The 72,089-nt window shown below is 42.4% G+C and overlaps 3 protein-coding genes and 1 pseudogene across 6 annotated transcripts; 3 read left to right on the forward strand and 1 right to left on the reverse strand.

Moving 5' to 3' along the window:
- The first annotated feature begins 5,878 nt into the window (after positions 1-5,878).
- Positions 5,879-8,159, forward strand: LOC124009113 (annotated as a pseudogene).
- LOC124009949 (elongation of very long chain fatty acids protein 1-like) lies at positions 8,040-23,527 on the reverse strand. Of its 2 annotated transcripts, none has more exons than XM_046322209.1 (8): positions 23,424-23,527; positions 10,990-11,094; positions 10,667-10,857; positions 10,447-10,527; positions 10,265-10,321; positions 9,980-10,085; positions 9,601-9,740; positions 8,040-9,470 (listed from the first exon to the last, which is right to left on the reverse strand). In XM_046322209.1, the coding sequence occupies exons 2-8, from the start codon at positions 11,048-11,050 to the stop codon at positions 9,171-9,173; spliced, it is 936 nt and encodes a 311-aa protein (XP_046178165.1). In that variant the 5' UTR covers positions 11,051-11,094; positions 23,424-23,527; the 3' UTR covers positions 8,040-9,170. The 2 variants fall into 2 exon arrangements, with proteins under 2 accessions (XP_046178165.1, XP_046178164.1); XM_046322208.1 differs by lacking the exon at positions 23,424-23,527 and adding an exon at positions 17,099-17,382.
- Positions 23,528-25,408: 1,881 nt separating this feature from the next.
- On the forward strand, positions 25,409-37,003 carry kncn (kinocilin). Of its 2 annotated transcripts, XM_046320751.1 has the most exons (6): positions 25,409-25,467; positions 25,552-25,588; positions 34,787-34,855; positions 34,946-35,017; positions 35,631-35,724; positions 36,716-37,003. In XM_046320751.1, exons 1-6 carry the CDS (start codon positions 25,465-25,467, stop codon positions 36,789-36,791), a joined length of 351 nt encoding a protein of 116 aa, XP_046176707.1. In that variant the 5' UTR covers positions 25,409-25,464; the 3' UTR covers positions 36,792-37,003. The 2 variants fall into 2 exon arrangements, with proteins under 2 accessions (XP_046176707.1, XP_046176706.1); XM_046320750.1 differs by lacking the exons at positions 25,409-25,467; positions 25,552-25,588 and adding an exon at positions 32,265-32,677.
- A 7,439-nt stretch (positions 37,004-44,442) lies between these two features.
- LOC124009954 (transmembrane protein 275-like) lies at positions 44,443-51,405 on the forward strand. Of its 2 annotated transcripts, XR_006834336.1 has the most exons (3): positions 44,443-44,649; positions 45,814-46,690; positions 47,889-51,405. XR_006834336.1 is itself a non-coding variant. In XM_046322216.1 (2 exons), the coding sequence occupies exon 2, from the start codon at positions 45,960-45,962 to the stop codon at positions 46,569-46,571; it is 612 nt and encodes a 203-aa protein (XP_046178172.1). In that variant the 5' UTR covers positions 44,443-44,649; positions 45,814-45,959; the 3' UTR covers positions 46,572-46,831. The 2 variants fall into 2 exon arrangements, 1 of the variants encoding a protein (XP_046178172.1); XM_046322216.1 differs by lacking the exon at positions 47,889-51,405 and having other exon boundaries at positions 45,814-46,831.
- Positions 51,406-72,089: the final 20,684 nt, after the last annotated feature.

The following is a 72,089-nucleotide window of genomic DNA, read 5'->3' on the forward strand; positions in this document are numbered from 1 at the left end:
TCAACTGTACATATGACATGAGTCATGTAAGATATGTAAACATGATTAAAGTGTCATTATTTAAAGTGGCATTGTTTAAAGTGACTAGTGATCAATTTATTAAAGTGGTCAGTGGGTCTCAATGTAGGCAGCAGCCTCTCTGAGTTAGTGATACCTGTTTAGCAGTCTGATGGCCTTGAAATAGAAGCTGTTTTTCAGTCTCTCGGTCCCAGCTTCGATGCACCTATACTGACCTCGCCTTCTGAATGGTAGCTGTGTGAACAGGCAGTTGCTCAGGTGGTTGTTGTCCTTGATTATCTTTTTGGCTTTCCTGTGATATCGGGTGCTGTAGGTGTCATGGATGGCAGGTAGTTTGTCCCCGGAGATGCTGTGATACAGCCCGACAGGATGCTCTCAATTGTGCATCTATAAAAGTTTGTCAGGGTTTTGGGTGACAAGCCAGATTTTTTCAGCCTCTTGAGGATGAAAAGGCGCTGTTGAGCCTTCTTCACCACAAGCCCACTATTGTTGTGTCGTCTGCAAACTTGATGATTGAGTTGGAGGCGTGCATAGCTACGCAGTCGGTGGTGAACAGGGAGTACAGGAGGGGGCTGAGCATGCACACTTGTGGGGCCCCAGTGTTGAGGGTCAGCAAAGTGGAGATGTTGTTTCCTACCTTCACCACCTGGGGGCAGCCTGTCAGAAAGGCCAGGACCCAATTGCACAGGGCAGGGTTGAGACCCAGGGTCTCCAGCTTGATGATGATCTTGGAGGGTACTATGGTGTTGAATGCTGAGTTGTAGTCAATGAACAGCATTCTTACATAGGTATTCCTCTTGTCCAGATGGGATAGGGCAGTGTGCAGTGTGATGGCGATTGCATCGCCTGTGGACCTGTTGGAGCAGCATGCAAACCGAAGTGTGTCTAGGGTGGCCGGTAAGGTGGAGGTGACATGATCCTTGACTAGTCTCTCAAAGCACTTCATGATGACAGAAGTGAGTGCTGCAGGGCGGTAGTCATTTAGTTCTGTTATCTTTGCCTTCTTGGGTACAGGAACAATGGTGGCCATCTTAAAGCAAGTGGGGACAACAGACTGGGATAGGGAGCGATTGAATGCTCTGAGGACGTGGCTAGGAATGCCGTCTGGGCCGGCAGCCTTGCGAGGGTTAACATATTTATATGTTTTAATCACGTCGGCCTCAAAGCGGGCAAAGAAGCTAAAGACCCTGGGACTAAACACCTCCCTCTGCAACTGGATCCTGGCCACCCCTAGGTGGTAAGGGTAGGTAACAACACATCCGCAACGCTGATCCACAACACGGGGGCCCCTCAGTGGTGCGTGCTCAGCTCCCTCCTGTACTCCCTGTTCACTCATGACTGCACGGCCAGGCCCGACTCCAACACCATCATTAAGTTTGCTGATGACACAATATTTGTAGGCCTGATCACCGTCAACGACAGCCTATAGGGAGGAGGTCAGAGACCTGACCATGTGGTGCAAGGACAACAACCTCTCCCTCAACGTGATCAAGACAAAGGAGATGATTGTGGACTACAGGAAAAGGAGGACCAATCACGCCCCCATTCTCATCGACGGGGCTGCAGTGGAGCAGGTTGAGAGCTTCAAGTTCCTTGGCGTTCACATCACCAACAAACTAACATGGTCCAAGCACACCAAGACAGTCGTGAAGAGGGTATGACAAAACCCCCCCCAGGAGACTGAAAAGATTTGGCATGGGTCCTCAGATCCTCAAAACATTTTACAGCTGTACCATCAAGAGCATCCTGATGGATTGCATCACTGCCTGGTATGGCAACTGCTCGGCCTCCGACCGCAAGGCACTATAGAGAGTAGTGCGCACGTCCCAGTACATCACCGGGGCCAAGCTTCCTGCCATCCAGGACCACTATACCCGGCGGTGTCAGAGGAAGGCCCTAAAAATTGGAAAAACTTCCCCAAGCCATTAGACTCCTGAACAGCTAATCAAATGGCTACCCAGACTGTTTACATTGCCCCCACCCCCGGAATTGAGGTAATATGTACATGTGGGTAGAGTTATTAGTCACTTTAATAACTCTACCCACATGTACATATTACCTCAATACCGGTGCCCCCGCACATTGACATTGACTCTGTACGGGTATTCCCTGAATACAGCCCTGCTATTGTTATTTTCTGCTGCTCTTTAATCATTTGTTATTCCTATCTCTTACTTTGTTGGGAGGGGGGGTATCTTCTTAAATCTGCATAGTTGGTAAAGGGCTTGTAAGGTATTCAGCGCATGTGACAAATAAAATTTTATTTGAAAATCCCTTCCAAACCCCCCCCCAAGCTCGATGACCCAACAATTCAATCTTTCCCTCTCTTCAACAATGTTTTAACTAGGCAAGTCAGTTAATAACAAATTCTTATTTACAATGGCATCCTACCCCGCCAAACCCTAACCCAGACAACACTGGGCCCTATGCTGCTCCCTATTATGGCCGTTTGTAATACAGCCTAGAATTGAACCAGAGTCTGTAGTGGCACCTCTAGCACTGAGATGCTGTGCCTTATATCGCTGCGCCACTCAGGAGCCCCAATATAACAACACCTGCTCCACCAGTTCATCGACCACACACTCCAGACATAAACCATTCACATTCTTGACAACCAAATGTCATGAGTTCATTGTACAATGTTCTAAGTGCAATCGAGCAAACACCACCTCGTTGTTCCTAAATTGACCTTTGAATTTTTGTCCACCGACCTTTCTTTGGAGGGCCTATAAATGCTAGCCTTGTGCTAAGAGTCCCATCTCTTCTACCACACATCTATCAAAATGTCTCTGATCTTACATTTGGCCTCATCTCTACCCAGTGGACATTCACATCAATTATATCTTGTTTCAAAGCTCTTTCAGCTAACTGGTCTACAATTGAATTCCCTTCCACACCCAAATATGCTGGGATCGAGCAGAATCTCACTACTACACCCATTCTCTCAATTCTCCATAATAATATTAATAACGCCAACAGAAGGTCACTTCTATTAGATTTACCAGATTATAAACTATTCAGTACATTCAGAGAATCTGAGTATACTATAATTCTAACAGGTTGTACATCCTCCACCCACTGGAGGGCAACTATTAATCGGCAACAGTTCAACTGAGTATACTGACAGTTCATCTGTTAGTCATCTACATACAGTATATGCATATCAAATTCAGGAACGTAAACGCCTGCTCCTGTGTGCCCACTATCTGTGTCCTTGGGTCCATCTGTGAAAAGCAGTAAAAAAGCATAAAAACTTCTACTAATGTAATTGTAAACTAGTTTTCCTATATCACTGACTTCTGACCAATCTTTCATTTTCTCTACCAAGGTTAGATCAACAACAGGATATGGTAGTAACCATGGAGGATCACCCACTATTACCACAGAAGGGCCAACCTCCAACTCCCTCAAAACACTCTCATCGGCACGCTTTCCAACTGTCCAACCAAAACCACTGCCTTGTCTACTAGTATATTCCCAACAGTCATCTAGAACAGTCGCAGTGGGATGCTCAACCTCACAGCCTTTAAACCCAATAAGCAAATTACATTTTTTGGACGCCGTATATCCATAGGCATCTCATCTGACTCCACAAGTAAGGCACATACATATGTTGATTTAAATGCACCAATACATATCCCTAAAGCTATATACTGGATTCTGTGCTGCTTCTGAAGCTGTCTTTGTGGCTATTCCATAAACTATACACCCATAATCAATTGTAGTCCTGATAAGAGCGCTATAAATATCCATCAACGTTTGTCTGTCACCACCCAATTCATAACCAGAGACTGAGCGCATAAGATTGACCGCCTTCTTAGACTCTGTTTCAACATTTATGAAATGATATTTCTATGTATATCACTCATTGAACCATAGACCCAAATATTTGTTCTTAGAAACCCTCCCCATAGGCTAGCCATACAGAAACAACGGTATATTATCAGCACCTTTTTTATTCGAGAATAACATACAAAACTTCACCACTGACAATTTAAAACCCCAGTCAATCATGTTTCAACATCCACTATAGCTTGTTGAATAGATTTGATCACATGAGAGACATTCCTTCCCCTGTTCCAAATAGCTCCATCATCAGCATATAGGGTAGCCACAATAACCCTACCTACATTTGAAAACACATCTTTAATCATAATGCTGAACAAAATAGGACTGGTAGCACTGCCTTGAGGTATACCATTGTCAACTCCATAGTCATCAGATAAAATGGATCCAATTTTAACTTGAAAAGAGGATTAAATAAGAAGGCCAAAACCCAGTTATATAATCTCCCACCAATACCAAGTCTTTCCATCTTAATTAATAGGCCTTCTCTCCACATCGTGTCATAGGCCTTTTCAATGTCAAAAAAGACAGTAGCCATTACTTCTTTCATGACCAGAGTTTTTTCAACTTCATTGCTCACCTTTACTAATGCACCCAAAGTAGATCTACCTTTACAGAATCCACTTTGACATTGACTCAATAAACCTCTATGTTCCAGGAAATATGACAATCTATTGACTGTCATCTTTTCTATCAGTTTAATAATAATAATAGTTTACACAAGTGCTATTGGTCTATAACTATCAGCACATGAAGGGTCCTTTCCAGGCTTTACAAAAGGTATTACTGCACATTTCCAACCAGAAGGTATAACCCCCAATTCAAGTGGACTTGCTTCTTCCAGTCATCTTCTTCAACATTGACCATACATCCCCCCAGCTCAGTACCCCTGCTTATTGTAGAGCAGAACTGTCTCCATGTATTTATCTTTACAGACTTAATGACCCTTTGATCCTTTGGAAATCAACTAGACTCACATGAGTCATATTCCTATGCAACACTCTGTAAGCCCTATTTCTTTCTTGAATAGCTGCAGTGCACTCTTCAGTACACCAAGGAACTACCTTCCCTTTCTCACCCACTTCACTCACCGGTACATATACAGTACAAGTCAAAAGTTTGGACACACCTACTCATTCAAGAGTTTTTCTATCCTGTCCCTCGAAAAAGTGTGACGAGATATTCTTTTGTCGTTGATTATTCAGGAAGTCGACGTCTACCTTTTCCACCAATCAGACTAACGGATACTATTCCGCCACCATGATTACCTTCTAAATATTTTGAATAAACCAATCACTACAGTGTATTTAGTAATTTAAAGAAGTGTCGTCATGGTTATTTTGAAATATCGAATTTGACCTGCTGCAGAAAGAAACACGTATCGGTAAAGTTTGTGATGCTAAAGTACATTTTGTCAATAAAAACGTGTGGAATTAAGTTGGATTAAGTAGCGTAGCACACGTTTGTTAACACCAACATTGAATGTTTTGTTGAATGGAATGTAAATACTAAGTGACTGGGAAAGGCAGCAAATTTGCTAGGTCGCTAACGTTAGCCAGTTAACGTTATCCGTTTAATTTGATGTAACATTAGAACTAACGTCAGTGAATTGAGTTGGCAAAGATTAGCTACATGTGCGTTTTATTTAGCAAAGTAACTACGTACGTTTTTGTTAGGATCGTTTAAAAAAAATGTGGATTTATTATTTTACCCTGCAGGGAGTCCGAGAGGCAGATTCGAACATGGCCCAATATGGATTCGAGAATGGCATTCATAGCATTCTGAAGCTTGATATGCCAATCACAAACGGAAAAGCCATTTCGTCCATGTCTACCAACAGTGCCAACACCAGCGCTCTTTAGCAGGTAGCTAACTATTATGCTTTTCACCTTTGCTCTACTGCATTTGCTTCTGTTTACTGTCTTTCAGCTGTCTATGGGTGTGGCACTGTTGGCTGTCAGTGGTTTCACCAATGGTTCCACTAATTTGCCCCTTCTCTCTTTCTTAGGTAAAAATGGGTAAGTGCACAACTTTAAAGGCCAGTGGGGACCGTTTAATTCCCACTAGGAATAACAAACATATGGACTTGGGAAGCTTCCTGCTTTCAAAGGAAAATGAGCCTATGGCCACAAACCCCTCCACAGCAACATCAGTGAGGCTCTTTAACATTGCACATCAGCACATTTTGTTAATGCATTGTAAATCAACAGCTGCACATCTGTCTTTGTAGGAGAACCAGAAGGCTTGGTCTGTCACTCAATGGAGATGACATTGGTGAGGCAAAGATCTTGCATCTGGGAGGAAAACCCTTGAATGCTCCAGAAGGTAGGCCTCCCACTGGTAATGATGGTGTGACTTGTCAGTTGATTATTGATATCAAAATCTAATGTTCCATTCTTTTTCTTTGCAGGTTACCAGAACAACCTGAAAGTCCTCTACAGTCAAGTTCCTATCCCAGTCTGTCCCAAAAAGACCAGATGCATATCATCTGTGTCCGACAGTTTCTTAGAAGCTTCTGAACTCCGAAATGATTTCTGTGTCTCCTGCCAACACATCACCACAACACATCTAAAAACCTGTCTGTTGAGAAGGTACAGAGGGACTTATCCTACAGGTATATCTTAGAGCTCCTGCCAGCACATTAAATGGACAGTAACCTACCTACCTGGAGAGTAGTCCTAGCTGTGAGTGAAACATGGGCCTGCTGTTTATCTAAATAACACAGATTTCAGTGGGAAATTTGCAGAAAGTGATTAAAGCAACTATCTCAAATTGGGATCTGGCCCTTTCATCTCTACTCTATCGACTTAATTAAATTAGTTGTGGTGGCAGGAGTGTTCTTTAACTGACTTAACTATTTACCTTTCTCTTCCCACAGATTTGAACCTACTGGACTGGAGCAGTTGGAACCTTTTAGCGGTTGCCCTTCGCAACAGTTTACCTGTGGGACGCAGCCCAGGGTGACATAGTCCTCCTCGCGCTCCATCTGCAAAGTTCATGTAAATGTCTGAAGTGAACACCCAGTACTCATCTAAATATTTGGCTTCATTGCAATGTTATGGTGTTGGGGAGAATAATTTGATGCTTTCTGTTTTTAATATTTCACCTGAATTTGACTTACCGTAGTTGTGGGATGTGGAGAACCAGAAGTGTCTATGCAGCATGGCCAGCCACACTGCCATAATTGCCAGCCTGAGTTGGAACGATTATATTCTCTCCAGGTAAAGAATCATGTCTTGAATGTCAAATTTGGAATAGTCAAGTCTCTGTCCTGCCAGGATCTTTTGTGATACTTATGCTCAAGATGTTCATTATGTCTAAACAGGCAGCTCAATTCTAATCTTTTTCCCAATTATTCATCTTTTGACTAATCTGATCACTTCATTTGTCAACTGAGCAAAAATAGCATTAGTGTTTAAACATTTTATGCTTTGTTTTTTCAAGAGGCTCCAGATCGGGTCACATCCACCACCATGTGAGGGTAGCCGACCACTTCACCCTGTCTGGGCACTCTCAGGATGTGTGTGGGCTTAAGTGGTACCCTGACTGAAGATACCTGGCCTCTGGAGGCAACGTCAACCTGGTGTATGTGTGGTCAGGTGTGCAGGATGGTAGTGGCCAAGGCAGCAGTTCTGTGCACTGCTTCAGTGAGCACCAAGGAGCAGTCAAGGTGAACACATTTTGAACTTAAAAATATCTTGCTGTGAAATTTGAAACTATGACACTTTGCTGCACACTAATTTCTCTTACAAAATAATTTAGGCTTTGACCTGGTGCCCATGAACACAACATTCTTGCTTCTGGAGGTGGCACCAGAGACTGCCACATCCGCATCTGGAACGTCAACTGTGGCTCCTGCATCAATGGTCTGGACACTCAGTCTCAGGTAACTGCACCCACCTTTAACTCTAACAAAATGTACTTTGTCATTACCTCCAGGGCCTTGCTCAGTCATAGCAGCATGTGTATTTGCATACCAGCCATTTTTGAAGTTTTACTTTTCGTAACTGCTATGCCGTATGATCTGAAGTTAACTCGTGTTCTAATTTGCCTTGCAGATCTCCTCTTTGATGTTTGCGCCAAACTACAAGGAATTGGTCTCCAGCCTCGGATATTCCCACAACGTAGTCATCTGGTAGTACCCCCTCCTTGACTGAAGTGTCAGAGCTCAATGGTAAGTGTCAAATCAAATTTTATTGGTCACATGCAGTTCTGGCAATGCTTGTCTGAAACTGCTATTCATTCACTATGTGTAAACTTAATGGCTCTGTGCAGTTGTCATTAATGTCAGTTGACAAAGAGCATTGTCTGACGCTGTAAGTCTATCGTAGTCCATCCTACTTCTCAAATTCTCCAACTATCAACCCATTCAAATTGAGGACTCGTACCAGAGCTGCATTGGTTGGGAATTGTGGGGAAGTCCGTGTTTGGGCTGTGTCTCTTGCAGATGGTCTCGGAGCACACATTTCAAACTAACCTTGGATTTATTCAGGTGTCGAAAGTTTAAAACAAACTTCAAACTGTTTTTATTCACCCCAGGTCATGAGGTCAGACTGCTCGACTATTGCCACTGTAGCTGGTGATGAAATTGTCCGGTTCTGGAAGAGCTTTGCGCTGGATCCAGTCAAAAAGAAGGCAAATGAGATGAAGTCCACTCGCAGCATTATACACACAGCTATCTGATAATGGACTTCTGTATTGTTTTAAGTTATGGATCGCCTCAATTGTGTACTTTTTTTATTAATTGAAAAATATTCTTGCCTTCGAATATTTTGCTGCCACTTGATATTGATTAACTAGTGTTATTGCAAATACTGTTAGGGCACTCAATGTTATTTGTAACCTTTTAACTAGGCAAGTCAGTTGAGTTCAAAACCCTTTTCATTATTTTCTAGGGTGCATAATATTGGGCATGTTGCTGACTCAGCACAGTTCCTAGAACTTCTCCAATAGCTACTGCAGACCCTTATCAAGAATGCTGCTGTCTTGTGCCTCAGTAATGAATGAGTTGGTCAGTGACAAACACCACCTCTTTGAAAGTAACTATTTACAAGTGTGTTCCAGTCAAACCAGAAGAGTCCATTTCAAGCCTGGGTTTGAGGTATTAGTGACGTAACAGTTAAAACCACTACCCACAATTTAAGTGTGGCAAGTAGGGAATAACTGCCAAGTCCATAATGCCATTCATATTCCATGAACTGCAGATAAATATAAAGTGTTCAGTAGCTAAGAGCATACTTTTTTGGAATCTTTGGCATTTCAGGCTCCTTCAGACAGTTGTTTCCCCCCCTTCCAAAAGGACGAAACTAGACTTCCTTCACTTTGCCTATTTGGTTATGGCTGTTGACACGATGTGCTGTCCCGTTGCTATTCTCCAGCGGCTTGCTGTTGATGACCACTATAACGGCATTCTGCTTTAGCTTCTCCATAGTTGCCGTAGGCAGCCTTTTCCCCTTCACGTAGGCCTGAATCCAGAAGTTGGAGAATAGTAGGAAGAAGAAGGTGCCGTACATCCAGATCAGGTGAATGAACATGGGCACCTGAAAGTCACACTTCTCCATGAAGTAGTACTGAGAGATGTGAAGTGAGATCAGCACAAACTGGATCTATAGAAGGAAGAACATTTTGATGGGAAGTTTGCACAGGAGTCACCAATTCACAGCTATCCACAAATGCTCCCCTTTAACATACTTTCTTCCAATAGTACATCATTAAGAAATAACACCCACCACCCACCAGCTGGATTGCAGTCATGTACTTCTTCCACCAGAGGTATTTTTGGAAGCGAGGTCCGGCAGCGGACAGGCCGTAGTAGGTGTACATGATGACGTGGACACAGCAGTTGACCATGGCATGGAACGAGCTCATTCCCCCTGCTGGAGGTTCACAGAGTATTAAAACAAACATAATCAGAGAGTAAATCTTAATCACAGGGGGATAACAAAATAAATACGTTACTAAATGGATTTTGTTTAATGTTCTTATTCCCTTGTAAAATTGCAGAAGATTCATTGTGAAAAAGATTTAAACAACCCCCTCAAAAGTTAATGTTAAACAGGTTACATGACCAGCTGTAAGCATACTGCATTGGGATGAGGTCAGAGGTCAAGCTTACCAGGAGCAATGGTAATTCCCCACCACCAAGTGAAGGGCATGAAGGAGTGATGAAAGACATGTAGAAATGTGATCTGGCTTTGTTTCTTACGCAGCACAAAGAAAAACTGAAAATCAGACAAGAGCTCAAGTTACTTAAAGCAAACATTGTTCAGAAGTCTCCATTTGTATTTTACTAAGGGTGTCGGAGAAAGATGGTCAGAATATGTACAAAATCTAAATGATTTAAGCTAGCATCAAACATTTTATTTACAAACAATGTTCTGATAGAGAAAATCGCTCTTACGGTGTCCAGAAGCTCAGTGAATTTAGAGAACAAAAACCACCAGGCCACTTGAACCATCTGACAAAAGGAGAAAAAAAAGTACAGACAATAAGTCACATATGCATATTTGAATGTAATGTAAAGTAAAACACACATTTCATGGAGATGCAATACAGATTCTCTCAAAAAAACAAGATAGATACCCTTAGAGCCTGTGGGTTGCTTGAGTAGTCACACAGGTCACATCTCCAGGTAAAAGTGGTTCCCCATCCTGACATCAGGAACTGCAAAGACAAAGCACAGAACTCGCTGTCACATCAATTCATAAAGGCTGGGAAAAGTTTTATTACAGTATAGTATGTCTTCACAACAAGGCTCTTTGAAGAACTTTCATTCTCCTGAATAACTAAATGCTTTGCTCACCTCATAGACTAGGAAGGCGTTTAGGGACACCATGCTGAAGTTATAGATGATCATGGCTGTTTTGAGGTTATATGGCTTGCGGTTGGCCATCAACAGAGGCCCTGCGTACAGCGAGAAGAACACATAGCCCATCAGGATGCTGGTCATCTGGAAGGGGGTCCGCATCAACGGGTAGGGCAACAACCGGTGGTCTGAGGACAAGAAATCAAGCAATTCAATATTTGAGACCACAATACAGGTTACACCAACAGTATGGTAAACTGCAAATAGCCAAATTGATGAAAAATTAAATTAAAAATATAAACTCATGTGAAAGCACTCACCTGTTCTCTGCAATACATACTCATAAAACACCATAATATTGGATCCCACTTCTCGCAGCATCTTGATGGCCTCTTTTCTCCTTTATTCAGTCAATCAAAAAAACACTGAAATATACAGACAAAAATACAATTAGCTTGAAAAAAAAACATTTGGTGGTGATAATGGCAGGTTATGCCTACAGGGGATACAATAATGTGTACTGAGACCTATAGAGACGTAAGATGATGAACAAAGCACTGCCACACGGCCTCCCACACTAAACAAACAGAGGCAGCTGCACAGGCCCATCATATACCTGCTTTGATGACGGACTGATAATAAAACAATACAACACTTGCTTTATTGGTCCATTTGCACAGATATACTTTCTTATTGTTGTCACCGTAGTACCCAACATGACACATCACAGGCTGGAAGCAGCACAGGGGCTGCGGCAGAGCAGCTTCTCTGGTGCACTTAGGGGTAAAGTGCCTTGCTCCAGGGCACAATGCGGTAGGTAGTATAAGGGGATATTGATAGACAAACAAAAGCTTCACGACAATAAAAACAGTTGTAGAGGGCACTTTAGTCCATTTGGCCATGTACTGCATGTCAGTCAATGTCAAATAGATCCTACTGGGAATATTCATAGGTAGCCTTTGTAATATTACTGTCACTTTTCTATAATAGCCAAGTGTTATATTCAACTATTTGCCATGGATATAAAAATCTGACTTGGGTTCAAATACTATTTCAAATATACTACCATTCAAAAGTTTGGGGTCACTTAGAAAGGTCCTTATTTTTGAAAGAAAGATCACTTGTGTCCATTAAAATAACATCAAATTGATCAGAAATACAGTGTAGACGTTGTGAATGTTGTAAAAGACTATTGTAGCTGGAAACGGCAGATTTTGATTGGAATATCTACATAGGCGTACAGAGGCCCATTCAGCATCAGCAACCATCACTCCTGTGTTCCACTGGCACAATGTGATTGCTAATCCTAGTTTATCATTTTAAAAAGGCTAATGATCATTAGAAAACCCTGTTGCAATTATGTTAGCACAGCTAAAACAGTTGTCCTGCTTGAAGCAATAAAACTGGCCTTCTTTAGACGAGTTGAGTATCAGCATGTGTGGGTTCGATTACAGGCTCAAAAGGGGCAGAAACAAAGAACTTCCTTCTGAAATTTGTCAGTCTATTCTTGTTCTGAGAAATTAAGGCTTTTCCATGCTAGAAATTGCCAAGAAACTGAAGATCTGGTACAACACTTTGTATTACGCCCTTCACAGAACAGCGCAAACTGGCTCTAACCAGAACAGAAAGAGTGGGAGGCCCCGGTGCACAACTGAGCAAGAGGACAAGTACATTAGTGTCTAGTTTTAGAAAGACACCTCACAAGTCCTCAACTGGCAAAGTCATTAAATAGTACCCACAAAACACCAGTCTCAACGTCAACAGTAAAGAAGAGACTCCTGGTAGCGCCTCCATGCTCTGGACACTACCCTGACAGACACAGCAAACCTTCTTGCCACAGCTGCATCCTGGATGAGCTGCACTACCTGAGCCACTTGTGTGAGTTGTAGACTCAGTGTCATGCTACCACTACAGTGAAAGCACCGCCAGCATTCAAAAGTGACCAAAACATTAGCCAGGAAGCATAGGAACTGAGAAGTGGTCTGTGGTCACCACCTGCAGAACCATTCCTTTATTGGGGGTGTCTTGCTAATTGCCTATAATTTCCACCTGTTGTCTATTCCATTTGCACAACAGCATGTGATATGTATTGTCAATCAGTGTTGCTTCCTATGTGGACAGTTTGATTTCACAGAAGTGTGATTGACTTAGAGTTACATTGTGTTGTTTAAGTGTTCCCTTTATTTTTTTGAGCGGTATAAACACTGGTTTGCTGTGTCTGTCAGCGTAGTGTCCAGAGCATGGAGGCACTACCAGGAGACAGGCCAGTACGTCAGGAGACGTGGAGGAGGCCGTAGGAGGGCAACAACAGGATCGCTACCTCCGCATTTGTGCAAGGAGGCGCAGGAGGAGCACTGCCAGAGCCCTGCAAAATGACCTCCAGCAGGCCACAAATGTGCATGCTTACATTTGCATGCTTACATTTGCTAGAGAACACCAAGATTGGCAAATTCACCACTGGCACCCTGTGCCCTTCACAGATGCAATCAGGTTCACACTGAGCACATGACAGACGTGACATAGTCTGGTGACGCCGTGGAGAACGTTCTGCTGCCTGCAACATCCTCCAGCATGGCCGGTTTGACGGTGGGTCAGTCATGGTGTGGAGTGGCATTTCTTTGGGGGGGGCGCACAACCCTCCATGAGCTCGCCAGAGGTAGTCTGACTGCCATTAGGTACCGAGATAAGATCCTCAGACCCCTTGTGAAACCATATGCTGGTGCGGTTGACCCTGGGTTCCTCCTAATGCAAGACAATGCTAGACCTCATGTGGCTGGAGTGTGTCAGCAGTTCCTGCAAGAGGAAGGCATTGATGCTATGGACTGGCCCGCCCGTTCTCCAGACCTGAATCCAATTGAGCACATCTGGGACATCGTGTCTCGCTCCATCCACCAACGCCACGTTGCACCAGACTATCCAGGAGTTGGCGGATGCTTTAGCCCAGGTCTGGGAGGAGATCCCTCAGGAGACCATCCGCCACCTCATCAGGAGCATGCCCAGGCGTTGTAGGGAGGTCATACAGGCACGTGGAGGCCACACACTACTGAGCCTCATTTTGACTTGTTTTAAGGACATTGCATCAAAGTTGGATCAGCCTGTAGTGTGGTTTTCCACTTTAAATTTTGAGTGAGACTCCAAATCCAGACCTTCATGGGTTGATACATTTTTTCTATTGGTAAGTATTGTGTGTTTGTTGTCAGCAGATTAAACTATGTAAAGAAAAAAGTATTTAATATGAATATTTGATTAATTCAGATCTAGGATGTGTTATTTTAGTGTTCCCTTAATTTTTTGGAGCAGTGTATATAAAACAGTTTAATCAATTTCAGAATAAGGCTGTAACGTAACAAAATGTTGAAAAATTACAGGGGTCTGAATACTTTCTGAATGCACTGTATAATACATCTACTATATAGGCTTTAGCATAGAGTCAAACTAAAATCAATCTGTCCACTTAACTAATAAAATCATATTCTCACAAACAGACAATGATTTATCAGTGACCCAAGCCTTGCTCAAATCATCCTGACCAGGTTGTCGTTGAGCTGTCAAGAATCCCAGAAAAGTGAGAAACAAAATTGCCCATATTAACATATGTAGCCTACGTAAGTAACAATGTTCATGAAATCGATAACTAGTAACATAACATTCATATACTGACTATGTCTGAACTCAAATACTATAATACCTTTGATGATACAGTGGTAGCAATACATGGTTTCAACATCTTCAGAAGAGGCAGGAATGCCAATGGTAAGAGGTGTTGCCGTTTATGTTCAGTCATATTCCTGTAAAGCTTAGAGAATATCTCATGTCAAATGCTGTTGAAGTAATATGCCTACAGGTTCACCTGCCTCACCTAAAGCCCGTTCTTGTAGGTAGTTGCTATCGACCACCAAGTGCTAATTGTCAGTAAGTATCTGGATAATGTGTGAAATGCTTGATAATGTATGTAATATGAACCTAAATATTGACTAGCTGTCAAGCTGCCCACCCCAAAAAAGCTTCAAACTGTAACCAGTGCCTGCAACCTGGTTCAGGTTATCAGTGAACCTACCAGTGTATTTACAAACAGCATAGGGATGTATTGATCATATCTTAACTAATGCTGCAGAAATAGGCTCTAAAGCAGTATCCAAATCCATAGGATGTATAGATAATAATATAGTAGCCATATCTAGAAAAACCAAAGTGCCATAGTCTGTTCCTAATATAGTGTATAAGAGGTCATACAAGAAGTTCTATGCTGAAGATGTAAAGCATATTTACTGGTCTGTGGTGTGTAATGAGGAGCAACCAAACACTACACTGGACACGTTTATGAAATGAATCATTTCAGTTACTAATAAGCATGCACCCACTAAGAAAATGACTAAACTTATAAATCCCAGTGGATTGAGGAATTTAAACATTTTATGGTTGAGAGGGATGAGGCAAAATTAATGGCAAACAAGTCTGGCACATCCATGCATAACTGACCAAATAACGAAAGACAAGCATTATAATTTTGCATTCTAAAATGTGAGTGTGGAAGAGGTGAAAATGTTTTGGTCTATCAATAATGACAAGCCACCGGGGTCTGACAACTTGGATGGAAAATTACTGAGGATGGTATTGCCAGTCCTATTTGACATCTCTTCAATCTAAGAAAGTGTGTGCCCTCAGGCCTGGAGGGAAGCTAAAGTCATTCCACTACCCAAGAATAGTAAGTCCCCCTTTAGTAGCTCAAACAGTGAACTAATCAGCCTGTTACCAACCCTTAGTAAACCTTTGGGGGTGAAAAAAATGGTGTTCATCCAGATACACCATTTCACAGAAAAGAAAAAAAAATACAACACATTTTCTGAACAATTATACGAAGGGCATTCAACATGTATGGCACTTACACAAATTACAGATGATTGGCTCCAATAAATTGATAATAAAAAGGTGGGAGCTGTTTTGTTAGACTTCAGTGGCTGACATTATTGATCATAATCTGCTGCTGGGAAAACTTCTGCTATATTGTGGATCGAGAGTTACCCATCTAACAGAACACCAAGGGTGTTCTTTAATGGAAGACTCTCCAACATAATCTAGGTAGAGTCAGGCATTCCCCAGGGCAGCAGTCTAGGCCCCTTACCTTTTTCAATCTTTACTAATGACCTACCACTGAGAAAGCCTGATCGCTATGTATGCTGATGACTTAACATTATACACATCAGATACCACAGCAAGTGAAATCACTGCAACACTTAAATAGCTGCAGTCAGTTTCAGAATGGGTGTCAACAAACAAGTTAGTACTAAATATTTCTAAAACTAAAAGCATTGTATTTGGGACAAATAATTCACTAAAACCCAAACAAAACCTTATGAATAATGTGGATATTGAGGAAGTTGAGGAGACTAAACTGCTTGGGGAAAGCCTGGATTGTAAACTGTCATGGTCAAAACATATTGATGCCACAGTAACTAAGATGGGGAGAGGTCTGTCCATAATAAAGCTCTGCTCTGCCTGCTTAAGAACACGATCAACAAGGCAGGTCCTACAGGCCCTAGTTGTGTGGCACCTGGACTTCTGTTCAGTCATGTGGTCATGTGCCACAGAGGGACTTACAATTGGCCAAGAACAGGACTGCACGGCTGGCCCTTAGATGTACATTGAGAGCGAACATTAATAAAGATGCATGTTAATCTCTCCTGGCTCAAAGTAGAGGAGAGATTGACTCCATCACTACAGAAGTATCAACATATTGATTGCGCCGAGCGGTCTGTTTAAACTACTACTAGCACACAGCATGGTCTGAAGAGACAGACACACGATAACATACGCACTATACACACACACACACACACACACATGTACAAAAGGGCACACCCTTAATGTCTTGTGAAATGTAATGTTTTTTTTAATTGTATATAGCTGCTAATACAAGATGGCAGTAGTTTTACAAAGTGCTTGTTAAGCAGTATTTAACATTTCCTTAGCTACTCCTTAGACAATGAAGTGTTCTCTCAATGACTAACATAGACAGCCAAACAGGTGAGGCAGAGGCAGAGAGGTGAACTGGTTTGAACAGCCAGTATGTGGTATGAGGTCACTAGATAGGAATGGATGAGGAGTTGATTGAGAAAAATGACAGGAAGATGGAATGGGATGGAGGTGAGCCGGCAAACTAAGGACAGAGAGCGAGAGAGAGAATGAATGTGGGACACTACTATTTGTCATGTCCATACAATGCAATAAAACCAAATTGCACACATGACAAAGATGGGACAGTGTCATCATATCCACCAAGGGCCTCAATACAAGACCTACAGGTGAAAGGAAAACCTGCCCTGACAGTTTAGGTTTGTGTTATAAGAGTAAAAAACTTGAAGTAAAGTAAATAGACAGCAGTGTTAGATGGAGTATAACACTGAGCATCATTGGTAACACAAGACTCACCTGCAGAGTTGTCCTCAGTACTCTCCCCAAATCAGCAGTCCGTCAGGCACATATACTAGAGAGCCACCACAACCACTGAGCTCACAATGATCCAGGCCCAGCAAAACAGAAGAGCCAAAGAGAGATTAACTGAAGAAAAAAAGAGTGCTTGTTTCTTCCTTGAAATCCTCAAATGTTTGACGGTCTAGAAATAGGCCACATAAAGTCAGGGCAGATTAAGTCAGAAAGAGAGAGATGAGGACAGCTATATGACTCATTCAACTCAGATTTAAACCCTCAAGGCCAAGCACACGACTTAGTGACAACGCCCACCTAGTTTCAGGACCACACCCTGTTTCAACATCTAGACTCACACGCCCCTAACCACTACCTCTCTCTGATTGGTTCAGCAGAAAAAGAGGGATTGGCCATTGGTCGTCTGAGAAGGTCGTGTATCTGAGGGTAGTAAGTGAGGGAGAATCTAGTAGCAACCTCTTGAGAGATTGAATGGTCTCTTTGTTAAACAATGGCCCCCCATCACATAGCACACATGTACGTAACAAAAACATCCCATATGTGACAAGAATGACTAATGGAAATGTAAAAGGATTTGAAAATATCTGTCTTCCCATTGCTTGGGAGCTCAACATAAAATTGCAAAGCATTGACATTCAGGAATAATTTGTTAGCAACAATATAATTTGAGGAACTTTGCTCTTAGAATTTGTAGTACATGTTAGTGATATTGAAGTTTGAGAAAACATCCATTTCTGATGCTCCTATAATTTCCCTGTTTCAATTAGTATCATCATCAATCTTTTCATCATTGTAATTCTGATCATCATAATCATAAAACCAATCGTCAACCCAGAGTCAGAGCTAAAGGTGAATAATTATGAGGCATGGGGATTTGACAGGGAATAATGGGGATTTAATGTGTCCCTACCCTGCGACAGGCACGGAGTTTGCGCTGGTGGGTCCTACATACTGTACACCGCCACAGTATGACAGGTTCCACTATCTCCCAGTAGCACTGGTTCTACCTGTTCCTCAGGCACTGAGAACTGGTGATGGGTGTGGTAGTGGAAGAACGGCCTTGAAATGTACTCACTCATCCTTACACTGGAATTAAAGGGTGACTGGAATGAGAAGAATCTGGAAACGAGCAGTGTACAGGCAAAAAAAGAACATAAAAAAAGACATTGAGAACTGTGTGGGTTTACACAGTGCTTTAGGACTTTCACTGGGGGAAAGCACACGGGGGGGTACTCTGTAAAAGGCCATATACCATCATCATTACGTGATATTACCTGGCTGCTTACAGTTCATTTCCACATAACACAATTTGGATAGCTACATTAGCGTTGCTTTCACGTGGGTGTTAGCAAGCAATCAGGCTAGGTAGTGCAAGAAACAGTTGAAGTCGGAAGTTTACATACACCTTAGCCAAATACATTTAAACTCAGTTTCACAATTCCTGACATTTCATCCTAGTAAAAATTCCTGTCTTAGGTCAGTTAGGAACACCACTTTACTCTAAGAATGTGAAATGTCAGAATAATAGTAGAGAGAATGCTTTATTTCAGCTTTTATTTCTTTCACCACATTCCCAGTGGGTCAGAAGTTTACATACACTCAATTAGTATTTGGTAGGACTGCCTTTAATTGTTTAACGTGGGTCAAACGTTTCAGGTAGCCTTCCACAAGCTTCCCACAATAAGTTGGGTGAATTTTGGCCCATTCCTCCTGACAGAGATGGTGTAACTGAGTCAGGTTTGTAGGCCTCCTTGCTCACACACACTTTTTCAGTTCTGCCCACAGGATTGAGGTCAGGGCTTTGTGATGGCAACTCCAATATCTTGACTATGTCTGTTACGCAGGTGAATGAGGACCCAAAAGCGACTTGGCGAAAACAGAGTCTTTAATCCAGTAAAGTAAAATACAATCAAAAAACACAATTTCCACTCGTAATGACGAGAACAGACTGGAGACTCGATCTTGAACAGCAGGTTGCCTCGGGAAGGCACTTGAACTTAGCAGACTCTGACACCTGCTCACCACGCAGCATCTGAGGGAAACACGACACGACAGGGCGATACACAAACACAGCACGGTGAACAATAGACAAGGATCCGACAGGACAGGAACGGAAAACAAGGGAAGAAATAGGGACTCTAATCAGGGGAAAAGATAAGGAACAGGTGTGGGAAGACTAAATGATTGATTAGGGGAATAGGAACAGCTGGGAGCAGGAACGGAACGATAGAGAGAAGAGAGAGAGGAAGGGAGAGAGAAAAAGGGGAACGAACCTAAAAAGACCAGCAGGGGGAAAACGAACAGAAGGAAAAGCAAAATGACAAGACAATCTAAGACAAAACATGACAGTACCCCCCCACTCACCGAGCGCCTCCTGGCGCTCTCAAGGAGGAACACTGGCGGCAACGGAGGAAATCATAGATCACAAACGGTCCAGCACGTCCCGAGAAAGAACCCAACTCCTCTCCTCAGGACCGTAACGGAAAAACGAGAAAAAAAAGGGAAACTAGGGTACTACTCTAAAAAAAAAAATGAGACACGGGTAGAGAACTGAAAGCTTTAGAGCAAACAGGACCAAACAGGCCAGGAGAGTAACAACTAGGGACAGACTGAGACACAGCAAGGGCAGGAACAAGAACAGGAGAGATGCGATGGCAGGGAACAGACTGAGACCCAGCAAGACCAGGAGCAGAAGCAGAAAAAAAATTACCAGACTTCTTCTGCGCGCAGTCCGAACACGCAGCCACGAACCGGCGCGTGTCACGCTCCTGAGTAGGCCACCAAAACCGCTGGCGAATAGAAGCAAGCGTACCCCGAACGCCGGGATGGCCAGCTAACTTGGCAGAGTGAGCCCACTGAAGAACAGCCAGACGAGTAGAAACAGGAACGAAAAGAAGGTTACTAGGGCAAGCGCGCGGCGACGCAGTGTGCGTGAGTGCTTGCTTAACCTGTCTCTCAATTCCCCAGACAGTCAACCCGACAACACGCCCAACAGGAAGGATCCCTCGGGATCGGTAGAAGCCACAGAAGAACTAAAGAGACGGGATAAAGCATGAGGCTTGGTGTTCTTAGTACCCGGGCAATAAGAAATAACGAATTCGAAACGAGCGAAAAACAACGCCCAACGAGCATGACGCGCATTCAGTCGTTTGGCAGAACGGATGTACTCAAGGTTCTTTTGGTCAGTCCAAACGACAAAAGGAACGGTCGCCCCCTCCAACCACTGTCGCCATTTGCCTAGGGCTAAACGGATGGCGAGCAGTTCGCGGTTAGCCACATCATAGTTACGTTCCGACGGTGACAGGCGATGAGAAAAATACGCACAAGGGTGGACCCCATCGTCAGTATCGGAGCGCTGGGACAGAATGGCTCCCACGCCCACCCACGACGCGTCAACCTCAACAATAAACGGTTTAGTGACGTCAGGTGCAACAAGGATAGGAGCGGATGCAAAACGCTTCTTGAAGAGATCAGGACAACAATCATACGACCGGTGAGGAGGAAAGGAGTTGGTTCTGGACCGACTGAAGACCGTGCGCAGACCATGATATTCCTCCGGCACTCCTGTCAAATCACCAGGTTCCTCCTGAGAAGAGGGGACAGAACAAACAGGAGAAATAGCAGACATTAAACACGTCACATGACAAGAAACGTTCCAGGAAAGGATAGAATTACTAGACCAATCAAAAGAAGGATTATGACACACTAGCCAGGGATGACCCAAAACAACAGGTGTAAAAGGTGAACAAAAAATCAAAAAAGAAATGGTCTCACTATGGTTACCAGATACAGTGAGGGTTAAAGGTAGTGTTTCATATAATATACTGGGGAGAGGACTACCATCCAAGGCAAACATGACCGTGGGCTCCCTAACTGTCTGAGAGGAATGTCATGTTCCCGCGCCCAGGCTTCGTCCATAAAACAGCCCTCTGCCCCAGAGTCTATTAATGCACTGCAGGAAGCTGCCGATCCGGTCCAGCGTAGATGGACCGGTAAGGTAGTACAGGTACTTGACGGAGAGGACCGTCTAGTAGCGCTTATCAGTCGCCCTCCGCTTACTGATGAGCTCTGGCCTTTAACTGGACATGAAATGACAAAATGACCAGCGGAACCGCAATAGAGACAGAGGCGGTTGGTGATTCTCCGTTCCCTCTCCTTAGTCGAGATGCGAATACCCCCCAGCTGCATGGGCTCAACACCAGAGTCAGTGGGGAAAGACGGTAGTGTCGGAGAGAGGGGAGACACAGTTAACGCGAGCTCTCTTCTATGAGCTCGGTGACGAAGATCTACCCGTCGTTCAATGCGAATAGCGAGTTCAATCAAAGAATCCACGCTGGATGGAACCTCCCGAGAGAGAATCTCATCCTTAACCTTCGCGTGGAGTCCCTCCAGAAAACGAGCGAGCAACGCCTGCTCGTTCCAGTTACTGGAGGCAGCAAGAGTGCGAAACTCTATAGAGTAATCCGTTATGGAACGATTACCTTGACATAGGGAAGACAGGGACCAGGAAGCTTCTTTCCCAAAAACTGAGCGATCAAAAACCCTTATCATCTCCTCTTTAAAGTTCAGATAATTGTTAGTACACTCAGCGCTTGCCTCCCAGATAGCTGTGCCCCACTGCCGAGCCCGACCAGTAAGGAGTGATATGACGTAGGCAATCCGAGCTCTCTCTCTTGAGTATGTGTTGGGTTGGAGAGAGAACACTATATCACACTGGGTGAGAAAGGAGCGGCACTCAGTGGGCTGCCCAGAATAACATGGTGGGTTATTAACCCTAGGTTCCGGAGGCTCGGAAGACCCGGAAGTAGCTGGTGGCACGAGACGAAGACTCTGATATTGTCCTGAGAGGTCGGAGACCTGAGCGGCCAGGGTCTCAACGGCATGTCGAGCAGCAGACAATTCCTGCTCGTGTCTGCCGAGCATCGCTCCCTGGAACTCGAGAGTAGAGTAGAGAGAATCCATAGTCGCTGGGTCCATTCTTGGTCGGATCCTTCTGTTACGCAGGTGAATGAGGACCCAAAAGCGACTTGGCGAAAACAGAGTCTTTAATCCAGTAAAGTAAAATACAATCAAAAAACACAATTTCCACTCGTAATGACGAGAACAGACTGGAGACTCGATCTTGAACAGCAGGTTGCCTCGGGAAGGCACTTGAACTTAGCAGACTCTGACACCTGCTCACCACGCAGCATCTGAGGGAAACACGACACGACAGGGCGATACACAAACACAGCACGGTGAACAATAGACAAGGATCCGACAGGACAGGAACGGAAAACAAGGGAAGAAATAGGGACTCTAATCAGGGGAAAAGATAAGGAACAGGTGTGGGAAGACTAAATGATTGATTAGGGGAATAGGAACAGCTGGGAGCAGGAACGGAACGATAGAGAGAAGAGAGAGAGGAAGGGAGAGAGAAAAAGGGGAACGAACCTAAAAAGACCAGCAGGGGGAAAACGAACAGAAGGAAAAGCAAAATGACAAGACAATCTAAGACAAAACATGACAATGTCGTCCTTAAGCCATTTTGCCACAACTTTGAAAGTATACTTGGGGTCATTGTCCATTTGGAAGACCCATTTGCAACCAAGCTTTAACTTCCTGACTGATGTCTTGAGATGTTGCTTCAATATATCCACATAATTGTCCTACCTCATGATGCCATCTATTTTGTGAAGTGCACCAGCCCCTCCTTCAGCAAAGCACCCCCACAACATGATGCTGCCACCCCCATGCTTCATGGTTGGGATGGTGTTCTTCTGCTTGCAAGCATCCCACTTTTTCCCTCCAAACATAACGATGGTCATTATAGCCATACAGTTCAATTTTTGTTTCATCAGACCAGAGGACCTTTCTCCAAAAAGTACGATCTTTGTCCCCATGTGCAGTTGCAAACCGTATTCTATATTTTCTATGGTAGTTTTGGAGCAGTGGCTTCTTCCTTGCTGAGTGGCCTTTCAGGTTATGTCGATATCGGACTCGTTTTAATGTAGATATAGATACTTTTGTACCTGTTCCCTCCAGCATCTTCACAAGGTCCTTTGCTCCTTCCTGAGCGGTATGATGGCTGCGTGGTCCCATGGGGCGGCAGGGTAGCCTAGTGGTTAGAGCCTTGGACTTGTAACCGGAAGGTTGCAAGTTCAAACCCCCGAGCTGACAAGGTACAAATCTGTCGTTCTGCCCCTGAACAGGCAGTTAACCCACTGTTCCTAGGCCGTCATTGAAAACAAGAATTTTTCTTAACTGACTTGCCTGGTTAAATAAAGGTTAAAAAAAATAATAATAAAAAATGTAAAAAATACTTGCGTACTATTGTTTGTACAGATGAACGTGGTAGCTTCAGGCATTTGGAAATTGCTCCCAAGGATGAACCAGACTTGTGGAGGTCCATATTTTGTTTTCGATTGGTCAATAACGTTGTGATATTGCATAAAGTTCAGCTTTCCCCAGCTTCGGTCCACCTTGTTCACGCACCCTCGCCCAAGCACGCGTCGCCCCATGGTCCCTCCGCCCACATTGCTTCCCTCTACTGAAAATTAATGGGGCGTGGTTGTGTAAGACATGACAACATCATCATAGGAATGAGGGCTCTGAGTGCATATTTCTCCTACCGAGTTTCTGTGTTCAAATTTAGGCATAGAGCCAGTGTTTGAGACTGAGACGAGAGGATGAGGAGAAGGATGATGAAGTGAGATGGGGTGAGGGGAGGAGGAAGACGCCATCACATCTCTAAAGTGAAAATGTGATAGGAGCTGAAACAGACCAAAGAACTTTTCCACCTTAACAAACACAGACAAGGTTAATCACACACACAACACATAACAGTTTCCATTAATTCATTCCCGCATTCTTTCTCAGTCAGATACACCACTTCCCTATGGACTGACGTTTCAGCCAAATCTCTAGTATTTACAGAGGGCAATCACTTTCTTGTCCCTCTTTTCAGCATTGATATAGATGGGGGATTGACTGGACCTGTAGTCTCACACTGGGTGTAGTTGTCAACCACTATAGGCCATCGAGAACAGGGGTACTTTCTGCTCATGAACAATTGCAAGTTTCACTGCCATCTCAGCATTAGGTGGCATTTAATGTTTTCATCTTAAAAATCACCTACATCCTACCATACAAACAAGAATATACTAGGCCTATGATGTTACCCGTGAGTAAAACAAAAGCATTTTCTATTTTTAAAAGCTGCATAACTTGTTCCAAACCAAATGCAGAGGCCAGAAACCCTTCCACCTGAATTTTTGAATTACATTTTGATCAATATCCTAAACACAAGACTGAAACCAAATGTACATTTTCAAAACAACTGACAGCTCCACTCTATTCTACAGAAACCATATTTATGACTATAGCAAATATTCGGACTAACAGTAAATGAGATCATGAATGAAAAATGAACCACAGGCTACAGACACGGTGGCCTAACTAGCCTAGATACCAACTTCCCCTTTGGTGTGGGATGATTTGCAGGGTGAAAGGTTGTGAGTCTTGTAAGAGCTGAACTAACTAAACAACCTCTCGGTCCTGCTCTAGCCTACAAAATACTTTCTATGAGTATTTACTTTTGAGAAGTAAATCCCATGATTCGATTTTGAAAAGTACACAAGGCGAATTGCTTAAATGGTAAACTGGTGGTCAGTGTCACAAAGGAGCATACAAAAGCTCCCCCATCTCTTCCTTTAGATGGGCCAGTAATTTATCCACACAGCAAAGGTGTGTGAAGTAGACACAAAGACATGTACAGCAATATGAATATCATTCCCCATGGGTATGTTCTTTGTTTAAGTGTCTGCGGGTCATTGCCCAACTTCATTGCTAAAGAATGGACAATGTCCACTAGACTAGCGATTCACTCTCGATAATGTCAGTGGTTAGAGCAGGGTACTGACAAAAATAGAGCTGTGGGTTTGATTCCCCCATGGGCAACATACAGAATATGTCACTCACAGTTAATGTAGACAGTTCTGTAAGTTGCTTTGGATGTAAGCGTCTGCTAAATTATCCGATAGACAGGACAGACAATCTAAATACTCTGGGTGTCACACCCTGATCTTAGTATTTTGTGTTTTTCTTTATTATTTTGGTCAGGCCAGGGTGTGACATGGGTTATTTATGTGGTGTGTTTTGTCTTGGGGTTTTGTAGGTTATGGGATTGTGGTATAGTAGAGTTGTCTAGGTAAGTCTATGGTTGCCTAGAGTGGTTCTCAATCAGAGGCAGGTGTTTATCGTTGTCTCTGATTGGGAACCATATTTAGGCAGCCATATTCTTTGAGTGTTTCATGGGTGATTGTTCCTGTCTCTGTGTTTGCACAAGATAGGGCTGGTTTGGGTTTCATGGCATGGTTAGTATTGTTCGTTATTATCTTTATTAAAGATGACTTGAAATAACCACGCTGCATTTTGGTCCTCCTCTCCTTTGACGGAAGAATCCTGTAACACTGGGCTTCTGGACTGGAGGAAAAGGTGAGGTCTGTTAATGGTGAGAGCAGAAGTGAGTTACCCAACAATGCAAAGCCACCTCATCCCCAAACTTTTCTTTCTAGTACAGTGACATAGTTGGAATCCTTGGATTGTGTTTCATGTGTTGTAGCCTACATGTCAGGTTGGCTTTGGATTTGAGGAAATCAGACTCCATTATGTATAGAACATGGCTATACAGCTTTTCAAACCAAACTCTCTGAATTGCTGTTGGTTGTAATTGAATTTCTACGAGAGCCACAGTAAAACAATATAGCATTGATCTTGGCTGAGGTTTTACTTGGTAATATGTTGTGTGCATGATGTCATTAGTCACATACTGCTCTGTATTGTGTACCAGTGCCACAACATATTCAAGGACCTAAAATGAAATTACAAGACTTAAATGTATAGGTCTCTCTACTATAAAAGTCAATAGAATAGCCTTTCTGCTTAGATGACCTTTATCTTGTAGCCATGTTTTACTCTTGGAGAAAGAGAAGGGTAGGTGTTTTTTGAAGAGTGACCGTCACCTGGACAGTTGATGCCAGTTGGGATGCTGATGCTTGAATACCTGAAGGCAAGGGCACACTAACTGAGACAAATGGCATTGGAATGTCCTATCTTTGCTGACAGTCATGCATGAAAGAAGGAAAACGGACTAGGGTGGCAAGCCAGTTACTCGTGAAAGCATAGCTTTAGTATCAGCACACCCATCACTAATCAAGTTTCTTCATACAGCTAAAGTTAACACCTTAGACCAAATCAGTTTCAAGATTTGAAGTAGTTCAAGTTCGTTCCAAAAATACATGCGTGTTGCAGGTGGATAAAACCTTTTTTTCTTTTTCCTGCATGCATGCACTCACCGGAGGATTGGTGGGCTGTATTAAATCGCTCCAAGGTTGCAGTGCTGAAGCCCTTGCCAATACCCACTAATTAGCCAGCGCTGAACTTTTCAAATGATTTCTAGGTAACTGTAGCCTTTTTCGCTACTAAAATGCTCACCCTCCAGCGACTTCACCCGCGCGCTTGTATAATTGAACGGAGTGTAGCCTACACAATGCAAACCCTCTTCTGACCTGAAGCTGATGCTGTTTACTACTTCTACTTCTTCTTTTTCTTCTTCGATGCGTTTTAACGGCGGTTGGCATCCAATAATAGTTGCATTACCACCACCTACTAGACTTGAGTATAACTCGAACTTTACTTGAAAAAGTCAAATCAACAAATACCATATCTACCCCTACACTCCTTAACTCACCACCCTACTCCACTATTTAAACATATCTCCTCTTCCATCCTATCATCTCTTCCCTCCGCTCAAACCTTCTCCCACCTATCTCCTGATTCTGCCTCCTCAACCCTCCTCTCCTCCCTTTCTGCATCCTTTGACTCTCTATGTCCCCTATCCTCCAGGCCGGCTCGGTCCTCCCCCTCCCGCCCCGTGGCTCGACGACTCATTGCGAGCTCACAGAACAGGGCTCCGGGCAGCCGAGCGGAAATGGAGGAAAACTCGCCTCCCTGCGGACCTGGCATCCTTTCACTCCCTCCTCTCTACATTTTCCTCCTCTGTCTCTGCTGCTAAAGCCACTTTCTACCACGCTAAATTCCAAGCATCTGCCTCTAACCCTAGGAAGCTCTTTGCCACCTTCTCCTCCCTCCTGAATCCTCCGCCCCCTCCCCCCTCCTCCCTCTCTGCAGATGACTTCGTCAACCACGACATCCGATCCTCGTTTGCTAAGTCAAACGACACCGCTGGTTCTGCTCACACTGCCCTACCCTGTGCTCTGACCTCTTTCTCCCCTCTCTCTCCAGATGAAATCTCGCGTCTTTGACGGCCGGCCGCCCAACAACCTGCCCGCTTGACCCTATCCCCTCCTCTCTTCTCCAGACCATTTCCGGAGACCTTCTCCCTTACCTCACCTCGCTCATCAACTCATCCCTGACCGTTGGCTACGTCCCTTCCGTCTTCAAGAGAGCGAGAGTTGCACCCCTTCTGAAAAAACCTACACTCGATCCCTCCGATGTCAACAATTACAGACCAGTATCCCTTTCTTTTCTCTCCAAAACTCTTGAACGTGCCGTCCTTGGCCAGCTCTCCCGCTATCTCTCTCTGAATGACCTTCTTGATCCAAATCAGTCAGGTTTCAAGACTAGTCATTCAACTGAGACTGCTCTCCTCTATCACGGAGGCGCTCCGCACTGCTAAAGCTAACTCTCTCTCCTCTGCTCTCATCCTTCTAGATCTATCAGCTGCCTTCGATACTGTGAACCATCAGATCCTCCTCTCCACCCTCTCCGAGTTGGGCATCTCCGGCGCGGCCCACGCTGGATTGCGTCCTACCTGACAGGTCGCTCCTACCAGGTGGCGTGGCGAGAATCTGTCTCCTCACCACGCGCTCTCACCACTGGTGTCCCCCAGGGCTCTGTTCTTGGCCCTCTCCTATTCTCGACTATACACCAAGTCACTTGGCTCTGTCATAACCTCACATGGTCTCTCTTATCATTGCTATGCAGACGACACACAATTAATCTTCTCCTTTCCCCTTCTGATGACCAGGTGGCGAATCGCATCTCTGCATGTCTGGCAGACATATCAGTGTGGATGACGGATCACCACCTCAAGCTGAACCTCGGCAAGACTGAGCTGCTCTTCCTCCCGGGGAAGGACTGCCCGTTCCATGATCTCGCCATCACGGTCGACAACTCCATTGTGTCCTCCTCCCAGAGCGCCAAGAACCTTGGCGTGATCCTGGACAACACCCTGTCGTTCTCTACTAACATCAAGGCGGTGGCCCGTTCCTGTAGGTTCATGCTCTACAACATCCGCAGAGTACGACCCTGCCTCACACAGGAAGCGGTGCAGGTCCTAATCCAGGCATCTCCCGTCTGGATTACTGCAACTCGCTGTTGGCTGGGCTCCCTGCCTGTGCCATTAAACCCCTTCAACTCATCCAGAACGCCGCAGCCCGTCTGGTGTTCAACCTTCCCAAGTTCTCTCACGTCACCCCGCTCCTCCGTTCTCTCCACTGGCTTCCAGTTGAAGCTCGCATCCGCTACAAGACCATGGTGCTTGCCTACGGAGCTGTGAGGGGAACGGCACCTCAGTACCTCCAGGCTCTGATCAGGCCCTACACCCAAACAAGGGCACTGCGTTCATCCACCTCTGGCCTGCTCGCCTCCCTACCACTGAGGAAGTACAGCTCCCGCTCAGCCCAGTCAAAACTGTTCGCTGCCCTGGCCCCCCAATGGTGGAACAAACTCCCTCACGACGCCAGGACAGCGGAGTCAATCACCACCTTCCGGAGACACCTGAAACCCCACCTCTTTAAGGAATACCTAGGATAGGTTAAGTAATCCCTCTCACCCCACCCCCCTAAGTTTTAGATGCACTATTGTTAAGTGACTGTCCCACTGGATGTCATAAGGTGAATGCACCAATTTGTAAGTCGCTCTGGATAAGAGCGTCTGCTAAATGACTTAAATGTAAATGTAATGTAATGTAATGTAGTCACACCTCAGGCCAACAGCCTGAAAGGACGGGACACTACCACTTAATAACACCCCTTCAAATCTCGTACACCCAAATACTTCTCTGCAGCTGCCACCACAACCTCTATTTTCTGCAATGTACGTTCCATCCCTGCAGTACAGTGGATAACCATCACTATGAACGCTAAAAAGCTAATCTAACTGAAGGATATATCACTCTTTGGCCTATCCCTCTACTAATGCATATCTACTACCATACTCTCACAAATCTTCTCAGGATCCCTCCCCCTTGACACATTTGTTTCAACTTTCTTCACTGCCTCAGCATAGGACACCTTCTGTTCTACTCTTGTAACTTCAACCTGCCTCTCTCGCACCAGACATTTCAGATTCCCAGCCCCATGGGCACCCCTTACAATTAACACAACATTTTCCCCAATGCTATACATGAGTTTGTCTCATGCCCTTCTGCACACGTCTCACACCTAGAAACCTCCCTCCTATACACTGCTGCAACATGCCCATAAGCCAGACATCTGTAACAACGTAATGTATTCGGCAGGTGAGTTCCTATAGGATAAATGAAATATCCTTACATCACATTGTCGGGCAGAGACTCAACATCAAAACTCAAAAGAACAGAAAATGACTATTCTGTTTCCCCATTCATGCCACCCTGTCTGCATCGTAAAACGACAAGCATCACAAACACCGAAAACTTTCCCTTCACTTGGTCCACTTTCACATTTACCACTACCCCAATAATCACTGCATTCAATGGAACCCTTTTATTGAGAGCAAAACCAGTCACATCTCTTGTCCCCATTCATTTGGTGTGAAGCACCTGCTCCCTCTGAACAGCAGAAACACAACAATTTCACAAGACCACTTCGGGTTACCCTCACCGATTCCATAGCACCCAACTCCTTTTCACCAACCCTGAAACAACAAATGGATCAACCAAAAGGCAAGGGTCCACTTTCTCCAAAAATGGTCAATCCTACTGTCACAGACTCCTCTTTATTTTGCCTATCGGTGCGAAGCCTCGGGCTCAGAGGACTTCACCGCACCTGCCACATCCAATCATTTCCCCTGATTCGCTTCCATTTCTCCTCCAGACCTCGATTCAACATACGGCTCACTCTGCTTACACGTTCTACCATTCGTCTTCGACAAACCATCTCCTTTTTTCTCCATTTTTACATGACTCGAGCTCACCCTTCCCTCTCTCTTGGCCTCCTCTGCCTCTCTTTCCCTTTATTCCTCCTCCATATTCCAAGTATACGTCTCCTTATAATATTGTACTTCTAACATTCATCTCAAGCGATGCCATTTTCTCCTGATGCTGTTTGCCACGTGTTGCCCATTTCATAGGATTTCAATCATTAGCATGGTCATTCCTTTATGCATTGCCTTTCCCAAAAAAATATTGGAGCATTTTCTAACCTGTTAGGTGCATAATTCTAACAGGGTGGAAATTTGTAGCCTAGATCAGCTATAGCTCAGTGAGTGAGATTGAGCTAGCATAATGGTGAACACTTGAACAGGCCTATAATGTTTAATATATTTGTCAAATACAATACGTTTGATGCTTGTACACAATGTCCCCCCCAAAAAATTGTTCCCTACCTCCAATTACTAAAGGAGAGCCTAATACAGTAAGTTATTACGTTGTTGGTTTACCTGTGTCCAAGGTTTTTGCATGTCATCAGTGTTGGAGATGGGCTGATCTGCTTTCAGCTTAAGCAAACTGACAGTGACTCGGCCTAATCATTCTAAACCCACGCCACTCGTCATTGTTGTCCATCCCCTGCTATTGAGACTGTCCTAGATGACCATTCACTGAGACAATGTTTCCAAAATATGAATTTGATGGAGCTCATTATCCTTCTTCTGCACATTTTTAATGAACCTTTACATTTGTTCTCTATCTTTTCCCCCACCCTAGATATGCATACCTTCAGGCTGGAAGGGTGGAGATGGACAGACAGACAGAGCAGACAGATCCCATTGCCACACAGAAGTTATCATGAAGGATTCAGTCAGCCTTGTTTCACCAAGAGGCCTCTTTCAGCCTAGGCTAATTGGCACTAGACTACTTGCTGTTGATATCTGAGGAACAGAGGGCATCAACTGCTGCAGAAGTTGGAGATAACAATGTAGTGTAATATATTTTTCACGTCTGCCATACTTTATTTTACACGATCCTAATGTATTTTTTTGATTATACAAGGGAAAACAGTTTTGATCAGTCACTTCAGGGACAAGTTAGCTCTTTGCATGGTGCCTTTCGCTCGCTCTCTCTCCATTTTCTTTCTCTTATCTCTTTCTGACACACACACACACACACACACACAGTTGCTCCTTAAATGTTTTTATTACCCTGTCACGTTCTTACAAAGTAATATACTGGCTGAAAGCAATCATGTCTTTCAAGCATCAGGATACTACCACAATGCATTAATATGAGATGTTACGATTAAAGGGAAAAAAGGAAACATTATGCAGCTTGAACAGGATATGTGTCACTGTTTCTTCCCTCCCGATAACTTCATTTGTTACCCAACTCTCTGGTGTTAGTTCCGCTCACCCTCCGCTCCCTCTGTTGCCATGGATATGCTATTCCTATGGCAACTACGGGCCTTTGTGGACGGCCTCAGGTCCCGACCACCGAGGACTCTCAGAACCTTTCATTACATTCCTAGCTCACAGACGCTATCAATGAGTGTTCTCTCTTCCTCTATCTCTTTCTTTCCCTCCTCCTTTTATTTCCCTCTATAATCTCTCTCCACCCTCTAACTCTCTCGCTTTCTTCCTCTCGCCCCCTCTCTCAACCCCTCTCCTGGTTTTCTTTTGCATAATCACAAGCATTCTGCTACCTTTAATTTCAGAGCACATTCCACATGTGAGCCAGGGTCTCAAGAGCAGTAGGCAATGTGACTGTGCATGTATGCTTTATGACACCGAGCCTTTTACCACTGTATTATAGAGAGGGGAACTACAGACACTCTGTGACCACTCTCAGTTTAGTCCTAATTACCATCACTGACTGTGCTGTCAGTGGTCTAAGTATTCTTGTGGGGGAGAGGGAAGGAGGAGCAGCTGTGATCAGATTTATAGAGTAGTTTGTATATCCCTGTCTGGAGGGTGAATGAATGAACGGTGGCAAAGAGAAACCAGAGCCATGTCTTTAATGATGCATGAGGAGTCTTGAAGCAGGCCAGAGCAGAGACAATGCCTGGCTGGCAGAGAAAGGAGTCCTGTGACGGTGAGAGTGAGAGTGGCGGTGGGTACTTGCAACTAGAGTTGGTTCTGACACAAGTGCTCCAGTTGGGGCTGACTCTGAAGGCCCAAGTTAGATCCAGTCTGTTCCAGTCCTAATCCCTCTGCATGTCTAGGGCCTTAAGCGGGCAGAGTCTGGTGACCAGGTGGGGGGTCTCCTCTCCACCTGTCGAATGAGCGCTGTCAGCATTGGGGGGTACCACGGTCTGCGGGTGGGCTCGGCCCTGCTTAGCATCGTGGCGGGGTGCATCATTATCGGGGTGTCGAGGGAGTGTGATGCGGATGCCGTAGGGGGAATCTTCCTCGGTGCGGGGGGGCTGGGTGAGTACATCCAGAACTCCAACTAGTCTTTGATTTTGAGTGCTATGCAATGTACTATGGAATGTTGCATAGCATGTTTTACATTGGTACTTGCAGGGCATAGCATTGTAAGAGGCATGCAGACATTTATAGCTACAGTATACAGCTTGCCTACAGAAATGTACTGGTAGCTTATTCAGTTCAGAAACTACTGCCTATTTGATGGTGGCACCACAAGTGGGTCATTTCCCCAGTAGATAAAATTTCATGCAAATAGAATGTATTTTTTTTTTCACCTCTGTGGTCTATCTTGAAAATATTTACACTCCAGGCTGTCGTTTCTTCAACAAAAACACAGCTATCTTTATTCCTAACTGTAACTGAGGGATTTTATACTGCAATGTTGAAACAGACAATTTGATCTCTATCCTAAGGTGTCATGGGTCTAAGAGGCTTTCCTTTCTCAGGTGTACAAGACCTGCTGCAATGTCTAATATTTGCGTAGTCCTGTAGCAGACTGTGAATGATCAGTGGCCCTTGACATTTTCCATCCACTTCCATCAAAAACACACCTGGGGATCAGTTGATCCGCTGGTGTAATCTAAGACAGTTGATAGCATCATGGGGAGCAAGGTATTCCACACAACCCAGGAGATTAAGTGCAGTGTCAGAGTAGAAAACAAGTGGCCGGCTTTTGATCTACACTGACTGCAGAGTATAAGTCATTCAAAGTCAAAGTCAACGCTGACTTTGAACATCCCAAAACAATTTTTTTTGTGGCTTTTCCTTGTAATTAAACAACAACTTATTGCTTCTTAACAAGACAATATGGTAGCATCTTTGACATTTGGTGTGGAGAACTACGTCACACAGACAGCCCCTTCTTGCACTGCAGACTCAAATGTTGTTTCCTGAAGTGCAAGTGTCCTCTTATTTGCTCCAAAGAGGACAATCCCTGATCCAAGTAGGCTACATCTGTGGCTATGAACTGACTGAACAAAACTCTGTGTTCTTGGGAGGATCTTTTCGCTCCTTGGCCGCCTGGTGAGATGTTCTGACAGCATAGACATGCATCACACACAGGCACACTCAGGACCAGCCACTGTTCAATAGCAGATCTCTCTGTGGTTTAGAAGGGAAATCAATAAGTGTGTTCAGCCTGCCTGCCCAAGGGTAGCTAGAGCTATTTGGATGCATTCACAAGTCCTAGTGGGCTCCTGAGACTGCAGGAGGGGCAGGGTAAGAGAAAATCCACTTAGCCTACCAGTAGGCTAACAATCGTATGGGAGCTAATTTATAGTTGAGTAGCACCAAACGGGCATCTGTCTCCTTTTTTTCACACTGACCAGGATGCTGATAAACACCCATTTCAGTCAAAAAAAACATCTTAAATACATTTTCAAAATGTTTAACTTCATATTCAGCATTTTCAGCACCACCCAACATCAATATGTAAAAATGGTGGTTTCTATGTTTTGTAGTAAAAGAAGATACAGAAAGATAAGTGTTTCCAATGACATCGTTGACATATTAGTATAAAATTGGTAGGCAATGATGTCATTGGAAACACTTATCTTTCTGTATCTTCTTTTACTACAAAACATAGAAACATGCCATTGGGGGTGGTGCTGGAGATGATGAATATGAAGTTCAAACATTTTGAAATGTCCCTTTAAAATTAAGTTAGCAGCTTGTCATTAAATACAATATGCATGAGCAGGGAGCAAGTAATTTAGGATTGTGTTTGTTGAGCCACTTGAAGGCAATGTAACTTAATGAGATATGCTCCCTATTTCTCCCCAGTGTATGTTTGTGCTGCCCCTATGTCATTAACTTTCTTTGTTTTATCTGCCAATTGTTTTTTGAGAACCCACAATGAAATATATTAATCAGCGATTTTATTACATCACTAACTCTGGTCCGTGCCTAAGACCAAACACTAGCTTCCATCTGTTTGTTAATTGACATTTACAGTATCCAAAAGGATACTTGAAACCACCCTAATATGCTACAATCAATACAAACCAGTCAAAGGTGAACTCCTACACTTGCAATACTACACTCTTATTAGTAGTTCAACACCATGGTCAATTGATATCAATTAGTGTCAACATTGTCTTTCTTTTCCAGGCCTCCTCATCGCTGTCTTCCCCTTCATAAGAGCCTGGCTCAACATTAACAACATTCTCCCCACCTTGGGCAAGTTATTCATGTCTCCCATTAGATTTTATTTCAAGCAAATCCATTTGTAAGAATTTGTTTCTTTAAAAAGTCCTCTGCTCTTCACAGGAAACTTCAGAGTGCACCCTATGCCTGCTAACCCTCCTGGCCCTGAGCAACCAGAGACATTGAAACGAGAAGGTAAATGTCAGATGGCTATGTTTATAGTTTTTAGTTGCTGTGGTTCAATTGCTGTTGTCCCCAGTGTTGGAGTCAGTTCTACGTAGTTCAAACTCATACAATTCATTGTAGAGAACAGTTTTTGTGAACAACATTGACAGTTAATCCATGATACCTTGGCAGAGATCTGACTAAATCTGTAGGCTGGGCCAGATAGGACATGATAATGAACTATGCCAGGAAAGTGTGTGATGAAAGAGCATTCCCATTACATTAGAGAATACTCATCACACTCACTCCTTTATACTCTTTGATGAGATTGAGATTGCTTTGAACAGCAATTGGGCTGGAGAGTTATGTCTGAAGGATGCTGCACAGGCACCGCAGTCCCTTACCATAGCAGTTTGTCTATTCTATAATAAAAATTATGTGGAGAGATGGCTAGACTAAGTTGGCTAAGGACAGCCGGCCCATTGCATAGCCAGTTGTGTTTATTTGGTTATACATTTCTCAGACAGGCATGGGCTAATAATGCGTATTTCATTCACATTGTATATGAACATATATTTCGCTTTGGGTAGATGTTGTATACTTCATAGATACTCTGGTTGTTGTGTTCCCTTTCATCTGACAGTGACTCAGAGCCAGCTGAATCTGGATCGCTCTAAGAGCCGGATGGGGACATTTGTTGATGCCGGACCAATGGCTGAGGCCTCCGCAGATGAGGGGTGAGACATGTCAGACAGATGGACATGCAGACACACATAAACATACACACTTGGACACACACACACTTGGACAGATGCATGTCTGGATATTTCTTCACATTTGAAATATAAATGTATATTTTAGTTTCACAGTGTATCCTGGGGAATCCCTTTGCTTGTGAATGTAATCAGCTGATGATGCCGAGCTAACAGACAGACACCTTGTGGCACTCCAGAGCAATGGAATGATTTGGTTTGCAGCCTGCTTGTATGTATGCTGCTATGCTCCTGCCTGCTTCTTTCAATAAAGGTGTTTGATAGTCTCTGATTGGACCATGGACCAGGTTTATGCTAATGGAATCATTTGGAGTCAGTGGCACTGGCAGACTATCCTGCTTTGTGTTGATACTACCGTGACCTTCTCATGATAACATTTAGCTACTATGAACATAGAGGATAATAGCAGAGGATGCACACAGCGTTAAATTAAATCATAAGGCAACAGTGAGAATACAGAGGCTGTATAACTGTTGATGTCGAAAATGAAAAGTTAAGCACTGAAGCATATAAAACATTTGCATTGGTATCTAACAAATGTATGTTTTCATAGATCAAGTGTGTTTCGTGTGTATTCCCCCCCAATAATAAGGAAAAATGATCCGAACCGATTCAGTACAAAGGACCGATATGGCTGTCCTGTCTCCTAAGTCGATTAGAACAGTACCAAAATGTATTGAAGAGAAGGAGACCTCTATCCCTTGTCATAACCAAGAAATCAAGTTGCTCCGGATATTGTTGCCTTGGTAACCAAGAGACCGCTGATTTCATTCATTGGCTGAGTCTGGGTGATATTCACCAACCTTGCAGGGCATGCATGTCTGATCCAGTTAGACTCACTCGTGCACGCATCCACACACGTGTGCATGCATGTACATGCGCGCACACACACAGTACCTCACAAACAATTGTATTCATTATGACCTCTACTAACACTCCCACTATTCTGTTGCAGGACATCCTCAGACATGCCAGACATCTTGTCCAGACGAAAGTTCAAGCAGACCCTTCCTGATCCAGACCTCCCATAAATTGGTTTTATAGCAGCCACACAGCACACGTCTCTCGTACACGCCTACTCAGATTTGAGTTCACCCTCAAATGGATTTCACAAGTTGGTGAATCAGATGTTTACTTACTTCAACAATACAATTCAAAAGCTACATACGGTGCCTTCTCCTAAATATCGAGAGGAATACATATTTTCTTCCACAATGTCTCATTTTATTCGCAATATTATTCTCATATATATATATATATATATATATATATATATATGAGAATAATAATATATAAAGATGGTCATGAAGAGTGTAGTAAAGTAATCAATGTCCAAGGACTACTTGTAGTATAAGCTATATTATAGAAGGCTCAGAAAAGGAAACTGGTGAAATGTTAAACCTAAGTTTCTATCAAACATGATAGTAACATTTATTCACATTGCAACAAGGAATGTTTTTTGGGGGGCTCCCTAAATGAACGGTGGTTCGTACCTGTGTGAATACACAAACGGGCAAGAGTGTGTGTGTGTGAGAGCCTGCGACTTAATGGAAAATAAACCTGATACAAATCGCACAGCCTTCACAAACTAATACACGCTGAAACGATAAAGATACAAATGCGTTTGTTAGATACAACAATGCGACTTAATTTTAAAAGCTTCTATAAAAATCTATATAAATCAGAATTTAACAGTTGGACTGATCCTACAGCCTTGGTAGGCACAACAACCCTGAAGCAAATATCAGCAGATTAAAAAATAATCTACCAGAAATAAATATTAGACACTCTTAAAAAATATATATATTAACTTTGGAAGCGTTCAACTTTCCAGCTGAAATAACATTTAATAAAAATATTATATAAATATCATAAAGCAAAATGTACACAAATATTACATTATCTGATGAAATTGCTTTAGAAAGGGACATGAGACAGGGATGTCCTCCCTCTATACCCTCCTGTTTGCACTGGCAAATTAAACTGCTTGCAGAAAGAATTAAGCAGGACCCAAACGTAACAGTTATCAGTATTGGTAAACATGAATATAAACTCAACTTATTTGCTGAAGCTCTCCTGATATACCTGAATCATACAAATTTTAATAATGGAAACAGGAAAAATAATACCTTGTGCTCTACAGCAATCCTTTCAGTGGACCACAAAAAAATATGAAATACTTAGGATGCTTAATAACAAATATGTAAAGGTAACTTTATCCCATTATTCAACAACATGAAAGCAGAACTAATTAAATGGAACAATCTCACCACAAATCTTGCAGGTAGAATAAACCTCTAGAATGGCATGGCTCCCAAAGTTTTTATATTTATTCTAGGTAATACCAATTACCCCACCAAAGACATTCTTTAAAGGAGTATTCTTGGCCATAACAGACATCATATGGGCAAATAAAACTCATGGAATAAATGAGAAAGTTTCACACATCCCTAAATCTGAGGCTGGTTTGAACTTTTCAGATTTGGAATTGTATGAACTTGTCACACAAGGCTTTTACTTGCGACATATTGTTAAATACGCTAAAGAGGAACTATGGGTACATATTGAAGATGCACATGCTCATCCCCAGAATATTTTCATGTGTCTATTTTCAAAGAATGGAGCTAAGAACATTAACAACTTCATAGTTTAGTACAATATAACAACATAGAAGAAAGTGAAACAGATTCTACAAGAACCAATATCAATCACTCCCTAAAAAGAGACCCCTATGGAACAATCCATGGATAGCTTTTCAGAATTTACCCATAAATTGGCCCACAAATTTTATAACGCGTCATTTCAAGCTGATCGTTTTTGGACATCAAAGCAATGTTGAGTAAATCCTATTTGAGTCAGAAAATGATATTCATATGATAGGTAAGATATACAAAACCTTACAGATAGCATATCCAACCAACAATCTCTTAGAAACAAATATACATTATTGGAACCAAGACGTACAAATAACTGATATTAGCACAAGATGCAGGGAATGTTGGAACACAACTAAGAATTATGTTTAATCCACTATAAACTAATGTATAGGATTTATAATACAAGAAACAATTCACAAATTCTACAACACAAAAGCAGTCACGGCTTAAGTGTAAAACTAACAATGACTCAATAATCCATGCCTTCTGGGAACGCTATAAAGTTAAAGTCATGGGCAGAGTTGGCTGTCAGAAGTATTACAATGTAAATGTACTTTTAATCCATCTGTCTGCATATTTCAAGACCTGGCATATGAGGGTGAAGTGGACTATACTTTTCTCTTCAATCATTTGGAAAAAAAACATCTACATCCTCCATCGTTAACACAATGGAAAAGTTGAATGCTTTGTTATCTAAATGTTCAAAGTGCGTGGGTGACAGAGGGACAAATTTGGTGCAGTTTGAAGCCATGTGGCACAGTGATTTGAGTTATGGACATGGGGGTGTGAGCTGGTAGGTCTGGGCAGGTCTGATGTTCTTGATATTTGTGTGCATTTGTTTTGTATTGTTAAAAAAAACAAGATTCAAGTGGTGATTATGGCTTATAACAATTAGCAACGGTCATCGAAATTGTTAAGTTTTTAAAAACAATTATAATAAATGCAACAGTTGGACAATGGATGAAGATACTCACAACGTTTACAATTTGTATAATCCATCAGATATTGACAACATTTTAGTACATAACTCCATTATTTTTCCATGCCAGTAAAAGGTTTTAAGTGACTTTGATGGGAATTCAGGTTTTCAATTGTAAAATTTCACTTTTTTTCTTAGGATGCACTCAAATGTTCTGTTTCTTACTGTATCGGGTCTTTTATTATATTTTGTGTTCAATAAAGAGCTATTTGTACCTCCTTTGCATACATACACACACTGACTGTATTTGCATATATTAATAAATTAACATACAGGAGAGGTACAATTGAAGTCGTAAGTTAACATACACTTAGTTTGGAGTCATTAAAACTCAATTTTCAACCACTCCACAAATTTCTTGTTAACAAACTAGTTTTAGCAAGTCGGTTAGAACACCTACTTTGTGCATGACATAAGTCATTTTGGCAACAATTGTTTGCAGATTTCACTTATAATTCACTGTATCACAATTCCAGTGGGTCAAAAGTTTACATACACTAAATTGACTGCATTTAAACAGCCTGGAAAATTTCAGACAATGATGTCATGGCTTTAGATGCTTCTGATAGGCTAATTGACATAATTTGAGTCAATTGGAGATGTACCTGTGGATGTATTTCATTGCCGACCTTTAAACTCAGTGCCTCTTTGCTTGACATCATGGGAAAATCAAAAGAAATCAGCGAAGACCTATGAAAAAAATTGCAGACCTCCACAAGTCTGGTTCATCCTTGGGAGCAATTTCCAAATGCCAAAAGGTACCACATTCATGTAAGTATAAACACCATGGGACCACGCAGCCGTTATACCGCTCAGGAAGGAGATGCGTTCTGTCTCCTAGAGATGAAGGTACTTTGGTGTGAGAAGTGCAAATCAATCCCAGAACAAAAGCAAAGGACCTTGTGAAGATGCTGAAAGAAACAGGTACAGAATTATCTCTATCCACAGTAAAACGAGTCATATATCGATATAATCTGAAAGGCCACTCAGCAAGGAAGAAACCACTGCTCCAAAACCGCCATTAAAAAGACAGACTACGGTTTGCAACTGCACATGGGGACAAAGATCATACTTTTGGAGAGATGTCCTCTGGTCTGATGAAACAAAATAGAACTGTTTGGCCATAATGACCATCGTAATGTTTAGAGGAAAAAGGGGGATGCTTGAAAGCCGAGGAACACCATCCCAACTGTGGCAGCATCTTGTTGTGGGGTACTTTGCTGCAGGAGGGACTGGTGCACTTCACAAAATAGATGGCATCACGAGGCAGGAAATGTATGTGGATATACTCAAGCAACATCTCAAGACATCAGTCCAGAAATTAAAGCTTGGTCGCAAATGTGTCTTCCAAATGGACAATGACCTCGAGCATACTTCCAAAGTTGTGGCAAAATGTCGGACAACAAAGTCAAGCTATTAGAGTGGCCATCACAAAGACCTCAATCCTATAGAAAATTTGCGGGAAGAACTGAAAAAGTGTGTGTGAGCAAGAAGGCCTACAAACCTGATTCAGTTACACCAGCTCTGTCAGGAGGAATGGGCTAAAATTCACCTAACTTATTGTCGGAAGCTTGTGGAAGGCTACCCGAAACGTTTGACCCAAGTTAAACAATTTAAAGGCAATGCTACCAAATACTAATTGAGTGTATGTAAACGTCTGACCCACTGGTAATGTGATGAAAGAAATAAAAGCTGAAATAAATCATTCTCTCTACTATTATTCTGACATTTCACATTCTTAAAATAAAGTGGTGATCCTAACTGATCTAAGACAGGGAATTTTTACTGGGATTAAATTTCAGGAATAGTGAAAAACTGAGTTTAAATGTAATTGGCTAAGGTGTATGTAAACTTCAGACTTCAACTGTATAACATGATTTGACATAATTTTCTCTCTGGCCATTTATCAACGGAAAGCCAATAGAGGTCATTACTGTTTGACAGGGCATTACATTTCTGTGGTTGTAATGTGAACTGGGAAAAAATGACAGGCACAAGCAAGAAAGTGTAGCAGGAGTAAAATAAACCAAATCAATACAGTGCAATTTAAGTGACAAGTTGTTCTTGCAATATATAGATGGCTGAAAAAGACAGATCCTCAGGTGGGTGGGGCATCTGCACTGCTACTATTGGAAACTGATGGGTAAACCCTTACATGCTGTCTCGACCGGGGGTGCGCATGTTGATTTTGTACATCCACACCAGATGCAATCCAGACAGGAGGTTGAAATATCAAAACAAATTCTGAACCAACTATATTAATTTGGTGACAGGTCGAAACACATTACATTCATGGAAATTTAGCTAACTTGCTTGCTTTTTCTAGCTAATTTGTCCTGTGATATTTTACCTGAAATGCATAAGGTCCTTTTTTCTGGATCTTTGTAGATTATACAGACCCTGATTTGAATCCAGGCTGTATCACATCCGGCCGTGATTGGGAGTTCCATAGGGCGGTGCACAATTGGTCTTGTGTCTTCCAGGTTTGGCCGGGGTAGGCTGTCATTGTAAATACTAATTTGTTCTTAACTGACTTGCCTAGTAAAATAAAGGTTAAATTTAAAAAATCATATAAAAACAATTTTAGTACCCCCTTTTTGTTATATCCAATTGTATTTACAGTCTTGTCCCATCGCTGCAACTCATGAATGGACTCGGGAGAAGCGAAGGTTGAGAGCCATGTGTCCTCTGAAACACGACCCTGCACTGCTGCTTGACACACTGCTCGCTTAACCCAGAAGCCAGCCTCACCAATGTGTCAGAGGAAACACCGTCCAACTGGCGACCGTGTCAGCATGCCCACACCCGGCCTACCACAGGAGTCACTAGAGCGTAATGGGACAAGGACAACCCCAGCCAGCCAAAACCTCCCCTAACCCAAACAATTGTGTGACACCTCATGGATCTCCCAGTCACAGCTGGCTGCGACACAGCCCGGGATCAAACCTGGATCTGTAGTGACATCTCTAGCACTGCAATGCGCCACTCGCGAGTCTTTGTAGAATTCTGACCCATTTTGAAGCACACCAAATCATGTGTTATCTACTCTGACATTTAATCCACAGATAAAAGGGGAAACTAATACATTCTAGTAATCTCTCCTCCTTCAGTGGTCGTCTTCTTCTTCTTCTTATTCGGTGGACTTTATATGTTGTTTGGCAACCAACTTTAAGGTGCATTACCACCACCAACTGGACTGGAGTGTGGACCTCAAGTTCATCTTTCAATCACCCACATCTGTATAAGCTCCTAAAAACCAATGAGGAGATGTGAGAGGGGGACTTGCAGCATGTTAAGCGTCTAAAATATAACCCATTTCTTTTTTAGCTGGCTACACAGAAGCTAGTTGAAGCGGGCAAGCAGTTTAGGCGAAATAATTGAATAACATGTATGTGCGCACACAGGTGTAGTCGGCATGTTACATAATGAAGCGACGTTAAACCAACACCTAGCAAACTCGTCAAGGGCTTTGGACCTCTTGGCATAATGGTGAAGGCATTGGCTTGACGGCCCCTGGACCTGGGTTTGAGTACCGGTCGGAGCTTCCCCTTGAATTCGCTACAATATGAATATCTTAGACTCTGTAGGGAGATGCACGATTACAACTTGTTTTATCGTCGCTCACATTTTATGACTGAACACCATTTGCTGACATGCTCACTCCCAAGCACATACACGTGCGCACACCACAATGCCCCCTCATAGTGAAACACAATGCATTTATATTCAGGAGAGGCAGAGTGACTGCTTCATGCATAGCGGTGTGGGGAAAACGATGTGCTCTGATGTAGACTAAAGCATGATGTGCGCTCTGAGCCTGGGATTGAACAATGCAGTATTTTCCTGGCTTCTTGTCTCACTGTGAGGATCTTTAAATCCACAACTTTATTTGAAATCAGGAGTTTACATCTAAGTTATTGTCAACCACAATACCTATTTTCATAGCAGGAGATTGTGGCTGAGGTTTCTGTCTGATTTGGAAGAAGCCTCTAATGAATATATGTTTCAGTAAGGCTACATTTTACATAATTTACAACTAATTTCAAATGCAGGACTTTTCCTTTACAGTGGGCTTTTCACTGAATAACAATGCAAATACTTGGAAATTACTGTGTTTCCATTCCATTGTAGGCATTGAAAGATGATTGCCGCTCCAGGGAGCATATGTTTTTCAGATGTAGCTAGTTTCGAATTTCAAATGCTTGAAAGAAGAATGGTTTATTCCCATGTGTTTATAGCCCGAATGCCAGTCTGTTTGTACTATCTTGCCAACTCCTTGTCGCTCATTGTCATGCCAAACAATAATAAGCAATGGAGTTGGCTCGAACACAAACAGATCATGCAGTATCAAGGTGCTCAAAAAAAGTATGGCTAGCCTACTTGCAATATGTTCAGTGCGGTATTAGCATTGAATAGCGGGATCTGTCAACCGTCATCGTCGCCCCCCCCCCCCCTTCTCCACAACACCAAGGGGAGCGGTGAATATCATGGTGTTGTATGGAGGCAAGATACTCGTTATCAATCATAGTCAAATCAAATGTATTTATATATCCCTTCTTACATCAGCTGATATCTCAAAGTGCTGTACAGAAACCCAGCCTAAAACCCCAAACAGCAAGCAGTGCAAGTGTAGAAGCACATATTATATTGTGCTACCCAGTGAGGAGAGGGAGAACGTCTCAAGCACTGAGAAAACTAGATCTAAGTGCTTTTTAAAGATTGGATTCATCGCAGAAACCTTACATAACCTACCCCTCAAAAACTTGAGCGTTGTCATTCACAAAACTGGCGGGATTATGGAAACGCACTGATGCTTTTCTCTAAAGAGCACCACCTTCTTGAGCAAATAATATTACGATAATTAGACAGGTCTTATGTAGGCTACATTGTGAACAATGCTGCTATTGAAATGGACATAATCTTGTGTACTAAGAGTTTTATGTATCCTATAATTGTATAGGCGTCATGTATCCGACTGCACAGTCACGTGGACACCATATGTCAAGACCAATACCTTCACCTGAATAAGCCTCTCCCACAGATGCACTGCACTACGTTGACTGGCCATTGTTGTGACATTTCATATTGATTGAATGGCTCACTATGATATGATCAATCTGAAAATCATTCCTTCGGCGTCTACAAGTAGTTCCAACCTGACCATCCATGTGCGAATGTTATTCGGATTGAAAATGCGTGTTGGCGATGTAATTCTTCAGGAATCTTCAGGTATTCTGAATATCAGCACAGAAGGTAGGATGAAGCGCTGAAATCTGTTAATTTAAACGTTATATGCAACAGATCAGTACAACTATGAATACAATTATATTTTATTTGATTGCTGGGCGCGTTCTACAACAATGCCCAATGCTCAGATAGGCTATACAGCTACACCAAACATGCCATTTCATTTTTCGGGGCAACAGATAATAGCAAACATAATCTGTATGAAATCATAGGTTTTAAAAAATAAATTCTAAAACCGTCTATGCACTTGACTGATTTTCATTTCATTTTGGTGGGGTGTATGTATGATGATGAATGAAAAGGGTCTGTCTGGTTGCTACTCTGCAATTAAAACCGTATTCACTTACAAGCCTGACATGAATGAATGCAGTCACTGTTCAGTATGTTTACATATAATATTGTATATCTATGTAAGATACTTCACCAGACAAGTCATAATGTATTTACTCAGTCAGTGGTTATGATCAAAATTGTATAGGTCAATGGCTTAAATGTAAATACAAATGTAGATAGGCCAGGGTTTCCCAATAGGTGCCCTGTTGGTGATTCTATTTGGCCCCCCAAGTTTTCTGAGCAAAAACCATTTTATTTATTTAAAAATTTGTTGTTGGACATAGGACTGTAAAATCACCAGAATATTATCTCAAAGTGATTTTAATTTAGGATGAATCAGTTCAAATTATTTCATTTTTGTTTTTAGCTGTTTCCAAGTATTTACACGCATTCATAGAGAAGCATATGTGATCGTGTCCCAATGTAGCCTAATTAAGGTTTGAAATGATTTTGTTTACTATACTGCTATACTGTAATGTGCAGTGGACTGGAGGAGTTGCAGGGGAGTATTCAGTGTTGTATGAGCCAGAGACCGAGTTAAGTTAAGCACGACGTGAGCTTCCTGACCAAGGGCCCTTGATGGGTCTCTTGATAGTATTTTAATTGTGTTTTAGTGTTCAAACCAAGGCTAGAATTATCATCATAATGTCATTATATAAACTACAATTATTGAAACACTGTGGTGTATGAATTACACCATCATTGAACATGAGTTCTGAATGCTCCTTTCCAGTGTCCTTGTCCTTGATTTTTTCCCTACTCTAAATCAAAACCTGATATAACTGAAAACACATGTAACTTAATCAGTTTTACATTTTATTTCCTGCTCTGATTCAGGTGCTTTTACACTGTGAACAGTCAGTCAGCACAGCCATGGCCTCCGTCGGTGGTCTGTTGCCAAGGGGACTAATCCTGGCTGAAGGATAGAGAGAGAAGTGGAGAGAGAGGGAGAGAAAAGGCAGCCTTGTGGTGCAGAAGAAGAGATGGTCATCACTGACAGGAGTTCCAGCACTCTTGGGCCCAAGAAGAAGGAACCGAAGAAGAGGGCATCCCGCCCCCATGGCCTGCCCTCCCCGGCGCTGTGCTGCGCGTGTGGCTTGTGTATCATGCTGGCAGGCATCAACATCACCCTGGTGGGGGCGTTTGCCTTCAGCACCATGGTGCCCTCTACCAACCCTCCCATCATCATAGGGCCCATCCTGCTTCTGGTGGCCTTCTCTTTCTTTGGGGCGTGCTGTGTCTGCAGCCGCCTGCCCCCTGCCCAGGGCTCCCGGAGGTCTAAGGTGGGCGGAAGGAGCATGGGGATGATGGGGCGTGGAGGTTTAGCCGGGGGAGTGACGTTTGAGATTGAGACGAGTGAGCACACATTGCAGGACACGACAGCAGTACAGCTCAGCCCCTCAGCCTCACCTGGGTCATCCCGGGCATCCAGCCCCGAGCGGGATGCTTCTCCTGACCCCGCACCCCCAGGGACCTTCAAGCTCTTCACCATGGAGACCAATGGCCCCACCTCCACCACGGCATGCTATGCCGCCTCCTCGGCAGGGGGAGGGGCTGTGAGGCTCAACCTGCCACGTGATGATGTGGCCACCTAACACTCCCCTGATTAACACATTGTAGCATAAGCCTCCTGCCCCAGGGGACTGACGCAAAACTATGTAAATGTGGGCTGTGACGGTCATGGAATTTTGGATGACGGTAATTGGCCAGCCAAGTGAGTACGGTCTCAGTAATAACCATTCGAAAAGCAAAAAAATTCAAAAAATAATTATACATTTCATGTTGCTAAAAGGTCAGTCAAGTTCTTCCACACCGATCTTGACAAACCATTTCTGTATGGACCTCGCTTTGTGCATGGGGGCATTGTCATGCTGAAACAGGAAAGGGCCTTCCCCAAACTGTTGCCACAAAGTTGGAAGCACAGAATCGTCTAGAATGTCATTGTATGCTGTACCGTTAAGATTTCCCATCACTGGAACTAAGGGGCCTAACCATGAAAAACAGCCCCAGACCTCCTCCTCCACCAAACTTTACAGTTGGCACTATGCATTAAGGCAGGCAGCGAATGCCAAGAGTGTGAAAAGCTGTCAAGGCAAAGGGTGGCTACTTTGAATAAACTCAAATTGAAAATATATTGAACACTGTTTTTTTTAGTTACTACATGATTCCATATGTGTTATTTAATAGTTTTGATGTTTTCACTATTATTCTACAATGTAGAATAACTGTGTCGGTGTAAGTTTGGACACACTTTTTTCCCCTTTTTTTAGAACTATTTTCTACATTTTAGAATAATAGTGAAGACATCAAAAGTATGAAATAACACATAAGGAATCCTAGCAACCAAAAAAACTCAGAGCAACCAAAAAAGTGTTAAACATATCAAAATCAAAATATATTTAATCTTCAAAGTACAGACCCTGGTTTGATTCCAGGCTGTATCACAACTGTATCACAATGTCAAATTTATGCAGAAATCCAGGTAATTCCAAAGGGTTCAAATACTTTTTCTTGCCACTGTAGTTGAGGGAATGCCAAGAGCGTGCAAAGCTGTCATCAAGGCAAAGCGTGGCTGCTTTGAAAAAATAATAATATTTTGAACACTTTTTTTTGTTGGTTACTACATGATTCCATATGTGTTATTTCATAGTTTTGATGTCTTTACTATTATTCCAAAGAATACAGAAAAACCCTTGAATGATTAGGTGTGTCCACACTTTTGACTGGTATTGTATATATTTATATATATTTTTTTACGGTTATGGCAGTTATTTAATGTTCATGATGGTCTTCATCCACAACCGTCGGTTATACCGTAATTGTGCCAGTCCTATGTCTAGAATTGTTTTGAAGTGCCATTTTTCATATTTATGACAAGCTATTAACGGCGATTTTGTTTTTCTTTTGTGCAGCAACCAACCAGTAATTAACATCCAATCCAATGTTGAAAGAACGTGGATGATGGTTCTGTTGGAATTGATGTTCCTACCTCAGAGCTGTTCTCTTCAGCTCCCTCTCTTAACATCCATGGGGAATTATTGTAAGCGGTTTCTAACTGGAGATCAGAATGAGAGAATTTAAGTGTTTTCTCTGTGGCATTCCTGAGGGATAACACACAAAGCGATGTGTTCCTTTTTGTTTGGACCGTCTGGACCTCTGTGCTCGACATTTCAGCCCATTATTCTGAAGCAACTTTTTTGTTGTTGCCAGAACTGAAAGGTTTGACACGAAATTGCAACTAGAGTAAATGCCAGAATTTCAATTCCTATAGTTAAGTTTGGTTTGGCATTACAGTATGTGCTGCTTTGGTCTTAAATTAAATGCAAATAACATATGGTCATGAGTTCGATTGTGTATGCATGACTGTAAATCTCTTTGGATTAAGGAATCTGCTAAAAGGCATTTATTATTATGGGGTCACACGGTTCCTTGGCAATATAATCTCAGCTGAAAGGATCAGCAACAGATGACTAACGGTACTTTCTTCGCATTAAGTTTTCCAAACTGGTTTCCTCGGTCAAAACGTATGATGTATGATATACAATGTACACTGTATGTGTTGGGTTCATAGGGTGAGTATATTGGAGAAACATGGCAGCATCCACGGAGTGTTCATAGTATCACTGAGTGGAAATCTCGCCTGCATTTACTGTGTGACTATTATGTTCTTGTTTTTACCACTCCCCATAGGCCTACTATAAAGAGCTTGATATTAGAGCCAATTGGGGTTTTCACAGCCCTCACTGACACTTTGACAGAATACACAAACAGCCATTGTGTTTACAGAGGAAAACGCTATCAACACTACGCTTAAAGAAAGGAATGAATAGTATTTGCACATGTGCCCTACTAGCATTCATCATTAACCCTTCGCATTTCTTTCTAAACCTCACTGTATAAGCTTACCAACAACATTATATTCACTATAGCTCTGTTTCCAACATGGGGCTCAAACCAAGATGCAAACGTATTTAATATTTATTCAAAAGGTTGAATTAAAAAAAAGTTTCTATACAGAATGATTTGGCCCCCCTGATGATCTGACAGTTACTCCACCGATTCTATGTTGAAGTGTCCAAACATAGCAATCTGGACTCAGGGGTAGATAGTGTGTGTATATATAAATCTGGGACACTCCAATTAGTATTATATGTTACCTTTCCCATGGTATCTATTCCATTGTGGATGTCCATCCTTTTCGTATGATATGTTATGAATTACAATGAATACAATATGTTGTGAATTGCAATTTGTTATGGCTAATGTTAGCTAGGTGGCTAACGCTAATATTAGCTAGGCAAGGGGTTAAGGTTAGGAGTCAGGTTAAAGGCTATGTGTTAGGGGAAGGGTTAGCTAAAATGCTAAGAAGTTGCTAATTAGCAAAAATTCTAAAGTTGTCTATGATAAGATTCGACACAAAACCTTTGGTTTGCTAAACACCTACTCGTGATGCATGGGTTGACTCATAACCTGCAGTCCCCACGGTTATATATCTTCGGGGCTGGTGGGATAGGCCATGAAATATTGTGTGGATGAAGGGTGGGTGGGTGGCAGGCGAGTTTTAATAAAGAAAAAACAATACCTTAAATCCATACATTTATCATCCTTATGTAATTTATATCTATAGGCTACATTTGAGGTTTTTCTGTAATTATTTTAGGTTATCTGGCATTAGTGCGTAGGCCCTAAAGCTTAGGCTTAACTGTACACACGGCAAATATCCTACACGCCAATCACCAAATTGCTTTTGGGAACGAAGGAAAAAGGGGCAACGTCTGAATTTATTTAAAAAAGATAAGAGCTGCGAAATGGAGAAAGGAGGGCCAGAACTCATGTTTGGGAAAGATTTGTTGATGTGGTAAAAAAGGATGATAGCAGTGCCAGATGTTATGTGTAACGATTGAGGAGCTATGCAAACTTGAAAGTCACAAGATGGGGACTTCAAATAGGCCCGTGGCGTGTCAAGGGAACAGTAGCTTACTGATTAGATGGGTTTGGACACTGACTGTAGGTCTATAACCTCTCACATAGCCTTTCATATTAACTCCTACAGAATTAAGCATTTATTGCAGTAGACCATTTTACTACAACAAATGTAGTGTATAATGTTTACACGGGAATAGGAGTGGAGAAATATGATTTCTGTCTTTCTGCATCTTGAAAAAATGTGAATGCGCATTCTCGATAGCACCTCTACAGGTGCTAGCTTTATCAGTATCATAAAAACGGATAGTAATTCAACCACATAAAATATGCACCCAAGCTGAACTGAAATCTTATCAGAAACATGTTGGTTCATTTTCACAGATTTCTATTTCCTTACAAATGGTCAAACTGATGTCATTTGAAAATGTCACAGGCAGTCTTTCCTGTTTTATTTTTCAACCGCAAAAGAAGCAGAGATGACAGAGAACTACCAATGTCAACTAGATTGAAACATTCATTCTAGCGATTTATGACATTCTAGTGAGCAAGGGTTTATTCTAGGGCAACATATAATGACAGAAGAGAAGCTGCATGTATCTATTTATAGACAAGTTGACTAACAAAATGTTAAATTATAAACCAAAACATCTAAATCAGGCCAAAATAATCTGCACCACCTGCCAAATTATAGTTCCGCCATCTGACTGTAGCCTTCAGCAGCATATTAGTTGGTTAGGGTAGGGTGCAGCCATCAGGTTTTCACCTTTTCACATAGTCAGGTGTTTGTGGATGGGTTATTAGCAATTGCGGGTAGGTGTGGCTGAACAAACAGCTTACTCACGCACCACTAACACCCACCCCGACCAACCACCCTACTTTGTTTTTGCCTTAAGTAACTTTGTGTCTTATGTAACCATACCAAACATAACTTATACTAATTTGAGTGTCCCGGAATTATGTTACGTCTAGTCTTTGAGACCAGGCTGAACATAGACACCTACAGTATCCCAGATTCACTTTGAAAGTAATGCTGCCTTAGACTGAGATCTCAGGATCAAACAAATTAGGGCTATTTTAATGTGCGATGACATTGTCATTGTCAGCAGCAGGATGATATTTTCAACTTGTCTTTTTTTAAATTCCCCAATATTTGTCCTAAATTGTCATTTGTTTTGAAAACAAAAGTGCCATGCAGCAAATTTTGCATGACATGTTTCCATGTTAATATCAAAAAGAGGGTAATGTCTTTGTAAAGTCATTTTTATTTTATGGGATCAACCTCCCCTAAGGAATAGAGAAAGTCATAGTTTGAGGGATGACATGCAGTATGAGCGTGATTTACATGTCCAGGGAGAGAACTTGTTGTAAATGTGTAGTGTCAAGATGTTTGAAAATGTATTCTGTTTTGACAGCATCTTTAACAATGTATTATTTTTGTGATTTTTATTTACTTAATTTGATAACAATACATGTGATACTTGTGAATTTAAACAAATAAAAATATGTTCATATAAAAAGGATCACAAAGAGAAAGAGTTTGTTTGCAGTAAACTGCATGAGTTTCTTTGAAATAAAAAGATAGCAATAAATATTCCTTTGATGGAAGCACAGGCGGTGGTTGTTTGCACTTCATTGGTTCCTGCGGCTGCATCTGTTCTTGCTTCTGCTTGGATGGCTGGTAGCCTGTGGAATGGTGTCTCTTTTCAGACTGGCTTTTGGGTTCCTCGAGGTAGAGACATCTCCATGTCCATTCTGGTTCACATCCTTGTCAGACCCTTCCTGTCCAGTCGCTTGCTGTGTCTTGGTCTGTGAACGTGTCTTTGTTCCAGCTGTGTGTCCTGGTCTAGCCTCTTCCTTAGTGTCTTGGTCCTCTGTCTGGTTCAGGTGCAGCACAGAGATGGGGCCACTGTAGATGCTAGGGCACCTCTGACCTCGACGTCTGTGCACCTTGGCTGTACTTGGGAGCTGGTCGTTTGGTAGAGGCAACCACATGCCCTTTCTCCTCTTCCTCCTATTGATGAACTTTAGGAACTGCCTCCAGAACTTCCTCAGCTGCTTGATTAGATTGAACACACTGAACAGACTAACCACCAAAGGGGCCACACCAAACACCAGGATCATTCCTATCATGTAGATGATGTAGAAGATCAAGAGGCTGAGACTGCGTCTGCAGAGAGTCACCCTGGATGAAACAGGTTGGCAAATAGAATCGACCCTCCGAGAGGGAAAGCGTGCCTGGACATCTAAAAGAGAGCAGAGGATTTCCATGACTGGTGAGCACAAAGACTTCTTATTTGCCAGTAAACTGTTTCTACTGTTTCTACTGAATGTCAACTGAAACCAACATGCTACTACTTCAACAGTAAACGCGATGATGCTTCCATAGTGACATTGTGACACATCACAGCAAGATTCCATAAAGGTATAGAACAATATCTCCATGCAAGATTTGCCCATATAATTAGGAACACTGTCTTTTTTTCTCAGATGAGCCCTGCAAAACACGTTAATATACACATCAATCATACACATCATGACCCCAGCCTCTGGAATGCCTTCCTGGACCACGTAAAGGCACCCCAGCCTCTGGAATGCCTTCCTGGACCACGTAAAGGCACCCCAGCCTCTGGAATGCCTTCCTGGACCACGTAAAGGCACCCCAGACTCTGGGCTCCTTTAAATAGGGCCTAACGACCTTTCTCTTTAGGAAGGTTTCTGTTGATAGCTGTGCTCCATGGTGTCCTTGTCCATTGGAGCATCAACTGGGTTCTTTGTGTCATTTGCCCGGTCTAGTTGTATACATTTTACAATTGTATTTGTTTTATACTCTTTGAGATTATTCTTTATAATGAAAAGGGCTTTACAAATGTAATTTATTATTACATCAATATTCACATGAATACACTAAAAGCAAAACACAATCATAAAAAAACAAATGCATTATTCAGTAAAAAGGTAATCAGCCTTTTGCCCTAGAGCAAGCAACCTGGGTCTTGGAGAAAGCTGCAGGAACTTCATGTGTTGGATTTAACTGACCTGGAAGACCAAGTGTGTTGTATTTAGACAATCACTGCACTGATCAATAAGCTCAGACGGTCAGGTGGGGTGCCTAGATGGGACAAAATCCTGCAGTATCTGCTGCTCTCCCAGAACAGGGTTGCCTACCCCTACCCTAGAGACACCAATTCATCAAATGTTTGAGATTTTCCCACACAAGGTGCAAAAAGACTAAAAGCAGATTTATTTAACTCAGTGGAGATTGAAGGGATCTCCAGAGTTAGCCATCCCCGAGACTGGGTCTGATATTGCGTACGTCTGTCTATAAGTTAACAATGAGGTACAGCAGACGTCTATGCAGGAGGGCAAAAAGATCTACGAGATTTCAAAGAGGGCTAGCCTACTTTCTGTTACAGAATGCACTGATGTGTACTGAACATATCACCTGTAACAAGCGTAGTGAGCTATGATTAAACTGTGTCCAATGGATTCAATACAGTGGCAGCTGCATTCATATAGACCAGGGGTGTCAAAGTCAAATGGACGGAGGGCCAAATAAAAAATTTAGCTACAAGCCGAGGGCCGGACTGTTCGAATGTTCATTGAAAAATTTTTAAATGACGCATATAGTCTAGTGAACCTAATTGAACCTACTGAAAACCTAACAAATATATTCCAATATGATCAGATAAATAAAGCAATATTTTCTTATGGCTCTGTCAGTAATCTTTAATTTTCAACAGACACAAAAGACAAATTTCCTTTATATAAAAATCCCCATAACATGAACATTAAATGAAAGAAACCGGTATTCAAGGCACCATCAGTAGCCTATATTTTCTATTTTAGCAAAAGTGGGCTAAATTTACTTCAAAGAAAAAAACAATAATAGCAATTTTCTATCATCCACTCAACTGAAATATTTTTAAAATATAATTGGATTGAAATACAATAAAATAAAGTGCAAAAATCTATTAATCAAAAACAACACTTTGTTTAAGGAGAAGTAACATGCAGTGAAAACAAATATTAAACTTTAACTTTTAAACTTGAACTGAGTAAAAACTCTAAATATGTGATTGCACAGTAATGTTCACTTGTTTGAGGTTGAGGGTGATACTTGGTGGTGTCCCATCTTTTCCACAAGTTCATCAATGTTTGGGGTAAGGCTCTGAGCTGAGGAAATCCTCAGAATTGAGTGGAGGTGTTCAGCAGTAAGTCGACTTCTGTGTGATGTTTTGTTCAAGTTCATCAAAGAAAACAGTTGTTCAGACAGGTATGTGCTGCCAAACATAGACAACGTTTGAGCAGCCTGGATGCGCAGCTGGGGCATTGTGTCGGGGAGGAAACGGGCGAACTCCGCAGCACCCACTGCCGCATATTTTGCCCTCAGTGCATCATTGCATTGGAGGTCAATCAACTCCATTTGGAGGTTTGGTGGTGAGCTTTCCACGTCAACAGCAAATGGGTTACCGAGCAGTTCCAACCTGCTTTTTTGTGCTTCAAAGTCAGCAAATCGGCGTCGAAAGTCAGCGGCAAGCATACCTATTTTATCAGCCAACTGTGCGCTCGGGAACGCACTGGTAGAGAGCTTCTCTTTCATGGTCTGGCAGCTGGGAAAGTGGCTCAAATTTTCTTTCCGCATCTGCGTCTCCCACAGAGTCAGTTTGGTTTTAAATGCCTTCACTGTACTGTACATATCAGAGATGACACGATCCCGACCCTGCAGCTGCAAGTTCATTGCATTCAGATGACTCGTAATGTCACACAGAAAAGCCATTTCACACAGAAACATTTAGTCTCGGAGTTGTGTTGTGTCTTTCCCTTTGCTGTCCAAGAACAGACAAATCTCCTCACGAAGCTCGAAACATCTTTGAAGCACCTTTCCCTGGCTTAGCCATCGCACCTCTGTGTGATAAGGCAAATCACCATGCTCCGTTTCTAACTCCGTCAGAAATGCCTTGAACTGGCGGTGATTCAAACCTTTGGCTCTGATAAAGTTAACTGTGCGCGTGATGATGCTCATTACATGCTCCATTTTCAAGGCTTTACCGCACAACGCTTCCTGGTGTATGATACAATGATAAGCTGTCAGCTCACCTGTCGCGTTTTCCTCTTGCATCTTTTCCCGTATCTTTGCCACCAGTCCGCTCCTGTGTCCACACATCGCAGGTGCTCCGTCGGTTGTCAAACCCACGAGTTTTTCCCAAGGCAGCTCCATCTCATTTACACATCTTGACACCTCTTCATACAAATAATGCCCCGTAGTTGTGCCATGCATAGGACGTAAAGCCAAAAACTCCTCTGTCACGCTTAGGCTGGAGTCCACTCCGCGGATGAAAATTGACAACTGGGCAATGTCAGAAATGTCGGTGCTCTCATCCACAGCCAAGGAATATGCAATGAAATCTTTTCCCTTTTTCACAAGCTGCTCTTTTAGATTGATGGACAACTGGTCTACTCTCTCGGCAATGGTGTTTCTGCTCAGACTCACATTTAAAAAGAGTTGCCTTTTTTCTGGGCAAACTTCGTCACAAACTTTAATCATGCAGTTTTTGATGAAATCCCCCTCCGTAAATGGCCGGGCTGATTTAGCGATCTCTTCTGCCAAAATAAAACTGGCCTTGACAGCAGCCTGGCCTTGTGATTTGGCTTTTTTGAACAGAGCCTGTCGAGATTTGAGGCCTCGTTTTAATTCCTCTGCCTTTTGTAGCCTTTGTTCCATGTCCATATTCTTGTTGTTGTCCGCGTGTTTCGTTTCATAATGTCGTCTCAGATTATACTCTTTCAGTACCGCCACACTTTCTCCACACAGAAGACACACAGGTTTTCCAGCTACCTCCGTGAACAAATACTCCGACTCCCACCTTGTTTGAAACCCCCCGGTTCTCAGTGTCCACCTTCCGTTTTGCCATTTTTGATGGGTATCTGAAAGTTAATTTTACTGTGATGCTGACAACTGCTGTGCCAATAAATATTGAAATGAAGCAGCCTACTGCTCGGTGCGTCACCGTTGCATTGTGGGAAATGTAGTATTGGTGCGTGTGCGGGCCGGTTCTAATAATAAATCAAGATCATCCCAGGGGCCGTAAAAAACCTTCTCGCGGGCCGGATGTGGCCCGCGGGCCTTGACTCTGACATATGTGATATAGACCATCTCCATAGTCTATAACCGTTATGTCAATTTAATGATTTGTTTTCTGCTATTAAATGAAAGGCATGACCTGTTCCTAATTAAATAAGCACATTTTTAATTCTTAAAATGTGTAACTAACTAATCAACATGCTTTTTGAAAGATAGCTTTTCGTCAATCCAGATGCCCAAATATGTATTAGCGGGGACACGATTAATGAAGGTAACATCCAATGTGCATATATATAAATCAACAGATAGATTGTTACGTGATTTGGAGAACATATACTTAGTTTTACCTGCATTAAGAACCTATTTCAGTTCATTGAAGGTTTTCTGAAAAGCAATTAAGGCAGATTGAGGCTCCAAAAGAGCCTGGGTCCGGTTTCCCAAAAGCATCTTAAAGGTAGAATACTGTACGCAGAAATCGCTCCGCCATTTCCTGGTTGCTAAAATTTTTGCCTAATTTCATTTTATGTGACAAAACAAGCAGTCATTGTGTAGAGACTCATTGTATGATCTAAACTTTTCCATGAACAAAAACATTTTTTTTGCTATTTGCATGGTGTACTAAACCGAAATTTAAAAAAAATACAAAAACTGAATTTAAGAACAGAAAGCATAGAAATAGTATAGGAAAGATGTACCACTTCTTAGACTTGTATTCTGAGAATGATAGATCTATAAATAATTTCTATGTGAATTTGGTTAGGTCACCCAAAAAGCTACATATTGCAGCTTTAAGGCTAAATTAATTGCATCTTAACATTTGAGCCGTTTCCCAAAACCACCTTTACTAACGTTGCACTTGAATTCGCTCATAATCTACCGCCTGCCTGTTTGTCCTCCCAAATCATTTTACACACCGACAATCTCCGCTAAATATGCAATGAAGATGTTAATCTGTCTCTCTGTGACAGCCGAAAACATCACAGTTGAATATACACTGAGTATACCAAACATTAAGAACACCTTCCTAATATGAAATAGCACCCCCCCCCCCTTTTGCCCTCAGGAAAGCCCCAATTCGTCGGGGCATGGACTCTACAAGGTGTCGAAAGCATTCCACAGGGATGCTGGCCAATGATGACTCCAAAGCTTCCTACACGTGTCAAATTGGCTGTATGTCCTTTGGGTGGTGGACCATACTTGATACAGACTGGAAACTGTTGAGCATGAAAAACTCAGCAGAGTTGCAGTTCTTGACACAAACTGGTGCGCCTGGCACCTACTAACACTCAGTTCAAAGGCACTTAAATATTTTGTCTTGCCCATTCATCCTCTGAATGTCGCAGAAACACAATCCATGCCCCAAGGCTTAAAAATCCTTCTTTAACATGTCTCCTCCCTTCAGCTACACTGATTGAAGTGGATTTACAAAGTGACATCAATAAGGGATCATAGCTTTCACCTGGTCAGTCTATGTCAGGGCTGCCCAACCCTATTCCCGGAGATCTACAGTCCTGTGGATTTTCAGTCCAACCCTAATTTAACACACCTGATTCTACTAATTAGCTGCTCAACAAGACCTTAACTAGCTGAATCAGATACACTATATTAGGGTTGGATTGAAAACCTACAGGACTGTAGATCTCCAGGAAGAGGGTTGGGCAGCCCTGGTCTATGTCATGGAAAGAGCAGGTGTTGTTAATGTTTTGTATACTCAGTGTGTAAATAGACTAAAAAGTGTGCAATGTTATATATAATAACTAGAATATTAGGCTTAATATTGACACCACTTTCATGTATGTGCAATAGGATAGACCTACCTAGTATTAAGCCATTAGGCTACATATGAGCCACTTCAATATTCATATCTATCAGGCCTATAGGCTACTTCTATCTAAACTCACGCATTTCAATGTAGCCTAATCTAAAGGTCAACATATTAGATCTGTGGCAACGTCACTTAACTTTCTACTTAATTTTTAAAATCCATTATTTTCCATTATTCCACTCCAGGGTTGTGGGTGTGATTCCCATAGGAGACCAGTACCAAAAAGTATGCACTCATTACTGTAAGTCACTCTGGATAAAAGTGTCTGCTGAAATATAAATGATTTCTTGAGCAAGTATGAAAACCATTGTCATCATATCCTGTTTTTAGGTCACATTGATATTTTCTATAGCAAACAAAGGAACGAGTGACTTTTACTTGATTTATTCTTGCTCACAGTTTACACAAACTGAAGAAATACAGAATTTAGGCCTTCGTAATAAAACAAAGTATGAGAAAACACTTAGAATACATAACAGGTTGCAAAATAATAGGCTTCCAAACACTTAAATACATAAGTCTACAGATGGGAAATCTGTATTGTGTAAAACAAGATGACTTTGAATAGCCATAAATAATTAAAGAGCTACAGCAAGCTCTTTAGCCTGTATTCTGGAATCATTTTCATCATGGGACAGCTCCTGTAAGGACACACTTAAGTTTAATTATTTTTAAGTTCCATCGTTATCGGGAAACGAGGCACTGGTGGTCAACCAGTGCTCTGGGCAATAGCATACAAAACAGTGGCATCTGCATACAGGTGGAGCCTTTATAAAGAAATCAAAATCACATAGTAAAAAGTACAAAACCTAAAAGTTATCCTTGTGGGACAACTTTCATAATATCAAGGAAATCTGACTTAACATCATCAGAAAAAACACTTTGTGTCCTTTCAGTCAATGATGCCTGATCCATACCGATAAGTCAATTAAATGATGGTATAAAAGGTCAGCCATTTTAGAAGGGAGTTGGCCAACCATGGTCTGCCAGTGCTGTGATAAAGTATTGTGTGAAACAATGACTTTGAAGATTATCTGCATGGTATGTTTGTTACTTAGTTAGCCAGACAGTTTTAGAGGAATAATTCCATCATTTTTTAAAAATAACTGCCAATATGCCAACATTCAATGCAAACAATGCAGTCAATCCACAGCGGAACACTGGCTGAAATCAGTTAAGGACTTAGCTAGACAAGTTGTAAATGCAACAAGTACTGATTCTGTATCATATAATAACACTCACATTGTTCCAAGAAAACAAACGGAGACACTTATGGTCTGTTTACATGTATTTTAGAGTCTATTTATACAGAAAATGTGTATAAAACCCATATAAACTGGATTTATAATTGATATTATATTGCACCTTTTCACATGCAGTACTTTTATTTGCCTGCATAATTAAAAGCAGGAAATGTATCACCTACACGTCTACTACCATTAATTTCAATTAAACTGGTTTGGATTTCTCCCTGACATTTTCAGACCATTCTGGAACTTTGAGGGTTGATGACAGAGCCCCTCTAATAATTGAATTTATATGATTTTGCCTGCATGGCTGTCATGTTTGTAAATTCTATGTATACTTACTACTGTACCAGCAGGGGATGATAAAGCTTCCTAAATGTATCCATACTTCTTAAATGATGTAACAATGTAATTTTCAATAGAGCCAGTAGGTGTCAGCAGAGCATTAAAGTTTATGTCAGATTATGCAGACTGTGTGAACGTGGGTGTGACAGTGTCTCATGAAATGTACGTCAAGCTATTTGCACTGGCACAGCATCTCTAAACACAGTGATAATGTTTGATGCCACAAATGTTAGCAACATGTTTATATCTTCACTAATAGCACAGGGGTCTTATGTCCCAATCATTCACAGAATATTTTCATCAGTGGCCACTGATTAAACAACATGGTAGTTACTTATAACAGACATCACAAATCACACCAAGATTACATTGATTACCATCTTGTGATATTAATTGTTGATAAGGAGACCTTGTTGTAGATACATTTTGAAGCCCTTTTGGATGCTGCATGGGCTTGATCAGAACCACTTCAAAAAGCAGTCAGTCTTTCCCATTTTTAACACTTCCCTGTGATAATGAGCCTTATTTTTATAATTTAGCTAGGCAAGTCAGTTAAGAAAAAAAATATTATTTACAATGACAGCCTACCCCAGCCAAACCCAGACGACGCTGGGCCAATTGTGCACTTCCCTCTGGGACTCCCAATCACAGCCAGATGTGATGCAGCCTGGATTCAAACCAAGTACTGCAGTGACACCTCTTGTACGGAGATGCAGTGTCTTAGACCACTGCACCACTATTTGAAGTCACCCCTAGGCTTTGTAGGTTATCAACTGTCGATTTGATATGATCAACTGTAGCCTACTGTTAAAGTTAGGGACATAAATGCTGAACAAGCAATGATTGGCCAAACAAATAGTTCACAGGATTGAACATTGGACATTTTTAAACACTTGCTCCTCAAATTCAACCTTGTTCTCCAACATATCCAATATGATTCCACTGGTGTCATCTCCAACATTGGCCAACATTTCAATAGTCATAGCAGAAAACAACAATCCAGAATTTGTCAGCTATGGGGTTTGGCCTACTTTTGGAAATACCTTGAGACAATCTTAATTGACCCTCACTGAGTCTCCTACTTTATGACCCATGTCTGACTCATGTCTGATCAAAAGTGGAAGCCTATTTCCTTATATATGTAATGCCCTACTCTGGTCAAAAGTTATAAGGAATACATTGCCATTTGGGATGCAGACACAGTTTGCATGTGGTGCCATTGGAAACACATATTCACACCTCTTGTATCTCCTATCTTCTGGTCTTGGGCCAACAGGTCCATAAAGAACTATAAATTACCAGCTGAGCTGGATATTAATGTTGTTCAATGATTTACGGCCAGTCAGAAGGTGAATGGGTTTAAGGTGGAAGCTTTTCCGTTTCCCTTTGTTCTAGTGGTGACGAGGGGGTCCGGTCGAGGGTCATGGTGAGGCTGGACATTGATCAGTGAAGCTCTCCTTTACTCATCAAGGTAACGATATACCGCATGACTAATAATGACTGCAATGAGCAGCACAGTGCTGGGCTCGAATTGGGAGGAAGACTGGTAAAAGCTGTGATTATACCCTAGACTTAGACACACTGCAACACTAGCTATGTGTAAAGCATCGTTTTGAGGTGATGACTGACTGAATGTGAATAAGACTGTTGATGTTCTCTGAGGAAACCACTTCTAATCTATTACGGGAGAGTCAACATCATGTGACACACTGGATGAGTATAGAACATTATGTTCTGATATGTTAGATTACACGGTATGCTCTTTTGTTCTCTATAATTCAAGGATTAGTCATTTGATGGGGAGTTTTATATGATAATGACATAAAAATGCTGTCAATTAATGTTGCATAACAGCAACCGTGAATATGAATATCATTATATTTGACCCAGTCTCCTCTTTGGTACTTATTATAGGGCTCCTCCATTAAGTTCAAGCACCCCTGTGTATATACTGGACTAAAAACAGTGGTATTCTATCCATATGAATTAACTGCAGTAATACATGCAGCATCAACAGAGTTATTTTTTAATCCATTATTTTACCAGGTAAGTTGACTGAGAACACATTCTCAGCAACAACCCAGGGAATAGTTACAGGATAGAGGAATGAGCCAATTGTAAACTGGGGATGATAAATTGACAGCCAGCTTGGGAATTTAGCCAGGGTTGACACCCCTACTCTTACTATAAGTGCCATGGGCTCTTTAATGACCACAGAGAGTCAGGACACCCGTTTATCATCCCATTTGAATGACAGCACCCTACACAGGGTAATGTCCCAAATCTCTGCCCTGGGATTTTTTTTAGACCAGTGGAAAGCATGCCTCCTACTGGAACTCCAACACTACTTCCATCAGCATCTGGTCTCCCATCCAGGAACTGACCAGCACCAACCCTACTTAGCTTCAGAAGCAAGCCAGCAGTGGGATGCAGGGTGGTATGCTGCTGGTTATTGTCTCACATTTGCCTACTATTTTATTTCAGCAGTACTAGGAACTGTTTTACAACAAGTCCTGCGTGGCTGTGTATGAGCGATAGAGCCTCAGCAGTTTGAATGAGTCAGGGAGGGGAGGGGGGATGTGAGGGTGTAATCAGGCAGAAGAGATCAGGGGAAGACGAGCTGCTGTGCTGAAGAGAGGATCTACAGTGGTTACATAACCCAAATAACCCAGTTTACTTCGCTCTGCACCTCTCCACTCTGGAAGGAAGACTACAGAGGAATACTGAAGACTTTCACTTGGCCAATGTTTTACTTTTTGTCCCTAGAAAATATGAAAAACCTAAATCTTAGGTCTATACATTCTATTGCATATTCTTGATGTTTTTTTATTCAGTTTGCTTGTATTCACACTGGGATTTAGATTCTCAACTGCTTTTTCATCACATTGTCTGTTACTCGAAGGGTCTTGACAAACAATTGGATTGTTTCTTCTTTTCAATGCGAATGAACGAATACAAGAGGATATGAACACTTTATGACCTAAAGTTGTATATTCTATCTCAGTGAGTCATATCATCTGTGTGATCACCAAAGCAACAAGTAACATACAACATGTCAAAGTAGGAATGACATTCATTCCCAGAGCAAAGCTGATTATATACACAACAATACTACAGAATAATGTACACATGTATGGGTCTTGAAAACAAGCTCAATCAAGCAATGGATGAAACATATGATTTATGAACCAAGGCACAAAACACAGAAATCAATCCAACCCCCCGAAGCCCTTAATAAGAATAGACATGTTTATATTTCAACTCTAAGTTGCTATGATTACAGTATGTTACTGTGCAAAGCAGTACATACAGCAAACTTCCTGACTGAGTTGTTAAGATGTGGGGATGTTTTGGTCTGCCACAGCTTGGCTATGTCCAGTGCCTGTTGGGCTATTGGTCTCCATGACAGGAGCTGTTGTGGGGCTACGTGGAGAAGAAAGACCCCTACAGATCTGGGAGCAGATTGTGATCTAAGCAGCATCAGATTCTTAATACCAATACCGTGCTGCTGTGAATACTAATGGTCTCCTACAATGCCTCTAAGGCCTCTCCATTCACTCCCATTAAAACACCAGTTACTCAAGTGACCAATGCTGTTGCATAACCTCCTTTTCACCACTCACTCTATATGTTAGAGACTTTATGTTAGAACCCTGGGGAATGAAAATATATGTAGTTTTGTTGATAAGGGAAAGAACAGAATGTACAGTATTTCCGGAAAAGCAATTTTGACCCCTTCTCTCTGACACAGCAAAATAAAGGCATCACCGTGGAGGTACTTAATGAGCCTGTCAGCGTTGTGTAAACTGCATTGATGCTCTGGTACACAAATCAATTAGCCTTTCATATATTCCACCATTAGCAAAGTCGATCAATCACATTCCGTTTTTGCTCCAGTAAGACACACTGGCTCCCATACACTGCCGTATGTTAACTGTGGTAATGGGAATTCTCGTTTTTATCTCAACTGGGGATCTTTGACCTGGAGCTCCTCTCTAAAAGTTATCCTCCACGGTTGGTGTGCTGCCTACTCAAACAGATCAATATTTTAGCTGAACCAAAATAGTATACTGTTGCACAAATGTCCAAGTGTTGTTAGTGGTGACAACCCTTAGACAACATAATGCAGCAGTGAAGAGAGTCACTTAGATGAACTCTATTTTTAACCACTCTGGTTGTCCTTGTTTTCACATTTAACAGTATAGTCCGATTAAGTATCGTCAGACATATCCGGGTTGTTTTTCCAGTCCTGGATTGAGAAATGGGTCACCTAATCATGTATGAACAAAATGTTCCATTTCCATTTCATGTTTGGTACTCCTGCAGGGGCCATTTTGGGTGCAAAGGCAGCCTGGTAAACAACATGCATTAATGGTCTTCTCCAGCAGAGGCCTCCATCATTCATAGAACTGATGCAACAATGAAAAGAAACATACTTGTTGTGTCCAAAGCAGATTGCTTCAGATCAGTTTTTGCTTTGTGTGTCAAATAAAAATTGTGTTAACTATCTTCACATTGCAAGTTTATAATGCTGCCTTTATTGAAAAACGAATGTAACCATAAAGCCATTGGCTATAACGTCACATTAGCCGAGGTAGCACCATGTATTCAAGTAAAAAGTAATATGTTATACTTTACTCACTCTATTAACTAAATCATAAAAAATTCAAGCAGGAACACTATTAAATCATCGATTTCCTTATGTATTGTATTTACACAGCAATGACAATATTATGCTCATAGCACTGCTATGAAGTGCTAATGACGCCAGAGGAGATGGCTGACGTTTTACGATCCCCTAACCAATTGTGCTATTGTGTGTGTTTTTTCGCATTATTTGCAACTTATTTTGTACATAATGTTTCTTATAACCAAAAATAACTTCTAGATATCAGGACAGCGATTACTCACCACGTACTGGATGAATACTTTTTCTTTAATGAGTTGGACGGGAAGGATTTACTTCAGATGCCCGACAAGGCCCTCATCCCCGTCATTCGCAGGAGAAAGAGATGGAGATATCGGGGAGAAAGGTCTGGGTGCCTTGTAAGTATCCGACGGTGAGCTGGTAATCTCCCTTTACCATCGGTCCTATTAGCCAATGTACAATCAATGGAAAAAAAATAGACAAACTGTGATCACGTACATCCTACAAAGGGACATTAAAAACTGTAATATCTTATGTTTCACCGAGTTGTGGCTGAATGACGACTTGAATAACATAGAGCTGACAGGTTTTAAGCTTTTTCGGCAGAATAGAACAACAGCCTCTGGTAAGACAAGTGTGACGGTCTATGTATGTTTGTAAACATCAGCTGGTGCACGAAATCTAAGGAAGTCTCGAGGTTTTGCTCACCTGAGGTAGAGTATCTCATTATAGGCTTTAGACCACACTATTTACCAAGAGAGTTTTCATCTATATTCTTCGCAGCTGTCTATTTACCACCACAAAACGATGCTGGCACTAAGATCGCACTCAATGAGCTGTATATGGCCATAAGCAAACAGGAACATTTTTCATCTAGTGGTGGCGCTCTAGTGGCCGGAGACATTAATGCAGGGAAACTTAAATCAATTTTACCTCATTTTTATCAGCATGTTAAATGTGCAACCAGAGGGGAGAAAAACTCTAGACCACCTTTACTCCACACACAGAGACGTCTACAAAGCTCTCCATCACCCTCCATTTGGCAAATCTTACCATAATTCTATCCTCTTGATTCGTGCTTACAAGCTAAATCTAAAGCAGAAAACACCAGTGACTCAGTCATTAAGAAAGTCAGATGAAGCAGATGCTAAGATACAGGACTGTTTTGTTAGCACAGACTGGAATATGTTTCGGGATTGAGGAGTACACCACATCATTCACTGGCTTCATCAATAAATGCATTGATGACGTCGTCCCCACAGTGACTGTATGTACATACCCCAACCAGAAGCTATGGATTACAGGCAACATCCGCACTGAGCTAAAGTGTAGAGCTGCCGCTGTCAAGGAGCGGGGCTCTAACCCGGAAGCTTATGAGAAATCCCGCTATGCCCTCCGATGAAGTATCAATACAGGACTAAGATTGAATCGTACAACACCGACTCCGACGCTCGTCGGATGTGACAGGGCTTGCAAACTATTACTGACTACAAAGGGAAGCGCAGACGCGAGCTGCCCAGTGACACGAGCCTACCAGATGAGCTAAATTACTTCTATGCTCGCTTCGAGGCAAGGAACACTGAAACATGCATGAGAGTATCAGCTGTTCAGGAAGACTGTGTGATCACGCTCTCTGTCGCCAATGTGAGTAAGACCTTTAAACAGGTCAACGTTCACAAGGCCACATGGCCAGACGGATTACCAGTACGTGTACTCCGAGCTTGCGCTGACCAACTGGCAAGTGTCTTCACCGATATATTTCAACCTCTCCCTGTCTGTGTCTGTAATATCAACATGTTTCAAGTAGGTCACAATAGTCCCTGTGCCCAAGAACACTAAGGTAACCTTCCAAACTCATGTCTGTAGCCATGAAATGCTTTGAAAGGCTGGTCATGGCTCAAATCAACACCATTATCCCAGAAACTCTAGACCCACTCCAATTTGCATACCGCACCAACAGATCCACAGATGATGCAATCTCTATTGCACTCCACACTGCCCTTTCCCACCTGGCCAAAAGGAACACCTATGTGAAAATGCTATTAATTGACTACAGCTCAAAGTTCAACACCGTAGTGCCCTCAAAGCTCATCACTAAGTTAAGGACCCTGGGACTAAACACCTCCCTCTGCATCTGGATCCTGGACTTCCTGACGGGCCGCCCCCAGGTAAGGGTAGGTGACAACACATCCGCCACACAACACGGGGGCCCCTCAGGGGTGCGTGCTAAGTCCCCTCCTGTACTCCCTGTTCACTCATGACTGCATGGCCAGGCATGACTCCAACACCATTATCAAGTTTGTCGATGACACAACAGTGGTAGGCCTGATCACGACTACAATGAGACAGCCTATAGGGAGAAGGTCAGAGACCTGGCCGTGTGGTGCCAGGACAACAACCTCTCCCTCAACATGATCAAGACAAAGGAGATGTATGTGGACTACAGGAAAAGGATGAACGTGCACGCCCCCATTCTCATAGACAGGGCTGTAGTGGAGCAGGTTGAGAGCTTCAAGTTCCTTTGTGTCCAAATCACCAACAAACTATCATGGTCCAAACACACTAAGACAGTCCTGAAGAGGGTATGACAAAACCTATTCCCCCTCAGGAGACTGAAAATATTTGACTTGGGTCCTCAGATCCTCAAAAGGTTCTACAGCTGCACCATCGAGAGCATCCTGACTGGTTTCATCGCTGCCTGGCATGGCAACTGTTAGGCCTCCGACCGCAAGGCACCACAGAGAGTAGTGAGTACGGCCCAGTACATCACTGGGGACAAGCTTCCTGCCATCCAGGACCTCTATACCAGATGGTGTCAGAGGAAGTCCATAAAAAATGTCAGACTCCAGCCACCCTAGATAGATAGATAGATTTTACTGGGTGACTTTCACTTTTACTTGAATCATTTTCTATCAAGGTATCTTTACTTTTACTCAAGTATGAAAATTGGGTACTTTTTCCACCACTGTTTGGTTCCAGGTAGAACCCTTTTCATAGAGGGTTCTACCCTGAACCCAAAAGGGTTCTCCCATAGGGACAGCAGAAAAACCTTTTATATCCCTTCTTTCTAAGAGTTTAGGATGATCATGGTAATGTAGGAGTGGGAGCAGACTCAGTTGGGTCAGTTTATAACTAAATGCATGGCATCTCCTCAGGCCTCCCAGCCAGTCGCCTAGTGTTGCATAACAGGTGCTTGCTGGGCCTTTCTAAATAAATGATGATTCAGTGATCTTTGGTGGAGTCTGTCTCTGTCTAACTCTGTGTGGTGTAACAAAATATTCACCTCACAACTCACTACTAACCACCTCCCTCCACACAACCTACCTGAACGTCTGAAGGCCCTTTCCTGCGCTAAGAAAATAAAAATTTACTGCGGCACTGGTGGACGGTGGCCACCTGTAGAGGAGCGGATGTGTCTCTGAAAAGTGTCTGACAGGCTGGTTCTTAACGGCACAGCACGGCGGGCCAGGTTGCTGGTTCACCATGGTAGCGCTGGGCAGTCGGTGTCACCACTCATTACCGTCGAGGAGCTCATCGGATCCCTCTTCCAGGAGTCCCTTAGAAAAGAATAAAGGGAGATGCTTTACACTTTAATGACTTTCCCACAGAGGCTCTCTCCAAAACAACAGCCCCCCTCCTAGATTGCTCTGCCTTGGCTGAAGCTGGAGGGTAGAGAGAGAGAGGATATTCTTCAGTGGACTAAAGCTGCTGGATGAATACAGGGTCCAGTGTCTGTCCAGTTGGCTGGGCCAGTCAACAGGGGGAATAATCAGGTCTTTATGTGGCATCCATGGGGCTTGCTAGGGACAGCTACTGCATTGTGTCCCCCCCCCCCGTCCTCGCCTGATTGTCCTCCACAGCCAACATGGGGTCACGTTGGGGCACCCCCTCCAACCTAAAGTTGGTGTGTCCCCACCCCCCTGCTGTCCCCCCTTCAATACAAAACACATGGAATGTCCCTCCAGGTCATTCAGCTAATGACACCACAAGGTTTACAAGGCACCACAAGGTTTACAAGGCACCACAAGGTTTACAAGGCATCACAATGTTGACAAGGCAACTCTTCCTGGACCAGATTTAGGCAGATAAAATGGCTAAAAGGAAGGGTCTGCGTTCAGAGCTGTGATTTACATGGTTGCATATAGGATGCGGGGTGTTGAAATGGAAGCCAACTAGTCTGTTAATGATGAAACATCACTGATGCTGTGTGTCATTAGAATTGCAGAGGAAACGTTCCATAGATTTAACTGCTGCTGTAACATCTATACATGTCGTTAGGGGACCTTACCAGTGTGTGACTGTCTCGTCCTGTCCTTTTGGGATAGCACTGAAATTTGAATACACTCTTTTACTGCCTCAGATCTCGATGGGGCTGTTTTTAGCATTAATTACCATACTCTCAGGTTTCTTTTAACGCTTGTTACATAACTTCTCAAAGAACAGTACTTTTTTAAAGTTGTAAGAACAAGGCAGGATCTGTACTCCTCCCCCATGCCAGATCTCTAGGGCTTTCTAGATTTGTTATTTTATTTGTTACATCACTGTTTTATCTCTCAAAAAATCCTCTCACTTCCTCAGTTTGTGTTGTTTTACTCTGTCATCTACCGGTCAGTGATTGAGGTCAGGCTAGTAAAAGGCTGTCTTAGGACATCTAAGAAACCCAGTATCTAGCCGCTGAACATATTTGTCCTGAAATTGTGCAACAAATGCCCATTCATGTAGGCACATTGAATCAATAGCTACCATAAAGTATTAGGACACTTATTGCTATTACTTTGAACAGAAAGCTGTTTGAAAACTTGGGGAATTACACAAGATTTTAACCATTTTTCTGCTAACGCCTACACGCTTACACTTAAGTAGCAGTTAGTATGATGGCATGCACCTTCAGCACCAGGAATAACAAATCAAGTTAATAACAAATCACTAATCAAGTAAAAACAATATCTATACTTTTTGCAATCTACCCTACAGTATGCTACCTCTACAAAAGGTTCTATTGAAAGACATTATCATAATTCCTCTCTGAAAGACACCTTGTCTCCTAGCTGTGGTGTGCTGTGCTGTGCTGTGCTGTGCTGTGCTGTGCTGTGCTGTGCTGTGCTGTGCTGTGCTGTGCTGTGCTGTGCTGTGCTGTGCTGTGCTGTGCTGTGATCTAATGCCATGCACAGTAGGCAGTCCCACTAAAAATATGCTGATCATAGTTATTTAATTCCATGGCTCATCATTGCTCATCATGGAGAATACCATAGTCAGATGTAGCAAGCATGACAGAGATGCTTAACTTTGCATAGTTGCTAGGCAACACATATCACACCCCTGTTAACTGGCTTGGCAATGAAGCTGTGGATAGTTTCCTTTTCAATCAAGGTTTTCAGTGCAATTGATTTACTCTCATTTGATAGAAACTCATCTTTCCATCAATTGGTGATACCTGAAGGTAGGACAGAAGGAGAGTAAGAAACCACACAGAAGCCCATCAAAGATGAATCAAATCAGTATAATAATCAGTAACAGTGTTATCTAAGGCCTCCCTTGGCCAACTTCCTTGTTATGGTGTCCTGGTGTTACACCACAACATCTTTACCCTATTATGTTGCATCAGCTTACTGTAAAATCTACATTAATCTTCCAGTAATGTGTGTTATACAATGGCTTACTACTATACACAAAAATGTAGCATTCTAGTTTGACTCTCTACTGTGAACACTATACAGTACTTTAGTTGGATGATGTTTTGTTGAACTGCAGTGTGAAAACATGAAGCTGTTGATGTGGATCAGAGCAAGAGATGGTGTATGTAATACCATATAATCACATACCAGTTAACAACACTGATTGGGACATGCAGACCGACGTAGAATGTGTGTGTGTGTGTGTGTGTGTGTGTGTGTGTGTGTGTGTGTGTGTGTGTGTGTGTGTGTGTGTGTGTGTGTGTGTGTGTGTGTGTGTGTGTGTGTGTGTGTGTGTGTGTGTGTGTGTGTGTGTGTGTGTGTGTGTGTGTGTGTGTGTGTGTGTGTGCGTGTGCGTGCGTGCGCATCTGTGTGTGAGTGCTTATGTCATACATTACATACCGTCATGTCCGAATGTGTACAAATATGGCAACACACATACCAATGTATACAGGATGGAACACTGGCACCTAATTCTCACTAAACAAGGTAACACACCCAGTAATGCAATGGCAAAAACAGTCAAGAGTGCCAACTGCCTAATAGTGTAAAAAACAGTAAAACTTTTTGTGTACCATTTACAGTAAGAGGTTTGATAAATCACCTACTACTCTGTTCCATCTGACTGTGCAATCCACTGTCTCATCAGCCCAGCCAAGCAATTTATAAACTTGATCACTGTAAAAAGCATCTAGACATTATCTCATGTTTCTTTTAGACTAACATTTCGTTTTCAACAGAGGAGATTTGTATAAGCCTTGCTGTCTCTCCGACAGACTCTCTCTCTTGCAACATTGTTCAAATATAAAAATTCAATCTCCAGCTATCCCATAGTAATGAACATGTCGGGAGTCGGGACGAGGCAGACAGGCAGGCGTCGTTTCTCAACCAGTCGATATCATGAATCAGCTGGCACAATTTTTATGGATATATACAAAGAAATGTCAATTGAAAAAAGGTCAAACGAAGTACAGCTAGTTTGCAGTCTTTCCAACTTCAGTTTGAAGTGATTAGCTGTGTTGTTGGCTAGCTTCTCAGAACAACTGTGTCCTGACGAGTGAGCACATTTTCAATGCCAGGCGAAATCACGCCTCATTAGCTCATTGTTATGGATGCATCCAAATAAATGTCTCTAGAAAACAAATTAAACAAATGCAAATGCACCTACTTGCTGTTATTCTGGCTGCACTTTTTGACGTGACTGTAAGTTGGCCGTAGTTGGCTAGCTAGCGACCAAGGGATAAGAACTTTGCCAGCCAGTGTGCAACTGATACATTTTGAACGAATGACTGGGTCGTGTCCATAGATACAGAGCAAAAAGACAGAATGACTCAGTCGCGTCTCAAGCAACCAAACCGATAGAACAAATGACCAGCTGGCTTGGGTAGCAACCCTAGATGTGTGTCGTGACTATACAGTTGATGTCGGATGTTTACATACACTTAGGTTGGAGTCATTAAAACACATTTTTCAGCGATTCCCCAAATTTCCTGTTAACAAACTATTGTTTTGGCAAGTTGGTGAGGACATCTACTTTGTGCATGACACAAGTAATTTTTCCAACAATTGTTTACAGACAGATTATTTCACTTATAATTCACTGTATCACAATTCCAGTGGGTCAGAAGTTGACATACACTAAGTTGACTGTGCCTTTAAACAGCTTGGAAAATTCCAGACAATGATGTCATGGCTTTAGAAGCTTCTGATAGGCTAATTGACATCATTTGAGTCCATTGGAGATGTACCTGTGAATGTATTTCAAGGCCTACCTTCTAACTCAGTGCCTCTTCGCTTGACATCATGGGAAAATCAAAAAGAAATCAGCCAAGACCTCTGTAGACAAAAAAAACTGTAGACATCCACAAGCCTGGTTTATCCTTGGGAGCAATTTCCAAATGCCTGAAGGTACCACGTTCATCTGTACAAACAATAGTACGCAGTATAAACACCATGGGACCACGCAGCCGTCATACCACTCAGGAAGAAGACACGTTCTGTCTCCTAGAGATGGACGTACTTTGGTGCGAAAAGCGCAAATCAATTCCAGAACAACAGCAAAGGACCTTGTGAAGATGCTGGAGGAAACAGGTACAAAAGTATCTATATCCACAGTAAAATGAGTTCTATATAGACATAACCTGAAAAGCCACTCAGCAAGGAAGACGCCACTTCTCCAAATCCGCCATAAAAAAGCCAGACTACAGTTTGCAACTGCAAAAGAGATCGTACTTTTTGGAGAAATGTCCTCTGGTCTGATGAAAGACAAATAGAACTGTTTGGCCATAATGACCATCGTTATGTTTGGAGGAAAAACAGGGAGGCTTGCAAGCCGATGGACACCATCCCAACCGTGAAGTACGGGGGT

The sequence above is a fragment of the Oncorhynchus gorbuscha genome, linkage group LG22 (genome assembly GCF_021184085.1).
Source record: "Oncorhynchus gorbuscha isolate QuinsamMale2020 ecotype Even-year linkage group LG22, OgorEven_v1.0, whole genome shotgun sequence".
NCBI lineage: Eukaryota > Metazoa > Chordata > Actinopteri > Salmoniformes > Salmonidae > Oncorhynchus > Oncorhynchus gorbuscha.

What these genes read in the sequence shown, in the direction of transcription:
- kncn (XM_046320750.1), top strand. Translation starts at nt 32,530, where the DNA reads ATGAGCGCTGTCAGCATTGGGGGGTACCACGGTCTGCGGGTGGGCTCG. An exon ending in AGAGACATTGAAACGAGAAG is followed by an intron (nt 35,018 to 35,630) that starts GTAAATGTCAGA and finishes TTCATCTGACAG; the next exon opens with TGACTCAGAGCCAGCTGAAT. An exon ending in GAGGCCTCCGCAGATGAGGG is followed by an intron (nt 35,725 to 36,715) that starts GTGAGACATGTC and finishes ATTCTGTTGCAG; the next exon opens with GACATCCTCAGACATGCCAG.
- LOC124009949 (XM_046322209.1), bottom strand. Translation starts at nt 11,050, where the DNA reads ATGCTGCGAGAAGTGGGATCCAATATTATGGTGTTTTATGAGTATGTA. An exon ending in TCACTGAGCTTCTGGACACC is followed by an intron (nt 10,086 to 10,264) that starts GTAAGAGCGATT and finishes TCTGATTTTCAG; the next exon opens with TTTTTCTTTGTGCTGCGTAA. An exon ending in GGGAATTACCATTGCTCCTG is followed by an intron (nt 9,741 to 9,979) that starts GTAAGCTTGACC and finishes GTGAACCTCCAG; the next exon opens with CAGGGGGAATGAGCTCGTTC.
- LOC124009954 (XM_046322216.1), top strand. Translation starts at nt 45,960, where the DNA reads ATGGTCATCACTGACAGGAGTTCCAGCACTCTTGGGCCCAAGAAGAAG.